The sequence below is a fragment of the Poromitra crassiceps genome (genome assembly GCF_964638095.1).
Source record: "Poromitra crassiceps genome assembly, contig: HAP1_SCAFFOLD_546, whole genome shotgun sequence".
Classification (NCBI taxonomy): Eukaryota; Metazoa; Chordata; class Actinopteri; order Beryciformes; family Melamphaidae; genus Poromitra; species Poromitra crassiceps.
In genome coordinates, this window is record NW_028151862.1 from 38092 (window position 1) to 110180 (window position 72089).

Here is a 72089-nt window from a genome sequence, read left to right on the forward strand (position 1 = left end):
CGATTTTGACGCGTCGAGGCACGTATCGTGTGTCGACGTAATTATGTAGTCGACGTCATCGATTACGTCGACTCGCGGGGACAGCCCTACTCCACAAGTTTGAAGTCGATCGGACCAACGGTTCTCGAGATACGAAATGACAGAGAGACGCGCTGGTGTCATTATAGTGTAGATAATCATTATGTGGACAAAATATGTTTTAATTATTAGCATTGAAAATAATTTAAATATTTTTTTATTTATGATTAAGATTATTATGAGTGTTATGAGGGGGGCTTGAAGGACTACATTTCTTGGCAGAAGAACGTTTAAAAAAAATCAATGTTGCATTTTTGTTGTTGCTCAAACCTTACCAGAGGGGTGTACCACGAAACAAGATTAGTGGCTTAGCGAGGTAACTTCAGGTTTAACCCTAGTTTTGCCGTACCACGACGCTAGTTAACTTCTTATCGAGATAGATCACCATAGCAACTTATGCTCTACGGCTAACCTGCTTTGTAGCAGGTTAAGTTCAGAGGATAAGATCAAAACCCATGAAAGCTCACCTGCTTACCAATCAGCGAGTCACCATTCATATGGTCGCCATACATGGACCTATTATAAGATGGACTGGGCATCACACTGGTTCAGTGAAGCCGCTGCATGTTAGATCGCCGCTCTGGCGGCTGAATCCAGTATTAGGTCACAAGGCCCGCCTCCCCATGTTAGTGGATGGGAAAATCAAAACCGAAATAATCACAGTATACGTCAGATAATTTTTTTCCAAATGTGGTTTGTATCATTTTAGATAGTCATTATCATGCTAATGCCTGTGCAAGTGGTCATTTTTCTGATCAGTTTGGTTTTAAGTAGTTATTTGACATATAAAAAGGGATAAAAATGGATGATTGACAGCTGTGGCAGCCAGTCTCAAGCCGTCATTGGCTGGACAGGCTCTTCACAGTATAGATCTATCGTCATAGACAAGACACGCGGCTTCATCGTTATGTAACGCTGCCTGGAGGTCGGGTGGCTCTGCTGGGTGTGTGGGGCCGGGAGATGGGCTCTTAGCCTGGGTAGTGCAGGCCTGGAGGTCGGGGTGGCTCATGGGTTGGCTGTGCTGGCTACCAGACATATCAATGGAGTGCAATAAAAATAACTTTGTTTTGAGAAAGGTGCGCGAGGAATTAACGTTGGTTGGCGACTGAAGTTCAGAAAATGTGTTTTACGATGTGTGTTACTCCAGCTACGTTATGGGTACACAATGGGTTTAACATGCAGGCTAGCAATGGCGTTAGCCGCTGTTTTTCATTATTTATCGGCTTAATATTACTATAACTTAACAAGCGATAACGATAGCTGGAATAACACAATAATACACATATTTTCAGAACTGACCAGGTTGTCCAACTGACAGGAAATGTGTTTTATAACGTTAACTCCCGTCCCGCGTATAAGATGAGGCCTAGTAGTACACAAGCACCGTTAGCTCATCGCTAACGGATTAGCATCACATACAAACAGACGTTTTATTTTTTGTAGGCTATTAAAGCAACAAACGTTTTTATATGCATATCTGGGGGAAATGCTTTGACTGTGGGGATGTTCGTTCTTCACAAGCTCCTCTCTTAGTAACGATATACCAATAGACCAGGCAGCCTGGCTCACGTCTAGGCTAACGTTAGGTTGGCCTGCCTACACACACTACCAGGCGGGTACAACAACGTAGCCTCACGGTTAGATTAAACCAACATTTGCGCCAAAAGAAATGTAATCATAAAGTTAATCAAAATGCCACGGAAACATTAGGCTAATCAACACAGAGCTGTTCATCTGAGAATTTCCCCCAGTAAGAGGCTGAGCCAAGCAGCCCTGGCTCCTCTTGCGGGCTGAGAGCAGCCCGGAGGTCTGACTTGTCTGGCTGATACAACTCTCCGACAACGGAGAACGTTACAGGCTGCAGTACCCACAACACTACCAGCAAACAACGTTGCGTAAAGCGTCAAGGTTAGAATTGTAAAACCAACATTTGCTCCAAAAGGAATTAAATCATAAAGTTAATCAAAATGCCACGAAAACATTAGGCTAGCTTAGTCAACACAGCAATGAGGCAGACCAGTGAGGCTGAGGGTGAGTGAGTGTGGCCTGCCTCCACTTCCGGCCCGCGCTGAGAGCACTCAGCAGGCAGCAGGCCGGAGGTCTAAAATCTCCAACAACCAAAATCAGATTTTCGTACAGGCGTCATTTTGATAAACTGATCTCATAGTGGGAATCTTCCTGGTTACTTTTGGCGAGACAAAAAATATTACAACTTAAAGTGTAATATTTACAGAGCTAGACTGTATATAAATACACAACGCACTGTGCGCATTCTAGAAACAGCAGCTCTACATAAGAAAGTTCAGAGGGGCGTGGAGCTCTCAGAGGTTCTCAATCAAGGGCACTACTGCGCAGACTCTGGTTCAGTGATCTGGCCGGATTTTGGCTTCAAAAAAACATACAGGGAGGAGATAGGGACACTCCCTCCATTCATATTATAACTCAATGTCCCCATATGAAAAATACATTGCATTCAAATGAAAAAGAAAAAAGAAAACTAAAGGCTCCTGTTGTCAAGGACTAAAGCCTTGCACTTGTTGCAGGCTACATTTCAATTAAGCCCTACTTAGGGACAGTCCATTATTTATGAGAGGGGGGTATGGTGCAGGGGCGACTTTGTTTTCGTTTTTTTCCTTCACCCTCCCCAGATCTATAAATATTTTTCCATGTCCATCCCTGAGTGACTGGAGATAAATGCATGACCCTCCCTCCACCATAAATAACCACACTATCATATTCACACCAAAGGTAGTACTGAAGAAAATATGACCTTTTCCGATGATTTGGCTACGTTTGATAGCGCCCTATGACATCGGGGGAGAGAGGGGGTGGGGGGCATATAACGTTTAGTACCCAGCCCAATAACGGCCTCATCTCCTAGTTATAAAGCCTACAGTAGCCTAGCCAACTGCATATGTGTCAACAATTCCAGCTCTGAAACAATATAAAGCGATGATAAACGTTTCCAGTCAATGCACCAAGCAAACAGCAGGACCGAGTGAGGGCCTAAAAAAAAATAAAGTTTGGTTCCTGTTGGTTGTCAGTTGAGGTGATGGGTCGGTAGGGAATTTATTTTATTTTTTCCAGTGGCAGCAAGGGATAGATAGGAAATATATATATATTTTTATTTTCCTTAAAATTACAGCAGCGATGGATACTTTTTTCATAACATAGCCTACATGTACTCTACCACTGTGCTCTACACACGTTTTTATATGAACAAAATATTTAAGTCAATATGAATGCTTTCATATCAAACATGTTTGATATTTAGGACTGAAAATCTGCGCGAATACATCATCGTGCTGCTGCGCAAGCCTCCCGTCATTATCATTAATTGACGCGGCGCCGCACTGCAGGCATCAGATAGGCTACCAAATACCAACAGCACAGAACCATGAGTATTTTGGAGAAAATGTCACTAATTTATATCACAATGAATGACCAATGAATAAAAAGTTGTTATACCGTAGTTTCAAAGCCCCTGCCAGTCAGAGGCTGTTAATCTCCTACCTGTCTATCAGGCAGTGTGGGGGGAAAAGGCATTGCTGCTATGAAGCAATCCAGTATCCAAACTTTTGCCAATCTCATGACATGCAGCAGGGAAATATATTTTGTTAGTCGATGTGTTTGTGTCCTCACTTGTCCAGACAATCTTGCTATGGAGTCGCGTTGTTTACAAACTTGTTAAACTGCCGTGAGATTCATTTGTTTGGGGAGCATATGCGAGACGCTCCAAAATCGAAACCGGTTCAGAGTATGGCCGGTCATCAAAGTGATTATCCTCCCGATAATCTTAATAATATCCTGTAGTGCGTGGTGGCTGGGTTTACCCAGGCTACGCTAGTGCTGCATGGGCAGAGAAGCGACACAAAGCACATGTCCGTCATGCTCCCTGCCATTTTCATTTTAAAGTATCTAAATCCCTCTGGATTAAACCCTTGCCAAACCAGGAAGGAATGGGAGATACCAAGTCCAGTCACCATACAGGTAAACCATAGATATAAATAGGGGAGTAAACACAAATTTTGGAACGAAAAAACGCATTTAAAAATATATACAAAATACAAAAAATGAAAGTTGTATAACCCTCCCTAAAGCCAAAATAAAAAACACAAGTCCCTCCCCAGTACTCAAAAAAATATTTGATACCCCTCCCCCTTTCTGCACCATACCCCCCCTCTTATAAATAACGAACAGTCCCTTACCACTTTGGAATATGTTTATATATATTCATTTTTGTGCTCTCAAGTAGCCTAGATACGTTGTTTGACCCCGCCGATCGATTGCAGTTGAATGGTGAGTGGAGAAATATCACTAAACCGGCATAAAAAGGTTACATAAATGTCTCCAAAGCGCACGGTGCCATGTGCGCAACAGAGCTGAGGCTGACGCTGGGTTGGAAATGGTCATACATGCTAGAATAGCCTACTACATCTAAGCAATTTAATATGGGATCGCCTGCACACGGATGATTCGTATCTAGGCTACTCCTGCATTTTGCAGCTGCAACTGTGATGCTTTTGGCCTGTATGATGTGATTGAACTTCATATTTCCAGCATCATTATATGAAATATGGAGATATGCGACTCTGCTGACAATAGCCTATATATGTGACCACAAAATAGGCAATTTTTTATAAATGAAATCTATGCCCGCACGTACCGTGTCGATTCAGTTCAGAAGCCTTTATTAATTTTATTATCATTCTTTTTTTTATTGATTAGCCTATAGGAATTATTCAATCAGTGCGACTAAACACATCATGAGATCATTATTATTCATTGAGCCTAAATGGTCTATACGGATTTTGGACTGAGATAGATTACACATTGCTTCCTTTTGCAAAAAAGACATGCCGGTTTTATAGAGTTTATTGAGAGGGTGAATTGAGCTGCTGTAGATAGCTTACATGGCAGAAACCGCTCTTCAAAGAAATTACTGATGTGGATAAAAGTGGTAACTTTAGACAGTCATTCGGGAACAGACTAATAATATCCAACGCAGATTTTTATTCTGACATACAGTAGTAAAGCTTCACGATTTGCGGTTTCAATGAATGAGGAAATAGGCGTGTCTGGCACTGTAGAAGTTGGAGCAGTCCATATTGCATTGTGATGGGCAGTTGTTAAAAACCACGCCTCTTTTGCGGGCACGAGCTCCTGTGCACGGGCATTTTCATGTGCACGAGCTCTCAGCTTGATTAGAAAAACCTGGTTCCACTTAACGAGTGGCGATCTACCTTCATGGTACGAGTTAACTAAAATCCAGCTAGATGCCAATTATCTGGTTTAGACAAACCAGATCAATGGACAGATCCTGGATCTTCTTATACAACATTCGTGGTACATCCCTCAGGTAGGCTACATGTACAGTAGTAACCGTTGTAGTTATGTAATTATGCAATGTTGAGAATATTGTTATATTTTGCAGAATATACCATATGGTCCTTTCTTCTTAACACGTTCACTGCCAACGACGTGTTAACACGTTTTCAGAATCCAGCTGTTGACTGCCAACGACGTAACAACACGTCGTCAGAATCGATTTTTTTTTTTGACGGTGGGATGTGCATCTAACCCTTTTACATCTCTTATATAGGTATTGGACGTGTACAACGTGTACAACCCATTCCACCGACCCACTAAGTGGTGACAGTGCTTTCCTGACTAGAGGAAGGCAAGCAAAAAGCAGTGTGACTGAAGCCATTCTCATGAAGGTGGATTGGCGAAGGCGCTTTCGTTTTCGCGCTGATTGCTGGCGGTGCGGGATTGCAGATTTGCATAGTGGATTGCGGGTGGGACACACTTTGAAACACGCAGCATAAATATGACCAGAATCGCAAAAGCTTTATCAAAGCTCTCAACCAAAACTCCAAGAAGCGAGCGAGTCCAACCAGACTTCCTCAAAGAGCGGCCGCGCAGACAGGCTCACAGCCGCAGCAAAGCAATGAGACTGGTGACAAGCTTGTGGTGCAGCAGGCCATTTTGCCTTGCAAAATAGCACCAAATTGGAAACAGCCATAAAAGGCTTTTAGAATGGGATTTTCAACCCATTCTTTTTTGTTTCTTTTTCGCTATAATTTAGAGTAATTTAATTTCTATTCAGAAATTTATTTGAGAGGTCGAGAGTATGAGAAAGTGCATTTGCACAGGTAGGAAAGTGCTTGTGACACGGCGCTGCAGCCAAGAAGAGCGCCCACGGAGGGAGGAGTTGGAAGCAGAGGGAAGTTTACTGCTGTTATGGAGGAAATTACTGTTCAAAATTATTGTTTAGGTCTTACTGATGCCAAAAATGAATGGTTAAAGTGACTGTTCTATCGAATTTCACAAAAAGCCGTTTATCTCTGAATATTTTTTCTGACGCTGAAACCATGCTGTATTCAACTGCTAATGCTTACATAACTACTAACTCTACAAACTAACTCTTTTAGACAGAGAAAGCACACATTCTATTACCGTAAATTCCGGACTATAAGCCGCGGCTTTTTTCCCGTTTTTTGGCCTTTTTTGCCCCCTGCGGCTTATATAACGGTGCGTCTTATCTATGGATTTTTTCCAAAAAAAAAAAAAAATCTCTCTTTTTTAGCACTCTTTCTAACTATAAATCCACTTCTGTTTTAATTTCCTCTCTTGCCCTCTTTTAACAACATAACATAACATAACATAACACAACACAGGTAAGCAGAAAGAAAAAGACGAAGCAATCACGCCATGAATGAGGAAATGACTCACCTGCTGGAGGCTGGAGATACACCGCTTGGGCTAAACTTTTACTCCGTGAAACACTATCGATTAAGTCCGACATCGCTCAGAGGTTTTGAGCAGCTTGAAAACAAGTTTGAAAACGTGCAGAAGTCCATCCACTCACTCACTAAAGAAAATAATGCAACCGTGAAGAGTTTCACTCGTGTCCAGCCATCTGGCCGAGTTAGAGCCGAAGTCCCGAACACAGTGAGAAAACCTCCCGAAGCGGGGTGCATATTGTCCGGCCAGCCGACCGAGAGGCATGCGAGCCGGGCACTATTAAACAGTTGGGGTGTGTGAGGTGGCTGGCTGTGGAGGTGGCGGTTTCTCCTCCTCCTCCTTTCTCCCGTACAGCAGAGCGGACCCCAGGCTGCAGACAGCCCGGCCGCGGCGCACGTCCAGACCCCGGCCTGCCACCGAGGGCCATCTTCATCTGCCTACTCCGCTGGCCCGACCGTCAACTCATCCTCCAGGCTGCGGGGAAGAAGCCCCTCACCTGGGAGGGTACGCGCTTTTTCGTCCGGCAGGACTTCTCCGCGTTGGTGCAACAGAAACGCGCAACATACAACAGCATCATCGAGTCAATGGATATCGCTTTGGCGTACTGTACCCAGCGAGACTCGTCATAACCAGACCGGACTATCTTTAGCACTCTTTCTAACTATAAATCCACTTCTGTTTTAATTTCCTCTCTTGCCCTCTTTTCACCACACCGCGGACACTGTGTGCCCAGCGGCGGAACAAGAGCTCAAAGTGAAACTGCCGAATATCTTTTGAGTTGGACTGGTCAATAGTACTGTGAGTAACTAAAATAAAAAAATAAAAAACGGAATTCTCTCTTCTTTAGCACTCTTTCTAACTATAAATCCACTTCTGTTTTAATTTCCTCTCTTGCCCTCTTTTCACCACACCGCGGACACTGTGTGCACTGTAAAAAAAACAAAAAATACCACAATGTGTGATTTTGTCTGGGGATTAGTGACCTGACTTTTGTTTTGTTGAAATGTTAATAAATGGGAGCTTCCCCAAACAGCCATCGATCCCGACAATCCCCTCTGTGCACGAAGCCTTACATATGGTAATTAAACATCAAAACACCCGCGGCTTATAGTCCGGTGCGGCTTATAGAAGAAAAAAATAGTCACCTTTGAAGGTGCGGCTTATAGACCGGTGCGTCTTATAGTCCGGAATTTACGGTAGTTATTTTTAGATGATTGGTGTTCACGAAGTCCTAACAGAAAAGAATCCTCGGCTCTTGTAAAATGAGCCTAGAATCCTCAAAAAAAAAACTGGCAGAACCTACCTACAGCATTGAAAAAAGGCTGGCAGTCAATGTGTTAACATACATGATCACCACCAACCAAGCCACAGCAATTGCCAACAGAACAACAAGAACACCTCCGATGACTCACTTTAACATGAACCCCTTTTTATCATCAACATGGCAGCAAACCCAACCTTCAAACTTTTACAGAAATAATCCATCTTTCAATTTATGTAAAGACTGTGGAGTTTACATTGCTTGTTTTCTTAAGTCTACCCACATAACAAGTCTTAAGTCTACCCACATAAGAAGTCTTAAGTCTACCCACATAACAAGTCTTCAGTCTACCCACATAAAGTCTACCCACATAACAAGTCTTAAGTCTACCCACATAACAAGTCTTAAGTCTACTCACATAACAAGTCTTAAGTCTACCCACATAACAAGTCTTAAGTCTACCCACATAACAAGTCTTAAGTCTACCCACATAACAAGTCTTAAGTCTACCCACATAACAAGTCTTAAGTTTACCCACATAACAAGTCTTAAGTCTACCCACATAACAAGTCTTAAGTCTACCCACATAACAAATCTTAAGTCTACCCACATAACAAGTCTTAAGTCTACCCACATAACAAGTCTTAAGTCTACCCACATAACAAGTCTTAAGTTTACCCACATAACAAGTCTTAAGTTTACCCACATAACAAGTCTTAAGTCTACCCACATAACAAGTCTTAAAGGATAATTTTGTTTTTTTACACCACAGACCTTATTTCCAGCTTAAAATCTGATGTTTTACTTACCCAAATAGCTTTGGTTTCATTCGGATGTCCACAGAAGATTTTGAGCTCGGAGTAGCATCCTCAAACAGGCTATAACGGGAGCAAACGGGGCAAGGTGCATGCACTCTGTAAATAACACTTTTTCTGCCACGCCGCGGTCCATATCCTCATTATATGATACATAAATACACGTGAGGCTGTTTGTACGCCTCCGGGCTGTTCTGGTCTCCTCATACGGGTGTCTGTGAACCGTGAGAGCTACAGCGTCCACATGAACACCACCAATCACCATTTATTCTTGGCCGTGCAGCGGCTTGTTCATTCCTGCTGTCCCTCTCCCTCCTCGTCCGCTCTTCAATTTCGGCCAACTCTTCAATCATATACGCTGGCTCAAATCAATAAGGGCGGCCATCTTCAAGTTGTTGTGAACAAGACAATAGTCACGAGGGGAATGGCTCCTGTAAATTCAGAGCAGCCGGTGTGGAAACTCTCACGAGACGGGACGAACGAGATTTGGATTTACAGACCCAGTATGAGGAGACCAGAACAGCCCGGAGGTACAAACCTGGTACAAACAGCCTCACGTGTATTTATGTATCATATAATGAGGATATGGACCGCGGCGTGACAGAAAAAGTGTTATTTACAGAGCGCATGCACCTTGCCCCGTTTGCTCCCGTTATAGCCTGTTTGAGGATGCTACTCCGAGCTCAAAATCTTCTGTGGACATCCGAATGAAACCAAAGCTATTTGGGTGAGTAAAAGATCATATTTTAAGCTGAAAATAAGGTCCGTGGTGTAAAAAAATGAAATTCTCCTTCAAGTCTTAAGTTTACCCACATAACAAGTCTTAAGTCTATCCACATAACAAGTCGTCTGAGGCACCAAAGAGCAACCTTTAAAACATCTTTGAGCTTTGGTGTAGCATATTGCACTGTTTGAGCTTCATTCCAAAATGGCAACCTATTTATTTTGGTGAAATGTTGTGAAACACATCTCTCAATATTTCAGAAGCACAGATGATTCAAAACTCAAAAGCAGAACTAATTTATTTAGTAAGCAGTATAACGTAAGTAAGTAAACGCTTATTTTCAAAGGATGTAAATGTCCTTTTGGAATGAAACTCTCTGGGCAAGGACACGTACCAGGTGGTTTGGCCAATACATCCAGGTGTTTGTGCTCCATTGGTTTCGGTTTCTCTGCCGTGTAATAAAGGCAAAATATGTTAAACTCTTCATAAGCATTATGTTTATATTTTGTTATTTTACAGTTCAGGCAAACAATATATTAGTTGAGAGGAGACTACATGTATTGTTGAAATTTGCACCTACCAAATGGTCCTTTCTTCTTATACCACATCACAGCCAATAGAATCAACAGACTGCCGACAACAACAACAAGAACAACAACACCTCTGATGATAGGTCCAGTGTTGTCAGTCTGAACAGGGCGATCTAAAACACAGGAACAGTCACATCAGTCACAGCACCTGGGTTAAAGGTTGCGTGTATTAGTGACATTGTTTAATCGCTGCATCACTACTGTGGGACACAAGTTTTTCAGGTAAAAACAATTGACTTTCAAAATAATTGCTTCTTTGCGTTCCTGCACATCAGTTTAGTTGTCATTTAGTTTGTTTGGTCTTAAAACATAGACATGTTTTTAAAACACAAAAACATAAAACACAAACACACATCGAGGTGCACCTCACCCTCACACATCTCACATCACACAGTCACTTACACCCCATTTACACCTGGTTTTTAAATGTGACCTGTATCCGGATACGTTATGTGCATATTATCTGGATAAGGAAAAATACATGCTAATGCAAGGTGTAAACGCATCGTGATCAGAATGTGATCAGATCGGCCAGACCACATTTGGGGGTAGTCTGGCTCACATTGACTATGCTTACATGCACACAACAATATTCCACTATTATTCAGAAAATGACAATATTCTGAATTTGATAAGGGTCATGTAAACAGAATATTCCAGTTGCATTTTCTGAATTTGGCCTTTTTCTGAATTTAGCATTTTCCTATTAACTCATTCATGGCCAGTTTAGGACTGCCAATATTTAGCACAGGCCAAAGATTTTCATAATTGTTGGTCATCTTTCAAGACCCACAGTAAATTATCTATTAGCACCAAAGTGATTTGCAATACCTCAAAATGAAGATGTACGTCTCTGGGTTCACCAGGAAAAAAAAAGTGAGCTTTTAGCATGTTCTGTACTCTACTTATAGCCATTTATATACACCCTGTTTTCACCAAAAAGGTCTCTCTTGAGAAGACAAATAGGAGAAAAGGCCATTTGTGTAAAATACACAATCTCAGGCAGAACTCGCTCTCAATTCTTTTATTTTGAACTGTATTGACATCAGACATGTAAATATTATTCGTTATGACACAAATGACAGAAAATATATATATATATATATATATATATATATATATATATATATATACACATGAAGTGCTTTTTTTTACATTCAACAATAAAGTTTACTCAGTGTGAGTGAGTGTGCAGACAGACACACAGACAGACAGACAGACAGACAGACAGACACACCGACAGACAGACACACACACACACACACGATCGCCCTTTTATCTTCGTTGTGTGATTTCTAACCCCACATAGGATAAGCAATAACCACGCCCTGTGGCGCCGGGATTGGCCAGGAGCAACACTGGAGGGCACGCAGCCCAGCGATTTCATGAACCAACTGAATAGCTCTTGAGAACGGACAGCGGGCTGCTGTGACTGCCGCTTCTGCCTTGTTAGCTGTTCGTGTGTTTATTTTGTTTTGTTCTGGTCCACCCGTCCTCGTCCATGTCTCCCTGTCCTATCCTCCCTGCTATTTGATCGTTCCCGTTTTCCCCTCGGCTATTCAACACGTCCTCATCGCCCTCTGGATTACCCGTCAAACTGATCGATCATTTCCTCATTCCTCCGATGATCAAACACATCTCTGGATTACTTTCTCCCGTTTTCTCCCGGCTGGCACACAGGAAGGCGACCAGCTCGTGCAGCGCGCCGAGGGGCGTTTCAATGGCGTTTCTTCTGTCTGCACAAGGAAGCGTTTATCCGTTTTCTGTTTTTCCTCTTGCTCAATTTCAAAACAACAGCTGCGGTATGTGTTTGTTCACGTGTTGTCGGCTTGCCTTAGATGCCAGGGACCTGAAAACATGTCACAGGCTGGGGAAGTGTTTGAACTACGCGCTGTACTAATAAAAACAAAAACACGTCAAACACGTCATTGGCCCTCTGGGCTATTCCTGATAACACGTCAAAGACGTCTTTGGCCCTGAATGAGTTAAGACATCTGGGTTATTCCAGTATTATTCAGGTTTTAGGAGGATTCTTTGATCATGTATACAGCGCATTCGGAATATGGTTTTTACTGCAGTTTGCGATGCATATTGCCTGTTTGCAGTCAGCTGATGTGTGCTAGAAAGCACTAGAAGAGGTGATATGATGATATAATCCATCATCTCTGACATGCGAAAAGAAAAGCCCACATTTCTGATCGGGAGGAGATGAGAAACATCGATTTAAAGAGAGATATTTAAAGAGGGAGTGGTGCCCATGGAAGTCCACAATGCTTGCGAGCCTGCGAGGTAATAACGTAGGCTACTAACCTACTTTTTAATTAAAGACTTGGATCTGCGAATATTGCAACGCCAAAATTTCCAGCAGCAAGCTCATGAAATGGACCAAGTGATGCTGGTAAGAATAGCGCTGCTAATTGTGTGCATGTAAATGTAGTCATTGTGTTCAGATCTCTTTCACCCAATTTAGGTTTTTAAATGCGACCATTATCCAGATTACTTCTCTGGATACAGGTCGCATTTAAAAAACGTGTAAATGGGGTGTTATAGAAGCGGCTGCACCGCTTAGGCTACTAAAAATAAATCTATTTTGAATCAGTTCAGAATCAATAGACCCTTTTCACGGGGGCCATTTTGTGTCGAAAAGGCAGGGTAAGCAAAACACTAATGAGGGTTTCCAACTTCCATGTTTGGAAGATGGAAACCATCATCATCAATGATGGCCAGAGTGATGCCGCTGCACAAAAAGGGTAGCAAACTCGACCATGGGAACTATCGTCCAGTGTCCATCTTGTGTGTTCTCTCTAATGTCATTGAGAGGATTATCCATGAGCAAATTGACAGCTATCTTTCAAGCCATAACATAATCTATGAATTGCAGTCAGGCTTCAGGAAAAAGCACTCCACGGATACCTGTTTAGTATACCTAACTGATTTTATCAGAAAGGAAGTGGATGGGGGTAAAGTCTGTGGAATGGTTTTACTGGATTTACAAAAAGCTTTTGACACAGTTGACCATAGCATACTGTTGATGAAGCTAAAGGCAATTGGTTTCAACAATAATGCTATTAGCTGGGTGAGGTCCTACCTTACAGAGAGAATGCAAGTGGTCGATGTTGGAAGAACTCTCTCAGCGCCAAAGGCCACTACATGTGGGGTCCCCCAAGGCAGTGTGCTTGGCCCTTTGTTTTTCTTGCTGTATGTGAATGACCTTGTATCTGCTTGTGACACTAATTTATTTTTGTATGCAGATGACTCAGCGCTCCTTGTGTCCCACAGGGATAAGGCAGTGGTTGAAGAGATTCTGAGCAAGGAATTAGGCAGAGTGAGCACCTGGTTAGCCGATAACAAATTATCCCTTCACCTAGGGAAAACGGAGTCAATCCTCTTCGGATCCAAAATCAAGTTAGGCAGACTTTCAGCTCTGGAAGTGAAGGTAGGCGATTCTGCCATTACTGCCAAAGAGTCGGTAAACTACTTAGGTTGTGTCTTGGACAAATCATTGTCAGGGGAGAACATGGCTGTAAAGGTCCTAACCAAAGTAAACCAAAAACGTAAATTTCTAGCAAGAAAATCGCAGTTTTTAAATCCAAACACTCTGAAAACATTAGCTGAGGCCTTAGTGCAGTGCCACTATGATTATGCATGCACTTCCTGGTATAGTGGCTCACCACAACAAATAAAGCACAGACTTCAGACATCACAAAATAAGCTGGTTAGGACAGTGCTCAAACTTAACCCACGTACACATCTCAGCACATCGCATTTTGAAGGGCTGAACTGGTTACCTGTGGGAAAGAGAGTAGCTCAGATCAAGTTGGGGGTGGCCTTTAGAATAAGGCAAGCTACAGTCCCCTCTTATCTGCTAAATTATTTTAGCTGGGTGCGTGAGACTCACAATTATTCCACTAGAGGAAGCAATACAAATATAATTCCACAAAGATTTAAGAGTTCTATGGGGCAGAAATTCCTTTTTGTATACAGCAGGAGTGCTATGGAACCAGTTACCATCCTCTTGCAAAGAACTGGCCACAGAAAGAGGATTTAAGGCCTCCTTGAAAAAGTGGTTAGTGACTGCCTCTATCTGATAGACATATATTAGGTGGTCTAGGCGGCGATGGGTATTTGTATTTGTCTTGAGATTTGTTTGTATGTTTTGTTCATGGGCTATAAAGTAGCTCTCCGTCCTGGATGTTGCCTAATGTACACCCACCCCGCACTTGGCTCCCTATCCCCAGAGGTCCACAATGGAAATAAGCCTTTTGGCTTTATTGTGTTTTTAACCTCGATGATTTTTTAATTGTATGTATTCTTGCTGGGCAAAGATGTACGCATATCTTTTTGTAAATTGTCAAATAAATCCAATCCAATCCATTACTGTTTTGCTTGCACCTGAGTTTAACCTGCCTTTTTGACACAAAATGCCCCCAGTGAAAAGGTAGCCTGGTAAACCAGCCGGTCACATGATCTCACATTAGCCTGGTAAACCAGCCGGTCACGTGAACTCACATTTTATTTCGTTCTGCGGGACCGTCTGGCCTCAAGCCCTAGGAGGGCTTTAGCAGAAACTGCAAAGCAGACAAGTCAACCAGCGACTGCGCTCAGTGCCATGTGATTGACATTGACAGCGCAAGTTGGCCAATTAGGGACGTAGTTGATGATACAGGCCGATGCTGTAGCAAACTAGAGCCCGACCAATACTGGATTTTTGAGGCCGAGGCCGATACTGATACCGATATTAGGGAGTGAAAAAATGCAGATATCGATATATCGGCCGATATTCTTATATTATATATACACATTATATTACACTTTTTTTGCAAAGATCCCTCAAATATCACTTGACAAAGATATGACTTGATGTGACTATATGTAATGTCTAGGCACGATATTTTACAGCTCATCAATAAACTTTATTGTCCAAAATGACATCAATGCAATGAAACAGTAAACTTCACTGGGAATTTAATAATTAGAAATAACTAGAAATACAAAAACACAAATAGAATATAAAATATAACTTGAGTTAAGAAAAAAGATCAAATATACACAACATGCTATCTATAACTTAAAAAAATAAAAAATAAAATACAAAACAAAAAATCTGCAATATCGGCAAACATATCGGCCGATACCGATATATCGGTTATCGGCCAATATCGGGCTGATAATATCGGTGGACCGATATATCAGTCGGGCTCTATAGCAAACATGGCGGCTTCACTAGCAGTAACGTTAACATTAGCATAAACACAGCCATAAGTTATTGCAGAAATAGGGTTAGGGTTAGAGTTAGGGTCTGTACTTGCGTGCAGAGTTTCTCCGCGGAAAAGAAGTTTTCGCTATTCTTCCGACTGGATTTGGCAAAAATAATTTACAGCAGATTCAGCCATAACACTAATTCGCTAGCTTGCTAATGTTGCTACATGCTCTGCACTGAACAGCGCACTGCGATGGCGTCACTTGTTTTGTTACGCTGATTGGCTGAGGGTACTAATTTGCTAGCTTGCTAATGTTGCTACATGCTCTGCACTGAACAGCGCACTGCGATGGCGTTACTTGTTTTGTTACGCTGATTGGCTGAGGGCGTTTGTCAACGCAACTACTCCCGCCCCTGCAAGCACTGGGTGAAAGCTTCAGGCTAGACGGTCCCACAGAACAAAATGAAATGTGAGTTCACGTGACCGGCTGGTTTAACAGGCTTGTGAAAAGGGTCTATTATGAATGGATTTTTGGGAGACTGCTACTTCCATCAATCATGACCAACCAATCATCCCTTCTTAGTTAATTGGCACATTCAGTCCTCAACTCTCCACCGTGATAGCTGATGTGTGGTGAGCGTTCTGGCTGCTGTGCATCACCCAGGTGGGTGCTACACATCGATGGTGGATGAGTTGATTCCCCCCAGTATTTGAAGCACTTTTGCGTACGCAGGAAGGCGCTATATAAATGTAATAAATTATTATTTAAAACAACAAACAAAAGGAAGGTGTTGGTGTATTCCTGAGGGGATCATGGTATCCAGGCCCTCAAGGTTTTGACCCCGGCCTGGATACACTTTACAGAAATGGCTTTGTGAGCAGAACATTATGAGTTTGTGACCTGAACTGACTGGGAAAACCTGGGCAGAGTGAACCGAATGAGGCTACAGCAGCTATAGTAATAATACCGTCACACTGTAAGGGGCTTAACCTCTATCAGGTTGTACTGGGCAGCTCTTAAGCCCAATTTATGCTTTGTCTGTCGACACTTTTGAAACCGTCGCCGACAGAAATGAGGACTTGAGTGGACACTTTCAAGTGTCGGCGAGCAGTGTCTGCTACCTGGTGAAATGTCTAGTGTCGCTGACTACGTCACATAGTGTCGTGCAAGTGTGATTGGCTATATAGACGGCACGCGCTTGACTTCCTTGTTTTGGTTTTCGCTGAAAGAAATGAATGAACGTGTCCCCGCTATTTTTATCAGCCTGTCCTTGATGTATGACTTTGTGAAAATCACAAAGAACATCGTGACCAATTTCCCAGAGAGTAGAGAGAGAGGAGGTGAGTTGTGTGCTTGTGTGTCATTATATGCGGCTGCAGTTACATCTTGCCTCCAACGTGGTTTCACTGGCAGTCTGCACTAGTTCTCTGTCTGTAGCGTTCAAGTGTCACGTGACCGTTGAGCCAAGGAGAGAAGCATAAATGCAGCGACATGGGCGACACTTTATCTATTGTCGGCGACCATGTGTTGAGCGACACTTTCCAATAAGTATAAATTAGGCTTTAGTTGTGGATGTGTAAAATTGTATTTATGTGAAGAAGGATGATGCTGGTAAAGGACCATGCAGACAAAAAACAACAACACTATTCTATTTTGAAGGCTCTTACCCCACTCGCTGAAAACATACATGTCAGATGCTCTGTGGTTCACGTCACAGGTGAAGTGAGCAGAGTCAGTCTTTAAAATCTCAACCCACATCCTGAGCTGGTGGGTGTCATCTCCATTTGGGAGAACACCTGTGGACATCAACCCGTCCAGCTGAGTCACAACACGGCCGTCCCTCTTGATCTGCATCTCAATCACTTTTGCGTAGAAACCTGTGGCCATGCAGGTCAAGATGAGGTGGTCCTCAATTCTGCCCTGCTTTGAAAACATGTGCATCACTGGTGGAGCTGCAAAGACAACAAGGACAACTGAGTTAGCCTAGCTGTACCTGGTGGCCAGGCAGCTGCAGGTAGCAGTAACTGTATGCCACATATCACTGTTATCAGATATTTGATAAACACCAACCATCACATGAAAAAGACAACTGTTTGAAGTTGATTGCTAATCACTTATCAATAATATTGCTATTACTACAACAGCTACTACACCTAAAGCCAATAATGAGACCTCCCAGGATTCCACGATTGCTGAATTTACTGCAAATGTTTCTGTCTGTCCTGCAGAATATGTGTATGATACAAACACTCACATTAATGATAGATATGAATGAATGAATTAATACATTAATGATAATACTACAACAAACAATGATACTAATGGCAAAAGCAAACACTACTACATCGTTCTGACACATTCCATTTCAAAATCACAGTCCAATGCCAAACTTGTATTATGGTGTTCGCTGATAGTGGCTGGATGATTTGGCCACATGATGGTGTACCACACCAGTTCAGGCAGAACACTGAAGTCATGAACGTTTATCACCAGCTGTCCAATTCAACAGCTGACTCTCACCATCATTCACATTGAAACAAGTCAATGAGGTGCTCTTTATAGTCTGACAGCTCACCCTGCTGGTAAGTGATGCCACTGCTGCTGTTGACCCAGTCCACCTCCCCAACCTCCTGCTGTTATCTGTTCACAGGATGCTTGTACAGACTATCTCCAAATTATGTTTATTTCTTTATAAGGACAGCACACGTTAATCAACATTTCTGTAAATGTGCCAGTGTTAGCCAGCTGGCTCACTTTCAACTGTAGTCCTTGTGGCAAGATGTAAAATAAACCTACAAATCAATAACACCTACAAAATCAATACGATTTACAGTCAAGACAGTAAGACGCCATAAAGACACCAACAGCAACAGAACAAGAATTCACAAAACCAAATCGCAGGCCATGCAGAGCAACAGGAAACAGTTAAACACCATTACTATAAAAAGCAATGCACAGCAGCAAGAGACAACAGATCCAACTTTTGTATTATAACTGTTTTATAATTAAATTAAAACTGTTTTGATGTAGTTTTCATATGATTAAAGATATGTCTGCCTTGTGGGGTTTATGTTGCTCCCTGCAGAATCTCTCACATGCTGCCTGAATTCAGCCTTTTCCAACAATACAAGCATTACTAGTGTTCTGAATGGTCCAATCTCCTTTGATGCAAGTGTCTCTGACTGAACTATAGCTGAGACTACAAATATTATGATTACTGTAAGTAATGACAGTAGCTTTACAACTATATTAAAAACTTTAAGAAGCTACACAAATATGGATTAATACATACAGGCTTTCTTTAGCTGCTCCACGCTATATTTCTTGAACATGACGAGCCACTGGACACACTCATTCACCAGGTAGCCACTGAGGTACTGGTTCAGGACGTGGACCTCATCCCACTTCCTCTTGGTCGGTAGGCCATAGTTATCCGGGGCAATCCAGCGTGAGTTGGTGACATCAAAGGACAGGAAGTCATTTCCGTCGTAATTGTACAGCCACATGCCCCGGAGGAACTTGCTGGAGCCGTCAGGCTGGGTGTCGGCCACACAGCCGACCCTCCACTGAAGAACATGGGTGTCTGAAACCAGATGGATTAGCAATTTCAGACGTATAACTATAGGCCAATTATACATAGGGATGTCAACGGTTAACCGTTAATCGATTAACCGTCGCTAACGTCGTTGTTCGGTTATTGCTGTCGGTCTATCAGTTAATATAAAAAAATAAAAAATAACATTTTTTTTTTTGGACACGTTTTTTGAGTTTCCTTGCAGATTTTGCACAGTGTTTTGCATCATGCAACTATTTTGTTCAAATTTTGTTCAATTGTTGGCAGCAAATCGAAATAGGCTATATTTTGTTTAAGTTTTTATGCTGCAAAAGACAGTAGGCCTAATGTGAAAAAATCAAAAGAAATAACAGATTGTTGTTGTTGTAATGTTTACATAAACAGGAAATAAAGCTCTCAAAAATATATTTCCTTGTCATCCATATAAGAGCCAGAATGATTTTGGAATGATTACCTGATCAAAATGTGGCAATAAACTTATAAATTTCAGCAAAGCCAACAAAAAATAAAGGCATAATTCTAACACAAAAAGCATTAACATTTCAGCATCTAAATAGACACGCCTTGTTTGGGCATGAGCTCATTGAGTAAATAGACAATTTTTTTTTTTTTTATATTTAAAAATGATGAATTAACCGATAGGTTAATCGATTATTAGCGTCGGTTAATCGAAAGTGAAATTAACCGAAAATTGACATCCCTAATTATACAGCTGTCAACATTGGAGCTGCGTGCGGAGCGAGGAGTCAGAAAGCCGGGAATGACAGAAACAAGATGAAAACAAGAGAAACAAGATGGACATAAACACAAAGTTAGCGAGGGGAGAGCTTCTAACAGTCTCCAATGCAGGAGTAGGGAAAGATCCATACTTGAAACATTTCAACCTCGTTACAACTGTTGAAAACAAACCCATCGGCCATACATTGTGAGGACACTAACGTTATTCAATGCAGCTAAACGGTAAGTCTGCTGTTTTAATTTCGATATGCTAGCAGTTTTTCCTCTACAAAAATGTTCAGGCCTGGAGGGATTTCGAAACATTGGGCCCCTCGCTGCGACGCTAAACTTTTAGCTAACCTGTTCGCAATGGCATCCCAAGTATCATCATACTATTATGGGATGCGAACAGTTGTATTATGGGATGTGCGTTTCCCAGGCAAGGACACACATTGATATGTTTTGGAACAGCGCCGGACACTGGCACAATGCTCCTAAAAGCAAAATGCTTATTGTTTTGAATGATTTGTTTTGATGTCAACACCAGTATTGTTGTATTGTAATAATATGCCATAAAGGTTTATTGAAATTTTGGGGAGAGCAGGGAAAAAAAATAAAAAATCATATATATATATATATATATATATATATATATATATATATATATATATCCTGCTCACCCCAAACATATATATATATATATATATATATATATATGTATATATCAGCACAGGAAACAAAATCAAATATCTATTTGCAAAAAAAAATGCTGGCCTCTCTCTCTCAGAGAAAGAAAACATGTCTTATTATTGTTGCAAGTTGGATTTTGATAGGCTACGGTAGTCAAGTGATTGCAGGCGCATCATAGTCGGTGTGTGTAAGAGGGGGAGAGGGACAGACAGAGAGAGAGCTGTCCATTTTACAGCCTCCGCAGCATGCACAGCACAGAGAGAGAGAGAGATGTGTCGGCACATCATGATATTGGCATCGGGCCATTTAATTTCATAACTCCTCGGGGCCGGGCCTGAATGTCACGGGCCGGGGCGGGCTGGGGCTGGACTGGCCCCAGGGGCATATTCTGAGCCTCCAGGTACAGCCAGCTAGCTGCCTGGAAACTATTCCTACATCTATCAAGAGTAATGACATCACAATGGGACCTATGACGACATGTGACATTTCCGACAGATGACGTCATAACCATCCAGATGGCAATATGGCTAGGGGCTGGGTATCGGTTTGATTCGGATTCACAAGGTTCCGAATTGATTAATCACGATTTGATTTGATTAGATTTCGATTCGGTCAGTGATACTAAAACATGGTTTTTGAGCTGTAACCTGAATTACATGACTGTCCGGTTATGTAACACATCAATACTGGTATTAATATTGACATTTGACAGCAAATATGAAATATCAGACGGTACTTAATGGCTGATACTGTTGGAAATGGCAAGGACCAACCCCCGTCCCAGAATGTTGACAGTATTGCATCTTTCAAAAACTAGGCGATTCTTAGGCTTGCCCGCGGTGCTGCGCGGCCTTGCCCGTCCTGCAGCTCGCATTCACAGCTTGGCCGCTGCACGGCCTTGCCCCCTCTCCTCTCTCCCCCTCAGTCTCTCTCGTGAGCCTCAGACTAGGGATGTTCATCAATTATCGAAAATCGATAATTGATCGTTAAGGATTGGAATCGATCCTGTGGCATTTGGATCGATTTTTTAATTATTAAAAAAAAAAAAAAAAAAAAAAAAAAAAAAAATTTTTGACTAGGTTTGGGTGGAATTCGTTCCTCCTCGCCCCACTCCATTGCACAGCTGACTAACGTGAGGTGGAGCTTCATATACGGTAGTCTCTATTTTTCTGGCTGGGCATGGGCCTTTGTGCCAACAAAACTGTTTTAAACATGGGAAATTCACACCGGCATGCGCCGGGGACAGCAGTGTTGGAGAGGAGACACATTGAAATAAAGAGTTCATTGAGGAGAACACGTTGTCTTTCGTATTTTCTGCCATAGGCATTATTCATTTTGTAAAAAAAAAATATATATATATATATATATATATATATTGAAAATATTGAAAATTTTCTAAGTATTAATATGATCGTTAATTTTCACCGATTATCGATTTTGGAAAATTTTCAAAATGAACATCCCTACCTCAGACTGATGGACATCATCACTGATGACACCATCACTGATATCACTGATGACATCATCACTGATGACATAATCAGTGATATCACTGATGTCATCAGTATGTGTGTGTGTGTGTGTGTGTGTCTGTCTCTTGTGTGTGTGCCTGTCTGTCTCGTGTGTGTGTGTGTGTGTGCGTCACTGATGATGTCACAATGCCTCCGACATCAGTGATGATGTCACAATTTATGACATCACTGAACTATAACCGTGTGTGTGAGTGAATTTATGACATCACTGATGATGTAATCAGTGACATCATCACTGAACTATAGCCGTGTGTGTGTGTGTGTGTGTGTGTGTGTGTGTGTGTGTGTGAGTGAATGTATGACATCACTGATGATGTCATCAGTGGGACAGACAGAGAAACAGACAGAGCCCTAGCTCCCATACTGATGATGATGATGATGACGATGATGATATGCTGTGGGCAGAAACAGCTTCAAAATGAGTGTTTAGTTACTCTTTTAAATTGATAATACAGAAGATTTCAGTTTTCTTGTCTGACAACACCAATGGCCATGAGCAGTAATTGCAAATGAGATCCACACAGTGGCGCATACTGTATGTGATGTGGAGCTTTTTTTCTTCTTCTTCTTAATACATTCAAGTTGGCCAGTGGGGGCAGTAATGCAACGCTTGGACGCAGGGCCCGAAATTAGAGCCCGCCACCCGCCAATGGCGGGCATATTTTAGCTTTGGCGAGTTAGGTTTGGCGTCTCTCCGCCACGTGGCGGGTCGCAAAATAGTCGTCATGTAATATTAAAACTGTGTGTAGCCGCCTGTGTCTTTTTCCGACTGTTAAACGCTGGGAGTGCGCTGGGAGTGCGCTGGGGAGCGCTGATCCCAGCCACAATATACAAGGAAGCAGTCTGAAATTAACGTTAGTTCACTGCGGTAGTATAACATGAGTGCTTCCTGAGGCTGTTTCATTCTAGCTCTCGCGTATAGGCTACCAAACGTGACTGTGGAATGAAATGCAGTCGTCAATTTAGCGGAGGTAAAGTGACAGCCTAACGTCGGGCGAATCAATCAATCAATGAATCAATCGCTCGCACTTGTTGCCGACACTCGTATGATACAGTAGTATATATAATGAGGATATCATAGTTATGTGTGTTTTGGTGCGCAGCTGGCTAATACGAGTGCTTTGTGAGACTGTTTCATTCTGGCTCTGCCTTATAGGCTAGTAGGCTACCAAACATGACTGGAATGGAATGCAGTCGTCAATTTAGCGGAGGTAAAAAGCGTCTTTTAACCTCTGCTAAATTGACAGCCTACATCGGGCGAATCAATGAATCAATCACTCGCGCTTGTTGCCGAGCTCGTATGACGAGGAGATGAATCAAAATGCTTACCACCAATAAAGCCGAAGGGGAGCCGAGAACGAGTGCAGGAGAGCTAACGCAGGTGCCAGGTGTGAGTGGGAGAGAAAGGTGTGTAGCCCAAGTTGTGCGCTGTCTGCTGTGCACTGAGACTGTCGCAGTTATTACTTTTAGCTGCGTTTTTTTTTTTTACAACAATTTAAGCTCAAGATTGACTTGACATGTATTGATAAGATTGACTTGACATGTATTGATTAATCAATCATCAATCAATATATTTAAATAATTTGCTTCAAATTTTACTCTGGCCTCTTATTTAAGTGTGTATTCTTTAACGTAATACCTTATCTACTTGAAATGTACTGAAAAAAATTGATATATATGGATATATGTGACACAAAAATGCGTGTTTTTTTTGGGCCGGTAAGAAATATGCTTGGCGGGTAGATGTTTTCCATCTACCCGCCACTGGCCGGTGGGTCAAAAAGTTAATTTTGGGCCCTGCTTGGACACCAACACACCCCACTGAAGATCGCTATGACACATGGGCGGCTGGGCGGGTGGGGTGTGTGTGTGTGGGGGGGAGATTTGAGCTGTCAAAACAGGGCTTAAAATTCACTTTGCAAACTGGGGGGGAATTCTAGAATGTTATGAATTATAGATGTTGGGGGGGATCTATAGACTTTGGGGGTAATTTTTTCAGCCGATACTATAACAGACTGTCCTGTCCGATCATAAGTTCACATTTTTGTATTTAAAAAAGGAAGTTCACCTGTAGTTTATGCACACCTGAGTCTAAATTACTTCGGCTTTTGTCATTGTGTTTTATCTGCAGACTAAGCAGTCATAGGCTTTCGGTTCTATCAAAGCCTTTATTCTTTGTATGAGTGATAAACTTTACTAAAACACTCATATCATATTATATCAGAAGTGTTCTTTGTTTTGTGTTCACAATAGTGATGTCAGTTAGATTTGGTCACATCTGCCTTTCTTACCGTCATGTTACTGGCAAAGTTCTATTGAAGTGAATGGGAAAGTCTGTCCCACTATAAACCATTATCTGTGTCGTTTCACTTTATTGAAAATGTTTCCACCTGATTAAAGAAAAGACATTATGTGTTGTCTGATGTTTTTATGTATTACATAAAATATTACATGTTTTCTTTAATCATGTGGAAGCATTTTTCAATCAAGGTGAAAGGCCACAGATATTATGGTTTATAGAGGGACTGACTTACCCTGCAATTTAACGTTAGCTCCCGTTAGCTACTGTATAGCCGTCTGTTTATGGAGCCACCGACCGACACAAAACCTTGACGTTTCATTTCGGGTAAAACATGAGGGTTTTTTATATGGATTACGCCAGCTCTGAGAGTATGAAGATCTTTGAATGCGGGGATATTTGGTCACAAGAAGTGGTTTGCTGCTTGCCGAGTGGGGAGGCTACGCCTGAAGCAACGTTCAGCAAAACAGTCCGTCGTCAAATGTGTCCGACCAGTTCTCCGTAACGTTGGTTCCGCACCGTCAGCTTAACATAACATCAAAACAAACAATTGCGCGACTTCTCCCGCATTATAAATTACAAATCTGTGGGAATTGACAAAAATATGCGCGATTCTCGCAGTCCCGCCCCAAATTTTAAGCCCTGAGGAACAAAAGGCTCGCTCCTGGCCAATCCTGGCGCTTGACTGCTGCGTAGGCGGGCGCAGGGTGTGACCTGCCCAAATCTCCAGTGGGATCATAATAACGCTTAGAACACGGCTCTCTTGAATACTCGATTCTGATTGGTCAATCAACAAGATTCACCGGTCATTATTTCTCGACAACCGACCGCTGCTCTGCCACACCTGGATTAATCAGTTGATAAGAGCCTTTTGTCAGCAGACACTACTAATTAGGCCAACCAGTTGCAGCTGTGGTGTCTTGTGTGCCAATTACGAATGAAACCGCTTTGTCGTTGAAAACGCTATTAAAAAATCTATTTGAATAATTATTTTTGTCAGATTATTGAATGATTTAGTTGTAGGCCGTGTTCTAAGTGGGATAATGTATAGTGAGCCGGTGATTACTGGGGAAATAATGACCTTCAGGTGAATCATTAAGCCCTCCGCTGCGCGTCGGGCTCAATCATTTACCTGTCGGTCATTATTTCCCCAGTAATCACCGGCTCACTATGCAAACAACAGCAACTTGCTTCGACTCCGCCTACCCTCGCTGGCGGGTGCTGGGTGATGGGAAACACGTCAAGAACTGTGCGCCACTTGTGATATCTTTGTTTTTTTAGTTTGGGGGGCGGGGAAAGTGTCGCCACAGACACAAGTTCATAAAAGTTGCAATACAGAGAGATGCAAGAGCTTTCATCAATGAGCCATAGGCTCAATCACCATTGTGTTAACTCACTTGACGATATATAGAGACTTTACAGACATTTATTTACGTGAACATTTTCCGTATTATCACTTTAAGTTCAAATACAAATTTTGCTTGGATATCAAAAATAACAAAAGCTGTAAATTGTACTAGGAACTCTAACCTGGTGCATTATTAACACATTGACTGCCAGCCTTTTTTCAATGCTGTAGGTAGGTTCTGCCAGTTTTTTTTTTGAGGATTCTAGGCTCATTTTACAAGAGCCGAGGATTCTTTTCTGTTAGGACTTCGTGAACACCAATCATCTAAAAAGAACTAATAGAATGTGTGCTTTCTCTGTCTAAAAGAGTTAGTTTGTAGAGTTAGTAGTTATGTAAGCATTAGCAGTTGAATACAGCATGGTTTCAGCGTCAGAAAAAATATTCAGAGATAAACGGCTTTTTGTGAAATTCGATAGAACAGTCACTTTAACCATTCATTTTTGGCATCAGTAAGACCTAAACAATAGTTTTGAACAGTAATTTCCTCCATAACAGCAGGAAACTTCCCTCTGCTTACAACTCCTCCCTCCGTGGGCGTTCTTCTTGGCTGCAGCGCCGTGTCACAAGCACTTTCCTACCTGTGCAAATGCACTTTCTCATACTCTCGACCTCTCAAATAAATTTCTGAATAGAAATTAAATTACTCTAAATTAGAGCGAAAAAGAAACAAAAAAGAATGGGTTGAAAATCCCATTCTAAAAGCCTTTTATGGCTGTTTCCAATTTGGTGCTATTTTGCAAGGCAAAATGGCCTGCTGCACCACAAGCTTGTCACCAGTCTCATTGCTTTGCTGCTGCTGTGCGGCTGTGAGCCTGTCTGCGCGGACGCTCTTTGAGGAAGTCTGGTTGGACTCGCTCGCTTCTTGGAGTTTTGGTTGAGAGCTTTGATAAAGCTTTTACGATTCTGGTCATATTTATGCTGCGTGTTTCAAAGTGTGTTCCATCCGTAATATATTATGCAAATTTGCAATCCCGCACTGCCAGCAATCAGCGCGAAAACGAAAGCGTTTTCGCCAATCCATTTTCATGAGAATGGCTTCGTCACACTGCTTTTTGCTTGCCTTCCTCCTTCCTTGTCGCCACTTAGTGGGTCGGTGGAATGGGTTGTACACGTTGTACACGTCCAATACTTATATAAGAGATGTAAAAGGGTTAGATGCACATCCCACCGTCAAAAAAAAAAAATCGATTCTGACGACGTGTTGTTACGTCGTTGGCAGTCAACAGCTGGATTCTGAAAACGTGTTAACACGTCGTTGGCAGTGAACGTGTTAAAAAATATGACATTAAGAATTCACCCCAAAGCAGTTACAAAATACAAATTTACTTTTTAATTTATTTTTGTCATGACCATTTGGCCCACAATCAACACATGTTGCAGTGTAAACTACAGCCCTGAACAACACAATACTGTGCTATGTGCTGCAAGTTGTGCAGGTGGTCAGCGTGACTGACACCACCAGTGCTTTCTTTAGTAATGCAGTCAGTCACTACTCGATATCAAAACAAGAGATGAGGCTCCACTCGTCGTCGTTTATATAGTGAGAGGTAACAGCCATGTATGATTCCGTTTAGGGGTGTCAAAAATAATCGATTATAAGATGCATCGCGATGCGGACGTGCACGATTCTGCATCGATTCACAAATGTCAAAAATCTATTTTTATTTTTTTATAATCAAATAAAATATAATGGAAGCCGTTGTTTATTTTAATTATGGATCATAATACAATGCAATTCCAAATGCACTTTTATTTTAAAAGTAGCCACACAGTGAGAAAAAAGAAAGTGAGAAAAAATAAATCAAAAAAGTGATGCATCGATTTAAGATGCATCGATAATCGTAATCGAATCGAATCGTAGCCCTCTGAATCGTAATCGAATCGAATTGTGAGGCCAGTGAAGATTCACAGCCCTAATTCCGTTGCCATGGATGTCCAGGTGTCACAGGTGATGCCGCTGACTCTGGTGACTGCAGTTTTGTTTTGATGCTTTGTTTCACAGATTTATACATGTTTGGGATTATGTCTACAGTCAGATGTTTGTGTTGCACCATAACGTAGTGTGGTCACTGTTCGAGTACCTTCAGGAGCCTTTTGAAGCCTTCATTTTTCACATCAGAATACGGGTGTATATCCTTTCATACGAAAGTTGCGAAAGCCTCGGATATTTTTAGGGCACGTGGAGAGTTGGCTGGAAATTCTAATGAATTGTTCAGTGTATTTTGTTTCAGTCCAGACTTCAGATAGCAGATCTGGATGATGTCTCATCACGTAGTTTCGGAGATTTGTTGTATTCCTGCAGCACTTCACACACGGAGCCGCTCGGTTGATGTTGCAAATCGCTTTGCTTTTGTCAAGCTTGTTTTTGTTTTTGAATCCCGAAGACGTATCTGCCTTTAGGGGTTGCCGGCATCCGCCATGTTGCATGTGTTGACTTCACCAAGAGAGATCGCTTTGCGCATGCGCGAAGAACGAGAGGCAGAAGCTGGTGGTGACGTGAGGCTGCCGGGGATACGGTTCACCGGGGAGGGGGGGGGGGGGGGGTTGCGGAGGGATAAATCTCTGGGCATATTAATCGATATCGAAGGATTAAAATAAAAATTGATTAAAAATCGGAGAATAATTTTTTTTCAACGCTGCCCTACATATGCCCTCCGCGAGGTCTGGTACATTCCCGGCTCCAAGAGCCCGGCCAGATCTCTCCAACACAAAGAGAAGGCAAGAAGACCGAGCTGTACAAGCCATGGGTTGTTGTCAACAAGAGAAACAACTGCATTCTAACTGCGAACTGTACCTGTATGGCTGGGTAAGTTAACTAGTTTCATATTATACCAGAAACTTCACTCTGGCTTTAAAACTGAGCCTGCTGCAGCTTCTGAAAGTAAATGTTCGAAATTTTGATATTTCCCAAATATCACGATATTTCCGGAAATCGGCCCAATCCGGATACTCCTCAGGGTTAATGTGTATATGTAAAAACTGTTTACTGCAACCAATGTTCTAATGGCTTGCAACCAAAGACGCCTACGGCTTACGATTCTGGCGTCCCACTGCACAACACGAAGACATGTCTAGCTCGTCTAGCTTCCAGCCGCAGATCTGCTACTTCCCAGAGCTGCGCGTACTCTGTCTTTCTACATTAGTCTTGCGCATCTGATGCTGCATGATGTCAGTGTGACGTAGTATAGTTCACCTTTACTGTGAAAATAATAAAAAATTCGGCAAAAGGTGGAGTAGCAACCAGGATAAATTAATTAATTAGCACTAATGGGGGATAAAAATGGGATAGAAAAATTGGGGGGGGGGAAAATAAATAATAAAAATAAATAAGTAGAATAAATTGCAGGGCGGCTGTAGCTCAGGAGGTAGAGCGGGTCGTCCACCAATCGCTTTGCATAAAAGAGGTTGGTGGTTCGATCCCCGCCTCCTCCAGTCTGCATGTTGAAGTGTCCTTGGGCAAGATACTGAACCCCAGATTGCTCCTGGTGGTGTGCAGCACCCTGCATGGTAACCTGCCTCCATCGGTGTATGAATGTCTGTGTGTATTAGGGTTGTGCGATGTCAGGAATTTATCCATCGTGATTATTCCACAGTGAACCATCGTGATCCACGATGGCATCGTCATTGGCGGGGGCGGGGGGAATAATTAATTATTTATTAAGTCGCTGCGGTGCGGTAATGCCATTCATTGCAATGCGTTCATTACAACTGGACAGCTGAGCTCTTCACGGAGACCAGCGGGCTTCGATAGGCTACTAAAGCCTCTGTGCACAGAGCAGCACAGAGCCAGGTGACTGAATGAAGCAGTGGCTCTCACTACCAACAATTTGAACGGCGCAAATAACAAAACGTTAACGTTACAGGTCCTCACCAACAACGTGTGTGTGTGTTGAATTTAACTAGCTGGCAGTAAACTGACTGAATTACTGGCTGATATAACGTTAGATTGTAGCCTCAGCAGCAGCAACTGTGTTTCTCTCTCAACTCTCCTCTCATCAAATCGCTCTCATTAGGTTCAAAAGCCCACGCGAATCTAACGTTATATCAGCCAGTAATTCAGTCAGTTTACTGCCAGCTAGTTAAATTCAACACACACGTTGTTGGTGAGGACCTGTAACGTTAACGTTTTGTCATTCAGACTGATGCGTCTAGCGTTGAGGCTACTGCTGTGAGCGACTTCAACTTTCACTTTGGAAACAGGCGAGTTAAATTCACAGTTGAAGACTTGTACTCTGGGTTGAAAACAGGAAAGAACGTGAGGTTTCTTCTTTGTCTTAAAAGTTTTCGCAACAAAAGAACTGACTTCTCATGCGCGGGGGACGCCCCGGCGACATTAAACAAGCACACCCAGTGCAGAGAAGCACTAAAGAGGAGGAGGGGGAGGGGAGGCTTCTCTGAGTCTGAACTGGGCGCGCTCGTTTAATGCTGCCGGCGCGTCCCCCACACGTCACGGTGAGTGGTATTTTTTATTATTAAAACGTCACAAATTTATTTCGAACAGATAATTAATCACGATGATCCGATGTAGACGGCTCAGAGGTCGATGGGGGGTCGGCCAATCACGATGGTCGATGCCATCGTCCATCGTGCCAACCCTAGTGTGAATGGGTGAATGTACCTGCTGATTGTAGAGCGCTTTGGATAAAAGCGCTCTATAAATGCAGGCCATTTAAAAAGAATGACCAAATTACAGTTTCTCTGGCATTTCCTCCTTTGTTGTTGTATCGAAAATGTACTGAACCATGAATTTTGAACAGTTAAACAGTTTCTACAGTCAGATGTTACCCAAGATTCCATACTAATGTTGTTTGTTTAACAGATCGTACCCGTGTCATTCTGCCTCATGCGTGCCTTCAGGATGTCGATGTTGTCTTTAAACCACTGCTCTTTGCTCTGGCGGGACCGTGTGCCTTTATCCCAGTAGTCTGCATCCAGCTTCTCCTCCATCCAGGCCTGTTTTGGAATCTTCTTCTGGCTCGTGCTGTCATAGTAGTCAATCATCCGGCCGTCCAGGAGACCCATGGCCGTGAACTGGTGGATGCCAGGGAGCTGGACGTCCTTGGAGAAGGCCGTGTAGATATAGATGAGGGAGTGTTTCTCTGAGAGTCACAGACAGGGAGACAGACAGACAGAGACAGATGGTTGGACAGACAGACAGACAGATAGTTAGACAGACAGTTAGACAGACAGACAGATAGTTAGACAGACAGTTAGACAAACAGACAGTTAGACAGACAGACAGTTAGACAGACAGACAGAGACAGATGGTTAGACAGACAGACAGATAGTTAGACAGACAGATAGTTAGACAGACAGTTAGACAGACAGACAGATAGTTAGACAGACAGACAGACAGACAGACAGACAGACAGACAGACAGTTAGACAGGCAGACAGACAATTAGACAGACAGATGGTTAGACAGATGACTAGGGCTGCAACAACTAATCGATTAAATCGATTAAAATCGATTACTAAATTCGTTGGCAACGAATTTGATTATCGATTCGTTGCCCTTTTGGCAAAAAAAAAAAAAAAAAAATCCCCCCCCCCCCCATATTTCATTTGAGTTAAATTCAGATTATTGAAACTGGATTAGCCTGACCAGTTCTACTTGTTTAACAAGCTGAAGCATATGCTCTGCCTGTAATTCAAGAGAAGTCTGCCTTTTAATTTCATATTTAATTTTAGTTCAATTCAGATGATTGAAACTGGATTAGCATGGCCCTAGTTTAATTAAAAGTTATGACCAGTTTAACTAAAAATCATATAGCCTGCCTGTGATTCCTTTTGATTTCATATTAGTTAAATTCAGACTATTGAAACTGGATTAGCATGACCAGGTTAACTTGTTTTATTATTATTATTATTATTATTATTAATAACTTGTTTAAAAACATATAGGCATGGAATTCAAGATAAGTCTGCATTTTATTTCATATTTCATACAGTTCAAATAAGACTTTCTGAGCATGACCAGTTTGACTTGTTTAAATTTAAAAACATATAGGCCTGTAATTCAAGTCTGCCTTATTTCAATTGGTTTTTAGCCCTAGTTGCACTTCTGTTGCACTTTTTTGTTCATTTGAAGTTTATAACAGTGCATGAAGGCATTGTGTATTAAATTAATGCGCTATTTTTGGTGCAATTAATTTGAGTGGTTCAAAAAAAAATCCGAAATTTGGGTCGCGACTTCATGACAAGGAAAATAGTGGGTCCTGAGGCTACACCAGTTGAGAACCACTGCGTTAAAGCACTTTATTTAAGAAGATATGAAGATATCTTTTGCACTTACACCATACATTTGTATGTATTTTGTATTCGTTCATGCCCTGTCAAAGCTATTTGATGTAGCAAAGCCCGGTGAGTTTTTGTTTAACAAAAAAAAAGTTGTTTTTCAATAAATGGATGGAAACAATATCAGTGCATTTTTTAATCCGATTAATCGATTAATCGAACAAATAATCGACCGATTAATCGATTATCAAAATAATCGTTAGTTGCAGCCCTACAGATGACAAAAAAATATGTTCTTGTATTTACATCTCATTACTTTTACTTCCTGGGAAACAGAGTATTGTTATTGATGACATCGTGCTGTACCAAGAAGCACAAATAAAAATTCCAGAAATATATCGGGTCTATATAAATCAAATCACTCATCAAAACATCTTAGCCAGATAATGGTCATGGCTTTTAAGTTATAGCATCGGTTATCATGTCATTTCCTTCTCACAACGTCATCAAATTCACCATTGATTACAGTCACTTTAACGGTTTATGATGTTCTATATGGTATCATTATAATCCTTGACCATGAAAACGTTGGGATAGACATCTCCTTTTCTGTGTTAGCATGTGTGGTTTAGCAGATATGATAACTACATAATATGGCAGAATTAAAATGGCCGCCACAAGGCATTTTTGCGATAGCTAAATGTTCAGGGCCCCTTTCATGCTTTTACGAAAAAGGGAACATCATTTTCACACATCATCTGGACACACAGGAATCAGGGTTTTATATGGGGGTAGGTTTGTTTACAGAGTGATAACTATCCTTAACTCATTCACCGCCAATGACGTCTTTGACGTGTTATCAGCAATGGCCTTCCCCGCCAAGGACGTGTTTGACGTGTTTTTGTTTTTATTGGTGCAGCGCCTGCAGCAAACACTTGCCCAGCCTGTCACACAGACACAGGTCCCTGCCTTCAAAGGGTAGCCGACAGCACGCGATCAAACACATACCGCAGCTGTTGTTTTGAAATTGATGCAAGAGGAAATGCAGAGAACGGGTAACGCTTCCTTGTGCAGACAGGAGAAACATTGAAACGCCGAGCTGGAGTCGCCTTCCTCTGTGCCAGCCAGGAGAAAACGGGAGAAAGTAATCAAGAGATGTGTTTGATCATCGGAGGAATGAGGAAATGATCGATCAGTTTGCGAGGGCGGTGAGGACGTGTTGAATAGCCGAGGGGAAAACGGGAACGATCATAGATATGACAGGGAGACATGGACGAGGACGGTGTACCAGAACAAATCAAAATAAACACAGGAACAGCTAGGCAGCAGCGGGCAGAAGGCACTCACAGCAGCCCGCTGTCCTTCTCAAGAGCTCTTGGGCTGCTCGCCCTCCAGTGTTGCTCCTGGCCAATCCCAGCGCCACAGGGCGTGGTTATTGCTTATCCTATGTTGGGTTAGAAATCTAAAAGGGGGATCGTGTGTGTGTGTGTGTGTGTGTGTGTGTGTGTGTGTGTGTGTGTGTGTGTGTGTGTCTGTCTGTCTGTCTGTCTGTCTGTCTGTCTGTCTGTCTGTCTGTCGGTGTGTCTGTCTGTCTGTCTGTCTGCACACTCACACCGAGTAAACTGTATTGTTGAATGTAAAAAAAAAAGCACTTCATGTGTGTATATATATATATATATATATATTTTTTTTTTGTCATTTGTGTCCTAACAAATAATATTTACATGTCTGATGTCAATACAGTTCAAAATAAAAGAATTGAGAGTGAGTTATGCCTGAGATTGTGCCCTTTTACAAAAATGCTTTTTTCTCCCTTTTCTCTTCCCAGACAGGCTTTTTTGGTGAACATGGGGTGTATAAAAAGGGTTATAAGTAGAGTACAGAACATGCTAAAAGCTAACTTTCTTTTTGGGGGTGAAAGTAGAGACTTAGATCTTCATTTCGAGGTATTGGACATCACTGTAGTCCTAGTACAGAATTTACTGTGGGTCTTGAAAGATGACCAAACATTATGGAAATACTTGGCCTGTGCCAAAAATGCCAGTCAGATATTGGCAGTGAATGAGTTAAGCTACCAAATCGGTAGGGTTACCAACATACCAAAATATAAACTAGAGACATGTAGGAAGACAAAAATAACAAAATCGTGCGGTCACCTCACGAGTCCGAAAAGAGGCATTGGACAGGGGATCATGTCTATGTTCCCCGGGTTCTATGTTCCCCAGGTTCTATATTCCCCGTTTTTCACTAACCCTAAACCTAACCTCCCCCAGACCCTAACCCAAAACCTAACCTCTCCCACCACCCCCACGCCTAAACCTAACCTCAACCAGACCGGCTACTGACTGCCTTTCCGAAGCCCTGCCACTCCGAACGTTAACTTCCATTATTCGGACTGGCGGTCGTTCACCTTAGAAGCCGCAATGCCGACCTTAGGTTTAGGCGTGGGGGTGGGAGAGGTTAGGTTTTGGGTTAGGGTCTGGGGGAGGTTAGGTTTAGGCATGGGGGGAGGTTAGGTTTGGCGTGAAAAACGGGGAATATAGAACCCGGGGAACATAGACATGATCCCTTTCTGAGTGCCGATATTTCGGAGTGGCAGAACGTCGGAGTGGCAGCACGTCGGAGTGGCAGCATGTAACCCCCCAGACCCTAACCCAAAACCATGAGGTGTCGGTCTCGTGAGGTGTCGGACTAGGGGGCAGTCCCCCCGATGTCTGCATTGGCCCATAACAAGGAAATAGAATAAACTGTTGCGCCACGTTTTTCACTTCCTCGTTTATAAATGTCTGACACTAAACAGTCAACTCACCTCCTCCCGCCGGGTCGGAACTGAACCACAGCTGGATCAGACACAAACAGAACCAGGCCCGGGCTGTCCACGGGTACATGGCCACATAGCGCTGCTTTAGAAGTCCCAAGATGTTCCGTTCAAAACACGACAGTTTAGCAGAATCCAGTCCAGTCAGCTGTGTGCTCTGTGTGCTCTCAGCAAATATAAGAGCTAGCGAATATAAGAAGTTCCGGCGAACTTTTTCAAAGTAAAAGAACGAATCTGCACAATTATAGAGCAGACAGAGGCGATTGAAAAATGATTATTTTCCAGATAAACTAAGCATTTAAATGAAGCTATACAATACAAATGATGTTTCTGTATGACAATAACTGTTTAAATAACATTGAGAACGTTCTTCTCAGTATCTTAATAGATAAAGTTGTTCACTGGAGTGCATAGCCTTTACAAATTGGATACTGGACAGGTTTGTGTTCAAAATGGGAGCTTGCCAAACATATGCACGCGCTCGTGTAGACGTCCTCTATGACATCCCACTCTCAGCTAAGGCCAGTAGGAGTAAAAAAAAAAAAACATACTGACTGTGACTGACGTTTCGACAGGTAAACTGTCTTCCTCAGAGTCAAGCAGAACAATGAAAAGGGGAAGGTTTAAATACCCTGTGATTTTATTGACAGCCATTTAAAAAAATAGATAAAGGTACATAGTAGAGAATGAAGTCAGCCCCTAAATAAAAAGAAGACTAATTAGTGCTCCAGTCTTCTTACTTTGGGTACATGCCCAGGTAAAACCTTTTTCTATGTTCCTCACTGTTGAGCACCAGGACTCCTCTTCTGTTCCAAGCTTGGCTGGTGTCTCTTTGTACATATATATATATATATATATATATATATATATATATATATATATATATATATATATATATATATATATATATATATATATATATATATATATATTTATAAAACGGCTCTCTCAAATCAAGCAATCTGATTGGTTCACAGCCATTGTATAAATCCAGTAACCCACTCCAATAACCCATGGCCATGGGTTATTGGTTGCCATGGCAACTCTCTTACTAAAAGCCTTTGGTTACCTCAAATGACAATGTAGAAAAAACAAATGGCGGAGACAGCTGTCAGATCCTTGTGAATCGATCTTCGCTTATAACTTTACTAATACTTTGCAGAAAATTATGTTTTGTACAAGAATAGACGCGGGCTAATGTCTTCTTTGCAAAAAAAAGGCTGTTAACCCCGCATTTAACCCCGTAACGTTAGTTGGTGTCGGGCTTTGCAGAAAGCACTCAGCTTCTCAGCAAGCGCTGAGAATGCAGCGCTGCGCTCGAGCTGCGTGTTGGGCTTTCCAGAAAGCTCTCAGCTTCTCAGCAAGCGCCAGGATTGGCCAATGTCAACTTCAGTCTCCAGAACGATCCAATCAAATCACCCGCACGTTCTTGCGGTCCCGCCTTACAGTAGTGTTTCAACTGACTCTATCAGAATACCATGCCAGTCGGACTTATAGTATTATTATTATTATTATATTATCATACTTGGAAACCGTTTTATAAAAGCAATATAGCACTCGAGCTGCGTGGTGTTGTGGCATATATCCCGCTGCTCAGCAGTTATCCCACTCGGCCTGCGGCCTCGTGGGATAACAGCTGATCAGCGGGATATATTCATCACAACACACTGGCTCTCATGCTATATTGCTTAAATATATTTTGCAGGCCAGGCCACCGGGCATCGGCCCAACGTGCCCGATTATGCAGTCCACGCCTGGTCAACAAGATACCCGTACTGGCCACTGCTTTGTTTCTTTTCCCTAGAAACCACAAACACACGTGCACTCACAAACACACACACACACACACACACACGCACACACACACACACACACACACACACACACACACACACACAATGCCTCACATCTCCACCCTGCTGCCTGGACTGTCATCCAAAAGATTTATTTTTATTTTATTTTTATTTAACCTTTATTTATACAGGAGAGGCCCTTGAGAGCATGCTCTCATTTTCAAGGGAGCCCTGTTACAGTAAGAACAATGACAGTAGTTGCATGTTTAGAGACAACAGGTAAAACAAACAGGATAGAGGTAAAAGTAGCCTACATCAATCAAAACAAGAGCATTCATTGTGCAGGGTACTCTCGTGGAGTACTCTAAAAGATTCTAAGGAGACTATTTTGGTCCAGTTTTAAAGGTCCTATCAGTAAGTTCTAACTATTACTGACACCGGTGGCCGTCAGAGTAACTGCAAGCAGCGTGTAAACGAGCTGACGCGCGGGCACCATACTCGCACGCGCACAAGCACCTGCCTGGCAACCGCAGACTGTTGGTTGCTTTGTAACGTTAACTCAACAGTAACGTTAGGCATTTTTATGACTGTTACATTCATTATCAACACAAGACGGTAACGTTATTAGTGGGGCTGGGTCTATAAATATAGCTAAATCTATTAGTTAGCCGCGTATAGCATCAAGCTAACGTTATAATAGGCAGTCTCACCACCGCAGCTAACTGCAGTCAAACAATAATGTTCCATGACCATAAGCATAACGGTAGTAATGTTACGCATATTTGCGACTGTTGCATTACTTCACACAAGAGTCAGACGGTAATGTTAGCGGAGTTTCTGACCAGGTGGTAAATCCATTAGCAAGCAGCTAACATTATCTGGTCAAAACCACATTACAGCAGCTACAAGCAGCAAGGTCCCTCCATGAACCGAAAACACAGCCCAGACTCTAGTTTCCCCCCGATGTCAGTCACATTGCTGCTGTCTGGCCAGACGGGCATCACTAGATAAATATGTATTTCTTTTTGTGTGTGTGTGTGGACCTTTTGCTGGCGTCTGTGTTGTTTGCTTTTTCTGGCAGCTAGCGACGAACGTAACGTTAGCCACTTCCTGTTAGCCGTCTTCTTCGTTGGTATTTCCGCCGGAGCCATGAGGACAAGAAGCAGGCTCGTGAACGCGCAGAACGTCACATCCGTCAAATTTAAAGTATAACCTGCGACCAGCATGAAAATCCTGCAATATCTTTGCAATGGGTGAACGCAGAGAGACGCAGCTGGGCTCGTTTTTTAAGTTACGGAATGGCACATTCACTCATTAGTAATAGAAAACACGTTGTGAAAAATTATTTTCCGGCCAAACTTACGGATAGGACCTTTAAAGTGTTCTGGAGCGTGTTCCATTTGTCAGAGGAAAAGGCAGTCGTTCCTAGTTCAGTCGTCACACGTGGAACAGTGTGATTGAGAATGTGTTCGATAACAAGTGTCGCTCAGACTGATGAGCGAGGACAGATATGAAGGAAGCTTCCCAATCAAGGCTTTATAAATAAATAAAGTGTTGCTCCCTTCGAGCCGTCAGAGAGTGCCAGCCTACCTTTTCAAATAAAATACGATGCGTAATAAATCTATCACCCGTTATAAAACGCAGGGCACTGTGATACACCACATCAAGCGGTTTCACGATGGTAGGTGCTGCATGCATATAAACAATATCACCATAAGCATATATCAGACATAACTATATAAGCATATAGCAGACATAACTAGTGATTGTACAATGGACTTCCTGGTACAAAATGAAAAACAGGACTTATTCCTGTATAAAAATATATATATCGGTTCCATCTAGCGGGAGGTCGTGGCAGGGTCTGACTAGCTGGAGGTCGGACTAGCGCCCGGACCCTCCGCTGGGCCACTGCTATTGCTGTGCTTTGACACTCGCTGACGGGGGCGTCTTCTGATTGTAACGTTACGTAAATTGAATTCATCTGAGACCAATTCAAGTCTGAGTAATATTCACTCCTGAGAGCCGAGACCGATTCCATTCCGAGTCAACACAACTCCCGAAATACTCGGACTCGAGTCCGGTCTCGAGTACTTCAGCTCTGATGATTTTAGGGTATTTTCTACAAAAATGGAAAGGTACCTGCATACCTGGATGAACGACAAGAGGATGCACCGCTCCACCCGAACCAGGAACGCCGAGACCGCGGATCAGCGAAACCAGTGACCAGGAGATGAGGGACCAAGGCAGAACCAGTGAATCCTCGGCTGATGAGAGCGTTTTTGGGGGAAGAGGAAAGCACAACTACATCCCCCATATTGGATACACACCTTAAATACAGTAGAGCCCAATGGTTTGAATAAAGTACTCGATCTGAGCCCTTTTTTATGATGTATTAACACTTATTTTTTTGTACCTGCAGGTGACTTCTTTTATAGGGAGAGATGAGGCACTAGATCTCCCCTGGTAAGGACCCCTTCCACCATATATATATATATAAAAAAAAAAGTTGAGGTATTGCATTACACTAGGTACCTATGCTGTTTTGTGTTTTCATTGTTACCAATTTGCCTCATCCATGTAAATAGTACACATTCTGACCTAACCCCATATGTTCAGCTGCTTTGAACTGGCAGATACATGTTCAAAAGGTTCAAATTCACCAGCCACTAAATAGCAAATCTCCCAAAGTCTCAAATCTGTGTCAGCATCTGGCTTTTGTTATTCCAATGATATGCTAGGTTAAGACAAAACTAACTGATTTGTTTATTTATTAAATGGATCCCCATTAGCTGCCGCGTAGACAACAGCTAGTCTTCCTGGGGTCCAAGACAAAATATACATTACATGCAAGGCCGTAACAGCAATATACATTGAGAAGGACAAATCCCCTCCAATATTTAAGCCTGATAAAATGTGTCCCTCCCAATAAATTGATGTAAAAAAAAATAAGAAAACAGATTTACTGCGCGATACGGTTGCTCCGCGGTTGTTTGTCCTAGTGGCGTTGCCGTAATTCCAATATGGCAGCTGCAGCAGCACAGACCAAAACACCACCAGATATGCCTTAAAAGGGAACATTAATGTTGTCGATTTGCGCTGAAACTGTGTGCAAATGAATAACGTTTTTCTCAAAATTATCAGTAATGAGTGAAAACAAACACTTTTGACGAGAATGAGCCGATTTGCTTGTACCATGGCTGAGCAGCTTACTGGCAGAAACCTCACGTCGTGCAAGTCTGAGCAAATTAACGTTAAAGTGTCAATCATTTTATGTTGCGCTGCATAACGTTACTTTGTCTTCGTCATGTAGACCGTAGTTGCTTTCATCTATATTGCATATTCATATACTTTACTGTATAGCTGTACTTCTTCTTTGCAGCAAGAGGAAGAGCAAGGGTGGCAGTGACATTCACCAGTATTTTGTCAAAACTATGTTGGTATATGTATGTATATACTGTATATATATATATATATATATATATATATATATATATATATATATATATATATATATAGCCTAGTGTGTGTGCGTGTGTGCGCATGTGCGTTGCTTGCATGTGTTTATACTTTGTAACTAGTGTACTAGGGCCCTGTCAAAATTGCTTGCACTGGGTCGGTCATGACTAGCCTACCTTTTTTTTTAACCTTTATTTAACCAGTTAAAATCCCATTGAGAGCGGAGTCTCTTTTACAAGAGAGAACTGGCCAAGAAGGCGGAGAAGTTACACGTCAAGACAAGAGTACATGGTTGCATGTAAAAAACAAAACAGTACAGATTTAACAGGGACACAGACTACCAACTACTCACAATAGGAGAGAGTACAAAACGTGCACATCAGCCCTGCCATATGAAATACAATAAAAAGCTAACAGATCAAAAAAGTTCCTCCGATTACAGAGAACATGCTATAGAACATGACTAAAACAGCAAAATCAAAACAATATGTAATCAGAAAGGGAAAATAATACTAAAGTTACATTATTAAACATCAAAGCAGGAACAGGTAGTTGTAAGGAATTCGTCTATTTTTTGTTTGAAAACTGGAACAGAAATCAAAGAGGCCAGTTTAAGACTGGACTGAAGGTCGTTCCAAGACCAGATAGACTTCTTTTACCTGCCTCAGTCCGCACTGGAGGAACTTTAAGACGCAACCAGGTGTTGGATCTGAGATTGAGAGTGTTTTCAATCAATTCCAACTTAGAACAAATGTACAAAGGAAGCTTGCCAAGCATAGCTTGGCTCGGGCCCATAAATGCAGCCAATGGGACGGGCCGGGCCGGGCTCAGACAGAACGGGTTCGGGTCGGGCCAGGCTTGTTTTTTGGGTCTGATCTAAGCTCTAAGGCAATCGGCCCATGCTGTCCCCATCTGGTTAGCCGCTCCATGGCACTCGGTGTCGATCCTCAGTCTCCTTGAAGAAACAAACGTTAACGTTAGTCATAACACGTCCACATTTCGGTTACAGTACTATGGTGCCATAGCCACTTCGCTAATATTATACAGTATTATGTGTTGTGCTAATGTTAGGCTAATACGGGGTCAAGATCCTTGAGGGGGTCAAGCCTGCAGGCCAGGCCAGGCCAGGCAATCGGTAACGTTATACAATTATTATTATACAAGGTCCTTGAAGGGTTTTGAGACAGAGGTCTTTGAAGGGGTTCCAGAGGTCCTTGAAGGGGTTGCAGAGGTAATTGGAGGGGTTCCAGAGGTCCTTGAATGGGGTGTAGAGGTCCTTGAGGGGTTCTGGGGGTCCTTGGCGGGGTTCCGGAGTGCCTTGATGGGGTTCCAGAGGTCCTTCAGGGGGTTCGCTCCTCTACCAGTGCAGGGCGCCTCGCTCCTCCTTCGCTACGGGCGCTCAAAAGTCGCTCATCCCGATCTCGACTATTCTCCTCCCTGGCACCCCAATGGTGGAACGAGCTGCCACCTTCGGTCAGGACTGCTGAATCACTGCCGATCTTTCGGAAAAGACTAAAGACTCACCTTTTCAGGCTCCACCTGGGCCCTTCTTGATCTAACTTCTTTCTCTCTCTTCTTTCTCTCTCTTTATTTAACTCATTGAGTGCCAGCCACTTTTGGAGAACGGATGCTCCCAGTGCCAGAGTTTTCAGAGCGTTTTCAGTGATTTCTCGAGGCCCACAGAATATTGTGTGATATTACTATGTAAACACCGAACACGCACAAGAACGAGCTGGCTCTATTGTATCATCAGCAAAAAAAAGTTTATTGATACCATTTTCCGTTCTTTAGTTATGAGCCGGAGAAGATAGGTTGTTTTCAGCGTTTTCAGGCTTTTCAAATTATTAGCTGAGATAATCCGCCTTTTGTGAAATGCAGCATTTCAAGCACATTCACTGAGTCTGAAGATAATATTTTCTGATGTAGTGACGTAGTTGTTGTGTGATGCCCTGCGTGCACCACCCCCCTCCCCCCCTCCCCCCGTAAACTCCTCCCCACACTGCACACAGCCTCACGCAACCATTATATTTTCGGAGTGCTGCGTTTGTGTGCTGCTGTCGGCTCTCAGCGCCACAGCAGGGAAGAGCCAACCCGGATTGCTGAATGGTTTGGCGTCAGGGGCTGCTTTCCTGGCTGCTAATCGGGTGGAGAAACTATACAGACAGACAGACAGACAGGGACAGAGGGGCTCAGTTGTGAGCGCGGATTGACTCCTGTTCGGAGCCAATGTCAGCTCCCGCAACAGAGCAAATGGCTCTGGGAGCATGCATCGGTTTGTCTTTGATCCACGGCTTTTAGGCTGTTTCTCGGACCTGTCTCTAATCTGGACTGCACCGAGCAAGCACTGTCGCCACCTAATGAGTCCGTAAAATAGGTTATACACCTCCAATAGCTACTATAGTTGTACAGGAGCTGCGGAAGGCTTTGATCGACGTCCCACCGTCAAAAAACGCATTGGACGTCGAAGGACGTCCGTGGCATTCTACGTCACTATTTAATTGGACGTCGAAGGACGTCCATGGCATTCAATGAGTTAATATATTAAAAAAAAAAAAAAAAAAAAAAAAAAAACTAAACTAAAACTAAAACTCGTACCACTGTTCCTTCAGGATTTGTAGTTGTCATAGACTGTGCTCCATAGTTGATTGCTCTATTGCTGACAAAAAGTGTGTTACTGTAAGTCGCTTTGGATAAAAGCGTCTGCCAAATGACGTAATGTAATGTAATGTAAATGTAATGTTCCGTGAATCCTTGAGGGGGTCCAGACGTCCTTGAAAGGGCTGGTCCCGGTAGCGCAGCCCGCAGGCCAACCAAACTACTGTATATTTGAAGGCTGCCTGATAGTCTAGTAAAATGCTGTTCTTTAAAATAATAAAGACCCTCTTGCAAACTGATGCTCTGATTATTGAATGTGATGTTTTGAGAGAAGAAACTAAATCAAATTTTTTAATTAAATGTTTAATTTAAACGCGGATCCAATCAGCGGCTGTCAGCTGATTACACCTGGGGTGTGGCCTATGACTTGCAATGCAATGCTTAATTTTTAGTCTGACATTTTTTTCTTTAAAATTAACACGTTCACTGCCAATGACGAGTTGAGTCGTCAAACAGAATCCAACCGTTCACTGCCAATGACGAGTTGAGTCGTCAAACTGTTTTTTCAGTGGTTTCCACTAGCTGGCGCCCTTGGGCAATAGGTGAATGTGGATCCGACCTCTCCCGCTGCCCCGGAAGTACTCTAACAAAGATTTCTATATAAGGAAGGCGGGATCCTTTCATCGGCGTGGGTTGAAAGTAGGTAAGTTGAGATACAGAGCGAGATAGAATTACATAGCGATTTATATAGAGAAATTTAGCAATTTAGAGTCAGATTTAGAGCGAGTTGGTTAGCGTAGTTGATTTAGTTTGTTAGTTGTTAGTACAGTAGTAGTGTTTAGTATAGTCTTTATAGTAGACTTCGTTTAGATAGATAGTTAGCGCGTGGTTACAGTTCATTGTAGTTAGCTTAGCCTTAGCGTCAGTTCATTTTAGTATTTAGCGTTTATTCTAGTTCAGTTTGATCGAGTTGGTAACCGGTAGATTAGCCTTATTTCAGTTCAGTTTGATCTAGTCGTAGCAGTAGTTGTTTTATTTCAGTTTAGTTTAGTTAGTATTTTCAGTTTTCAGTTTAGTTGGGAGCGGGTGGCGTGTTTGTGCCATGCCGGCCAAACGCAAGCGGTCTTCGGCGGCTGCACGCAAGCGATCGGCGGATCAGAGATCACTGCTGGATTTCTTTTCCGTCCGAAACGAGCTTGTGCCGGAGACCGATTCCGAGGTCTCGGATGACGAACGGGGTGAGCCCATGCATGTCGCGGCTGCGGCTGCTGGGCTGACTGAGTCTGAGTCGAGTGACCTCACGTCTTCTCCAGACGCGGAGGATTCTGAGGAAGAGTGGGCCCCGTCGAGGAGCGAAGCTCCACAGAGCAGTGGTAAGACGATGTTTGAGATGACTTGTGTAACTTGTGTAAATGTAATTACTATGACTGTACAAAAGCCAGCAGTCAGTCAATTCATTTTACTGAATTTCAGACTCTGAAGATGAGCCCGTAGCCGGCTGTAGCGGTAGGCCTACAGCATCTGGTGCCACAGCCTCTGGTGCCAGGAAAATGGGTAAGATCACACTTCAGAATCAGGTTTATTTTCACATCACAGGTTCCAGCCAGAATTCAGTACCACACATATAAAAAACACTATTTTATGGTAATTATGTATTTCTATAATTTGCAGATGGAGCTGGAAGTGGGAAACGTCCTCAGCCTGCAGGTCCTGAGTGGTGTGACGTTGACTGGGAGCCAACCCACATCCCCTTCACAGCAGTTCCGGGTCCTCATAGTGGTGGTGCTGCTCAACCAGTGGACTTCTTCCAGCTCTTCCTAAATGATGAGCTGCTCCAGGACATTGTAGTCCAAACTAACTTGTATGCAAACCAGTGCATCAGTCAGGTCAGTGAGGCTCTGCCACATTCAAGGCTTGGGAGGTGGAAGGACACTACAGTGGCAGAACTCAAGAGCTTCTTGGGACTATATTTCCTCACTGGGATCGTCAAGAAGCCTGAACTGTCCATGTACTGGACCACAAATGAACTGTATGCTACCCCCCACTTCAACAAAACCATGTCTCGCAACCGCTTTCAACTGCTAACACGATTCCTCCATTTCAGTAACAATTTTGATGTTGATGGTGCAGACAAGTTGTTCAAGGTCCGGCCAGTTTTGAACGACCTGTTAGAAAAGTTCAGAGCCATGTTCACACCAAGTGAAAACATCAGTATTGATGAGGGGATGCTCCTGTGGCGTGGGCGGTTGGCCTTCAAAGTGTATAACCCACAGAAACCCATAAAGTATGGGATAAAGTCCTACATCCTCTGTGACTCCCAGACAGGTTACTGCTACAGCATGAAGCCGTACTGTGGTGAGCGGTCCACCCTAGGCGAGACAGTGGAGTTCCTCCTCGGGGACTTGGCAGGGCAGGGTTACCACCTATACATGGACAACTACTATAACTCTGTTTCTATGTGTGCACAGCTGCTGGAGTGTCAGACCCATGTCTGTGGCACTCTGAGGAAGAACAGGGGCGAGCCACCTGCTACAAAGGTTACCAACCACACCGTGAAGCTGGGGGAAACCGTCATGCGCCACAATGGTGGCACCATGGTTCTGGCCTGGCGAGACAAAAGAATCGTCAAAATGGTTTCCACTCTGCACGACGACACGATGGAGACAGTGCAGGTCAGGCAGAAAGGCAGCAGAGAGAGGGTCACACATGCAAAACCCAAGTGCGTTGTGGACTACAACAAGTACATGAATGGGGTAGACAGATTGGACCAGAACATTGCCTACTATCCCTTTGCCAGGAAGACATCCAGGTGGCCATTCAAGTTTGTCATGTACATGTTTCAGATGTCTTTTTATAACGCCTTTGTTCTGTACAAAGCTAAACACCCACAGAGAAAGTGTAAAACTTTGATGGCTTTCATCCTGAGTGTTGTCGGTGCATGGACCAGACCTGTGGTGGAGGAGGAGGTGGGGGCTGGGGTGGAGGAGGAGGTGGGGGCTGGGGTGGAGGAGGAGGAGGTGGAGGAGGAGGAGGTCGGGGAGGAGGTGGGGGGTGGCGGGGAGGAGGTGGGGGCTGGGGTGGGGGGTGGGGGGGAGGGCAGTGACCAACCTGCAACCAGGCCGGGCCGGGCACCATACCTGGACCCTCCAAGCAGGCTGGATGTCGATCTAGCGGGCCATGTAATGGCCATGTATCCAGCCTCACTCAAAAAAGCTGGCCCAACGAGGAGGTGTAGAGTTTGTTCAGAGATTGGTGTTAGAAGCGAGACACGCTACCGTTGTGTCGTGTGTAATGTCCCATTACACAGGGCTGGCTGCTATGAGGTGTACCACTCAGAGAAGAACCGTGCTCGGTGGCACAAGTAGGCATGGGTCGTAAAAAAAAAAAAAAAACTGCCTGAGCAGTTCTGGATTCGGTGTACGAGCCCAAACCGGTTTGATCACGAACCGAAAAAACCTATAAAATAAAAAAAACATGTAAAAAAAAAAAAAGCTGAGTGACCTGTGGTCTGCTCTTGTTTTGTATTTATTTTGACATTTATTTATTTTATTATTGTATTATTCCTCCATTATTGAAAACAACTATTGTTCAGATGTCTGATGTCTCACTGATGCCAAAAATAAATGGTTAAAGTGACTGTTCTGCCTGTTTGATTGAATTTCACAAAACTGCGTTTTTCTCAGCTTTCCTTCTCAGACGCTGAAACCATGCTGTATTCAACGGCTAATATCTACATAACTACTAACTCTACAAACTAACTCTTTTAGACAGAGAAAGCACACATTCTATTAGTTCTTTTTAGATGATTGGTGTTCACGAAGTCCTAACAGAAAAGAATCCTCGGCTCTTGTAATATGAGCCAGAATCCTCAAAAAAAAAACTGGCAGAACCTACCTACAGCATTGAAAAAACGGCTGGCAGTCAATGTGTTAATAAACAAATCATTGGAATCTGATGCTCTAATTATTTGATCTGATGTTTTGACAGAAGAAACTTAATAACTTAATTATTAACTTAACTTAAAACAGAGTATGATGACTTATTTCCTCTGTTCAGTAGAATCAAATAAACCCATCTGTTTTCAGTTCTTACCTTTGCTCAGTAGACGGGTGTCCATCTTTGAAATTAAGAGGGTTTTCAGGGGAATGTGCTCTCTTCTGCTGGACTGTGCTGCAACATAACAGAGACAGAGCTTTGACTCTGGATAATGAAGGGTTAAAGGGATACACCAACATTTTTGGAGATTTGCCTATTTGCCATATCCCCGCTAGTATAACTAGCATGTAGATGACTTTCTCTCCTCTGTGTATCGTTAAGGAATTAACGATACTACTACTCTTATCGATACTGCTTATCGATCCGGTACTTTAACGGTACTCTTACTTACTTACGTACGTACTCGTGCTTTTTGTTGTTGTTTTTTTACAAGAAAACCCCCCGAAACAAATGGGGTTGGTTGTTGTCGGTTCTTTTCGTTATTTTTAAGAGGAGAAAGAAAGAAAAAAGACAAATTAAGAACAGAAATGGCTTTATTATTATTATTTGCTAATTCCCCGGCTGGGTTTGTGTCGTTAGCTGTTTAGCGCTTGCTTGTATTGTTGCTCTGCACCGTAGCTTGTTAGCTTGTTATTCGCTAGGCTTCTATTGTTAGCCGGCTCGTTCGCTGCTTTTCTTCGTCCTTGCTAGTTAGGCTGTGTCCACGGACCCGCCTTGCCCAGCTATGGACACGAAGGTACCGTGTGCATGCCGATGCCGTGCTGGCTACGGACGACTCGCACAACCTGTGCATGTTTTATCTGGGGCCGGAGCATGCCGAGTGTGCTTTGCGGATCCACACTTCTGTGTGGCGCACTTCTCATGTAGGCGCACCGCCACCGGGCCGCTCCCGTCGTGGGGAGGTGCCTCCCAGTGGCATGCCCAAGCAGTTCGGAGAGGAAGATGGCCAGGGCCGTGGAGAAGTTGGGCCGAGCCCCCTCCCCCCCTTTTGCGTGGGGGCTTTTTCCAGCCCCCCTCCGGCCAACCTCAACGTCACATGTTCAAAACTCGATAAATGCTGCAAATTCTTCATTGAACGGTACCTGCTTGATTATGAAGGTAAGTGTTTATGTCTCGTCTAGCCCTAACGTTAGCGAAATGCTAGCGTGAGCACATGTACTGGATATAACAGTAACAGTTGATATTATTGATCTGTTAACTTTCTGTTTTGCAAATATAAAGTCTTTAGTCCATGTTCTGATTAGGTTACTGTGGTACAGTTGCAACTACTTTTCCATAACATTGCTGCTGTTAACTCATTCATGGCCAAAGACGTCTTTGACGTGTTATCAGGAATAGCCCTCCCCGCCAATGACGTGTTTGACGTGTTTTTGTTTTTATTAGTGCAGCGCGTAGTTCAAAGACTTCCCCAGCCTGTGACATGGTATCAGGTCCCTGCCCTCAAAGACAAGCCGACAACACGTGAACAAACACATACCGCAGCTGTTGTTTTGAAATGAGCAGGAGGAAAAACAGAAAACAGAGAAACGCACTTCCTTGTGCAGAGAGGAGAAACGCCATTGAAACGCCCCTCGGCGCGCTGCACGAGCTGGTCGGCTTGCTGCAGGGCAGCGGGCATGGATCAGTTGTTCGCGGTAGTCAAACCCGTGACCAACATGATCGATCCTGGTCCCTGGACCCTGTTCCTGTGTGCCAGCCCGAAAGAGACGAGACGGAGTCACAACTTTGTGAGGAGGAGAACAGCAGCCTCGCCACAGAAATTGCTTTCCACAGAGCCAAGCAGCACGGCCACTTTCCTGTCGAGGGCGAGGAAGACTGGACTCCAATGCGACAGGACCCAGATGATCTCGCGGTAAGGAGTGTGTGTGTGTGTGTGTGTGTGTGTGTGTGTGTGTGTGTGTGTGTGTGTGTGTGTGTGTGTGTGTGTGAGAGAGAGACTACACTGATCTCTGCATTCTATGATCGTATAGTTTACTGAGACACTAGTACACTACACTGTCTCTGTACTAAATGTGATTATATAGTTTACTGAGGATATGTTGCTTTTATTTCAGATGAGGAGCCGATTGTGAGCCCACATCTCAGAATGAGGTCAGGACGGTCATTTAGGTCTGCTAAATGACGAAATGTAATGTAATGTAAAGAGACACACATGGGCCCCGCGCACACACACACACATTCACACTCACTCACACTGAGTAAACTGTATTGTTGAATGTAAAAAAAGCACTTCATGTATATATAATATATATATATATGTGAGGTCTCTAGACCATATTTCAAGCAGAAGGCCATTCGTGCATAATCTAATCCGATCACCCCTGACGTCAGTCAAGTTCTAGTATGACGTGGTCAGTCAAAGTCTTAGTATGACGTCCGTAATGACGTCAGATATGACGTCAGTTAATCCTCATATATATAGCAAGGGTTCTACGTCACCTCTCTCTCTCTGGCCGATCATAGCAGCAGCAGCTTCACGGCAGTCCATCTCCCCTGAAGCCGTCCTCCGAAGCGTTGTTTTGCGGCTGTTTTGCACCACATCTGCAGACCGAATCAGCACCCCCAAGTCCTCTTTACCCGTGCGGGATAATCCCTGCGGATCTCTCAACGCTCCCCACCCCACTCCTGGCATGTCGGATCCCGAGCCAGAGCAGTCCATGGACAGTGACGACAGCTTAAACAACGATACCCTGTTCCGGATCAGCCACGGAGCGTATTTGCCCTCCGAGACGCCTGACGACACCGGCGAAGCGGCCGTCCGTGCCACAGGCCGCCGACGTACGCCACGACGAGAAGGCACGGGGCGCGCCACTGCGATGGACCGCGCCACAGCTCAGCAGCCGATCCTGTCCCGGGTGTTCAGCTGCGTCCGCACCCAGGCTTCTCCAAGCAGGCATCACAGGCCGTTCCATTCCACGTCGCTTGTGGTCAGTTGCACGGCAGGCGCGGATCCATCTCACCGGGCAGTTAAGTCTTTACTTTAACCGTAAATAAACGGGAGGTTGCGTGAGTAAAAGATGTCACGTCGCTGCCTGATGACGGTGACGTTATCACCGCACATTGTATATTTCATCCATAATTCTGTCAGCATGTTGTTGAGATCATCAAAAAAAAAAAAAAAAAAAAAACTTGGCTCATGGAGCACGTCTGGGCATCAGTTTGAGTGTCATAACCTTAAGACCGAAGTCAGACGGCCCAGGGGATGTTGACAGATCATCATCATTTTTCTTAACAGCAAAGCTTGAAACGTTTGCATTGAGGCCGTGTTGTTTATCACCACTCTGACAGTAACAGCGTCGTCGTTTACATTCACGCTGGCTGTCTCATTTCACGTTTTTCCGCTTCAAGCTACCCAGTCCTAACTCACCACTTCCTGTTAACGAATTTCAAGGTAAAACGCCTTTGGCGTTCATGTTGACCATAAATAATACCAAAAGCTAAAACAGTTAATACAGTGACATGCTAGTCATGTAACAAGAGGCTGCGAAACCCACCGCTATATAACCATATAACCAACCATAACATATCACTGCGAGTTGCAAACTAGCAGTATATGGTGCATTTGCAAGGGGGTGAAACTATTTTATTCGTTTGTTAACCAGTTTCTTTATATCTCATGCATTAAGCATTTCATTTCAGCTCTAGGGTTGTGCCAGAATGAACAGTTTGCCCCATGGATCTCTTGGTCTGCCCAGAGCGTCCGAGATGATATGGCATTCCCGCATCAGTGCTGCAGGCCGGGTCCCGTCAATCACCGTGAATCTGCCCAGACTTCCCCATGGTCTGGCCTCAGCTGCGCCAGCAAGGCTATGAGCAGTCCGTAGCAAACAGGTGTTTGTTGGGAAAAAAGATGGTCGCTATCTGATGACATCATCACCGGCCGTCACCGTATCTTTTTCATGCAATAGCTACTAATAATGCTTGCATTCCCATGAATTATTGGCATGTAATCTTTAAATAATTTGTCCTTGAAAGGGTTTAAAAAAAAAAAAAAAGTGTTGAAGCTATTATTATAAGAATCTCGCATCGGGTGAATCATGTCTGCCTCTCCACCTAGCGATCCTGTCCATGTGTCATATTTATTTTCAGCTCATCAATCTCATCATGTGATGACTGCTCCGGATTCGGATTCTGGACTCCTCATCGCACAATTCGGTTCATCAGACAAACCACTAAGTAATCCAAGTCCAGCGCCAAGTCAAGTCATTAAGTCACCGAGGCCAAGCTGGGAACCCCTAAGCCACTAAGTCACCAACCCCTAAGCCATCCCCTAAGCCACCAAGTCACCAACCCCTAAGTCATCCCCTAAGCCACTAAGTCACCAACCCCTAAGTCATCCCCTAAGCCACTAAGTCACCAACCCTAAGTCATCCAAGTCCAGCGCCAAGTCGGGAAGTCACTAAGTCACAGAGGCCAAGTTGGGAACCCCTAAGCCACTAAGTCACCAACCCCTAAGTCATCCCCTAAGCCACTAAGTCACCAACCCCTAAGTCATCCCCTAAGCCACTAAGTCACCAACCCCTAAGTCATCCCCTAAGCCACTAAGTCACCAACCCCTAAGTCATCCCCTAAGCCATTAAGTCACCAACCCCTAAGTCATCCCCTAAGCCACTAAGTCACCAACCCCTAAGTCATCCCCTAAGCCACTAAGTCACCAACCCTAAGTCATCCAAGTCCACCGCCAAGTCGGGAAGTCACTAAGTCACCGAGGCCAAGTTGGGAACCCCTAAGCCACTAAGTCACCAACCCCTAAGTCATCCCCTAAGCCACTAAGTCACCAACCCCTAAGTCATCCCCTAAGCCACTAAGTCACCAACCCCTAAGTCATCCCCTAAGCCACTAAGTCACCAACCCCTAAGTCATCCCCTAAGCCACTAAGTCACCAACCCCTAAGTCATCCCCTAAGTCACTAAGTCACCAACCCCTAAGTCATCCCCTAAGCCACTAAGTCACCAACCCCTAAGTCATCCCCTAAGCCACTAAGTCACCAACCCCTAAGTCATCCCCTAAGTCACTAAGTCACCAACCCCTAAGTCATCCCCTAAGCCACTAAGTCACCAACCCCTAAGTCATCCTAACTCCTGGAAACAATCTACTCCCCATGGCTCGCTACATCAGGCTCAGGCCTCAGACTGGCCCCGGCTCCCCTGTTCCTCATCGCACCTCGTCACCACACGTCAAGATCCTGGTTCATCCTGTACCTCAAGCGGACGCTCCAGAATGGCAACCTCCCGATGAAGAACTACTCCAGCCACTCCTTCGTGATCGGGGCGGCCACCTCACCGGCGGGCAAGGAGTGCCCTCCGACTAAGTCACCCAGGCCAAGTTGGGAACCCCTAAGTCACTAAGTCACCAACCCCTAAGTCATCCAAGTCCAGCGCCAAGTTGGGATATCACTAAGTCACCCAGGCCAAGTCGGGAACCCCTAAGTCACTAAGTCACCAACCCCTAAGTCATCCAAGTCCAGCGCCCAGTCGGGAAATCACTAAGTCACCCAGGCCAAGTTGGGAACCCCTAAGTCACTAAGTCACCAACCCCTAAGTCATCCAGCACCTCAAGCGGACGCTCCCGCTGGTCTTCATCAGCTCTCCAGCTAAACCCACCCGGAGCAGGTGGCCATACCGTGGCCCAAAGAACCCTCCTTCCTCAATCGGCGAGCATGGCAACAAACAGTGTCCCGGGCTCCGTGCCAAAATGTCTCGTTGGTGGTGGCTCCCCGAAAAGCACAGCGCCCAGTAGGCGCAGTAAATCTCCCGGATCATTTTTGGGGGAGAGAGAGAGTCGAGAAAGAGAGTCAGGGTCAGTCAGAAGGCCAAGTCGTGCGGCGCGCAAGGCCCGACCGAGCTGGGAAGCGCCAGCCGCAACGCAAGTAGGGGGATCAAGATCGAAGGCCCGACCGAGTTGGGAAGCGCCAGCCGCAAGTAGCCATAAGTCGTTAAAAAGGTTGAAGGCCAGAAAAGTACAATCAATTACTAATGTACCAAGATCGAAGGCCCGACCGAGTTGGGAGCGCCAGCCGCAAATAGCTGTAAGTCGCTAAAAGGCCGAAGGCCAGAAAAGTACAATCAACTACCGGTGCCCGTAGATCTCAATTAACCTCCGGTAATCAGATCTTCCTTTTGGGGGATCTCCTAGCCTATGCAGATGACCTCCTCTTGCCTCAAGAGGAGCGCCACTGGCTAATGGAGTCATGCGCCAAAGTATTTGCCATGCATGCCGATTGCTAAATAAAGTTCGTTAAATCCTACCAACTGGCCTCTCATGATTGAAGTGAGGTCTCTAGACCAGGGGCACTCAATTAAAATTCATAGAGGTCCAGTTAGAGAAAATGTCCTCAAGCAAAGGTCCGGAACATTGTAACGTACAGTAGCTTGCGTTATGATTCAGTGCCATTGAACTTAGGCTACTTCAATGATTGCAGTAGCCTAATGGTACAATGTCTGTATGTAGTCAACGACTGACTGTTAAATCAAAATAAACATCAACAATGTTTATTTAGTTTTCATATTTAACTGGATTAATTATAAATAACTAGCCTACAATAATAATAAATACATGTTATTTTCTCATTTCAAGTAAAATAATGGCTGCATTTAAAAATAACATACAACAGAGTGCTTTGGGAAAATGTGCATCTTAAAAGTGTTTTAATTTGAGAAAGAAAACCTTTTTTCTTCCTTTTACTCCACCTTTTCTCTTGAGAGAAGTGAGCTCCCTATCTATCTATCTATCTGTCGCAGTGTCTGTCTCTATCTATCTATCTATCTATCTATCTATCTATCTATCTGTCTCAGTGCGTCTCTATCTATCTATCTGCCTGCCTGCCTGTCTGTCTGTCTGTCTGCCTGCCTGTTGCCGAACTGATCTATCGATCGTTCGCAATGCAAACGTCACATGCCGTTGGGCAGTGAATGTGTGAGTGTGCCCTCAGTCTGGATTTGAGTGTGTTTGCTCCTGTGGCGCTTTCACAGACAGGTTAGGATCGCATCGCACTGACTGCCTGGTTTTGAACTGCCCGTGAGAACAATGAATGAACATCAAGAGTCTGCCTGCTCCGGATTAAAATTAAATCTTTGTTTTTGCGGTCTACTCGTTTCTTTTGAGCACACCATGTTAAATGACTCTCGCATATCTCCGTGTCTGACAATCTCTCGCCTGCAGCACTGGAACCGACTGGCGACTGGAACAGGAAGAATCGAATCGGATATTTGATTGGCTCAGTAGCATCACGTGTGATGATTTACAGCGCATGCATTGGTCTGTGAGCTTCCTGGCAGATTAAACCAGTAGCCTACCGTAAAGGGTAGAAAAGCATGTGCCGGCTCGGTGAAATGTAACAATTCTCAATGATTTGTAGGTTATAGGGCTCGGTCCGGATAGGACGGCGTCTGGGTCCGGATGCGGACCGGAGTCCGGACTTTGGGGATCGCTGCTCTAGACCATATTTCAAGCAGAAGGCCATTCGTGCATAATCTAATCCGATCACCCCTGACGTCAGTCAAGTTCTAGTATGACGTGGTCAGTCAAAGTCTTAGTATGACGTCCGTAATGACGTCAGATATGACGTCAGTTAATCCTCATATATATAGCAAGGGTTCTACGTCACCTCTCTCTCTCTGGCCGATCATAACAGCAGCTAGCTTCACGGCAGTCCATCTCCCCTGAAGCCGTCCTCCGAAGCGTTGTTTTGCCCCACCCACCTCCCCAGTCCGCCACCAACGAGTCGTGACTCCTGATCCCCCACGGGGGGGGGGGATCTCCTAGCCTATGCAGATGCCCTCCTCTTGCCTCAAGAGCAGCGCCACTGGGGGGATCTCCTAGCCTATGCAGATGCCCTCCTCTTGCCTCAAGAGGAGCGCCACTGGCTAATGGAGTCATGCGCCAAAGTATTTGCCATGCATGCCGATTGCTAAATAAAGTTCGTTAAATCCTACCAACTGGCCTCTCATGATTGAAATATATATATATATATATTTTTTTTTTGTCATTTGTGTCATAACGAATAATATTTACATGTCTGATGTCAATACAGTTCAAAATAAAAGAATTGAGAGCGAGTTCTGCCTGAGATTGTGTCCTTTACAAAAATGCAATTTTCTGCAATTTCTCTTCTCAGAGAGACCTTTTTGGTGAAAACAGGGTGTATATAAATGGCTATAAGTAGAGTACAGAACATGCTAAAAGCTCACTTTTTTTTCTGGTGAACCCAGAGACGTACATCTTCATTTTGAGGTATTGCAAATCACTTTGGTGCTAATAGATAATTTACTGTGGGTCTTGAAAGATGACCAACAATTATGAAAATCTTTGGCCTGTGCTAAATATTGGCAGTCCTAAACTGGCCATGAATGAGTTAATGTTAACTAATGTTACCAAATCTGGATTGTAAGATAAGTCAGTAATGGCTAATATAAGTTGCACCCTTTCTCCCAAACAAAACAAACCGTCTCGAATGTAGTTGAGGTGACAGTGAGAGGACGATGTCACAGGTCAATGAAGAAAAATTAGGAGCCTCATTACCTTCAGGTTTCTCAGATGTCATTATGATTAGATACCGGTAGTTAAGTTTTCTTTGTGTTGTGTTTCACTGCGTTTGCAGCACAAAGTTCCCACAAAGTTCCACTGTGGTTCAGTCTGTTTCTCACTCTGATGTGAATGATTTTGTGTAGCTAAACTCCAAAAGGCAACTTTGTACATACAGAATTGGCTTGTTTTAGGACAATATTTTTTATTTAACCTTTATTTAACCAGATAAGACCCATTGAGACACAGGATCTCTTTTACAAGGGTGACCTGGCCAAAAGGCAGCAACATCATCAGCAAATACATACAATTACAAATAAAAACAAACAAGACAAACATAAGTACAGACTAACCATCTACTCAAACAGGAGAACAATAAAACCAAATTAAAATCTATAAAGCGCCAAAACATCAGTGCGGAAAGTACTAACTAAAAGACACAACTGAAAGTAACAAACTATGCGTCATGGCAGGAGCAGCAAGTGGTGAGTATTTCAGATTATTTTTTGTTTAAAACTCGATAAAGAGATAAGATAGGCCAGATAGGATAGGATAGGTCAATAAAGACAATAAAGACTGAGAAAGATGCTGTGTGACAAATCAAAATCAAAAATAATGTTCAAAGGTTATACACTTAGTGCAATCCTTATGTTTATTATATTACTCTTTGTCAATTAGATTTGTACACTTTGTACACTTGATTCTGATCAGGTTCCCGTGGTACTGAATTGCATGTCATGTTCCTGTGCTAATCATTATATTAAAAAACAGCTTTTGACATCCAAAATAGAAAATACAAAATGCAGGGTTTTACAGCTGTGCTTAGATCGACCCAACAAGATCAACCAACTAAACTTCCTGCATTAGCTGTCATTGTGCTTGTGGATGTGACATATTTCAACATTGTATTACAATGTTTACAATGATGACTGTTGTCTTTTTGGGTGTAATTCTCCACCCTGGACTTTCTGTCTGCTAGCTTGGCTTTCTTCTAACTCTGTATGAGCAGTGAAAGTTACATTTTGCCCTTGTGGTGTTAAATCATTTCAGCAAAGAAAAGAAAAATGATAAAATAGCACATAGCCTACATTGTTGATTAATCAGTTAACATATAGTTTGATCGATCAAATTCTTAATGATCGATTCATCGATTGTTGATTAATCATTAACATCCCTAATAGAGAGCTGTAGGCTATTATAGCAGGGTAACGCCGGGATTGCACTGGTTGCATTTGCGTTGCGTTGCGGCTGTTCTCCGGTTTTGCTCCGTGCTCTGTGCTCCGCCAACACTAACCGGCTGCGTGCAGAGCACGTCACGGCTCCACTCCGCCAGACAGCTGGAGTGACGAGACCGACAAGTTCTGGCGGTGAAATCGCGTGAGACAATTTGTATGTTGGATAAAAACAACAACAAACAGGCAGAAGATCATTGTTCCCAACTGGAGAAGCAGAGGAGGGGTGGACTTGCTTGGTGTTGTCCTTGTAAAAAGGATGTGTCGTGTCATATATTATTTTGTGGTTTTCCACTTCAATTAAGAACTTTTCCTCATACATGTTTGTCCTCTGGCTTGATATTGAATGCTGTAAACACCTCTGCCCTGTTGATTTCATGCCTGGCTCCGCCCAACTTGCTGCGGCTTTGCTCCGTCATCCGTGAAAAATAGAAGCCTTGCATATCTTTTTCGGAGAGCTCCGGATCGTCGGAGCTGGGACGGAGTAGACACGCAACGCAGCGGAGTAGGTGGGAGTTGACACAATGATTAGAGTGGAAACGTATCGGCTCCGATGCCGTACCGCAGACGGACCGAACACGGACCTAGTGGAATGTAGGCGTAAGTGTGTCTTGTTTAGAAAAGGTTTGCTTCAAGTTAGGTTTGAGTGTTGGCTCATTCGGTAAGAGATTAAGAATGTTTTCACTTTATAAGTAATTCGAAGCTATTCAGACTGCAGGCCAATCTGATTTGATTCTCAAGTCAAATTCTTGATTAGTTTAGTGTCCGCACTGCCACAAATCTCAAGTGTTCAAGTCGGCTCTGTGTCAGCTGGCCGACCTCGGTGTGTGAATGGGTGAATGTGTGAATGTAGGCACATTGTAATGCGCTTTGGATAAAAGCGCTATATAAATGCAGTCCATTTATTACCATTTACCAATACGGAAACATTAGCGTTACCTTTTGAGCTAGTTGTTGTTGACCATACCTGCATTTAGAAGTCTCCTGTATAAAACGAGTCCACAGACGCCTCTGCGAGTAATACAGCCTTTATAGAGTTTCAAATGTATGAACAGTCTACTGTTGTGAGCGAAAATGTGTCTGCAAGTCGTTTGACAGAAACGGAAGCTATAAACTCTGTGCTGCGACAGACTGTATTCTGCTGTAAACAAACCGGGCAGCCAGACAGGAAGCCCGGCTACACTTTTATGGGTCAGAAAGGAAGTTGTCTGACATCATGTGAAAAGGGCCTATGATGTCACGGCTGAGCTGAGCTGTAATAATGTCACTGACACTGTATGCATGTCAGATGAAGAGCAGTCAGGTAGAGATCATCATCTTACCTCTTAGCTTTGGTCCGGCTGTGATGTTCCCCAGACAGAGGGATCCCCTCCTCTCTCTCCTCACAGTGACTCATAGTGGAGCAAACACCTTGACACAAACACACCAACATGCTGTTAGCTGGACTCAGTCATTACTACATGCTTTTATTACAGGATAGATCACTTCTGCTGTGGGGAGGGATCACTCCTGATCAGTCATTACTACAAGCTTTTATTACAGGATAGATCACTTCTGCTGTGGTGATGGATCACTACCGACTGTAAAATGACAAATATACAATGCACTGAACTTTCTGCCCTGACTTTAAAATGTCTTAAAGGAACAAACCAACATTTTGGGAGGTTCGCCTATTTGCTGTCTTCCTGATAGTAACTAAGATGAGAAGATAGATGCCATTCTTTTCTCTATGGGTCTAGTATAAAAATAGCTAGCGCTAAAATAGCTTAGCTTAGCACAATGAATGGTAGTCTATAGAGCTCAACAGTGACCGCTCACTTTTTCTCAGCTCCGGGTCCGGAAGAGAATTGCCCATTAATTTTTTCCATAGACATTTAGAAAAATCCTTATATAAAGAGTTTTAAGGCTGGAACCAAGCCAACCAGCCATCTACTGAATCCTGAGTGACCATAAAACATTTCACTTGGAGCAAAAAAAAAAAAAAAAAAAAATGGAAAATTTTTAAATATAATTGTTTTCGCAGTTTTTATGTTTTGTTTTTGCTCCAAGTGAAATGTTTTATGGTCACTCACAATTCAGTAGGTCGCTGGTTGGCTTCGTTCCAGGACCCTTGGGTCCCCCTGGGGAAAAAAGTCACCTTTTGCATTTTCGCATAGTGACCATTTTGAGATTTTAGTCCAAACGCTCTGAAATTTTACAAAAGTGTGACACTCTTCATGCTAGAGACACTTCACCCTGTAGTCAGAATAACTGTACATCTGTCCCCCTAAGGACATTTGTTGTCCTCATTGACTTCCATTCAAAAGTGCTATTTTCTGACCACCATTTTTCACAAAAGTCATGCATGTTATTTGTGTACTATGTTCTCATTCTTGACAAAAACATTGGAATTGTAAAAAAGAAAGGGAATAAAAGGTGGTTGGTGGAAATCGCATTCATGGCATTTTCATCGTTTTCCCATTGGTTTTAATGTTAACTCATTGAGTGCCATGGACGAACATGTTCGTCATTTGGTTTAGTAACGTAGAGTGCCAAGGACGAACATGTTCGTCAATTGCGTTTTTTGACGGGGGGGTGTCCATCGAAGCCAGATCTATGTCCTGTAAAATTTTGGGACATGTTGAATGTCTATAACCTATTTTACCGAGCCATTAGGTGGCGACAGTGCTCTCCAGATGACAGAAGTGTCAGGAATACAGCCTGACAAAGCCGTGATCAAAGACAAACCGCGCTCATGCTGCAGCCCAGAGCCATCATGTAGATGGCTCTGGGCTGCTTGCCAACAGCAATCAATCCGCGCACACAACTGCAGCTCCTCTGCCTGTCTGTCTGTCTGCATAAAGTTTCTCAACACATTACCCACCAGAAAGGCAGCACCCAACGCCGAAGGGCCAAACCTTACCTGCAGTCGCGTTGGGCATTTCCTTGTTGCTGCTGTGAGCTGCCAGGAGCCGCGCGGCGCAAAAACAGAGGCTCCGAATAGACTTTGTGCGTGTGGGGAGGAGTTTGCAGCTGACTCGGGGAGAGGCGGGGAGAGGGGGTGACAGGGGGGTGGGGCACGCATGCACCACAGAACTAAACCAGGTCACATCATCAGAAAATATTAGCTAGAGTCAGTGAATGTGCTTGAAATAATGCATTTCACAAAAGGCTGAATATCTCAGCTTCCTGATAGAAAAGCATATTTTTGCTGTTTTTGACCTATCTTCTCCGGCTGATAACTAAAGAACGGAAAATGGTATCAATAAACTTTTTTTTGCTGATGATACAATAGAGTCTCCTTGTTCTTTTTGCGTGTTCAGTGTTTACATAGTAATATCACACAATATTCTGTGGGCCTCGAGAAATCACTGAAAACGCTCTGAAACTCTGGCACTGGGAGCGTCCGTTCTCCAAAAGTGGCTGGCACTCAATGAGTTAAAGACCCTGGAAAGCAAAATGCACCAAAACCTTCCAACTATGTAATTTAGGGTCTTATCTGACTAATTGTAAGCCTAAAAAAGTAGGAGACATTAGTTTCAACCCAAATCCTAAATATCGCCATTCCCCTGTTTTCACTGTTTGCTGAGGCAGGGTTTGAAGTGAGCGGTGCTTATGGCTCAAAACTGACCAAAATCCCCATTGTGATTATTTTACAGTGAAATATCGTTTTGCACGATGCCATCGTCATTGGGGTGGGGGTTGGGGGAATAATTAATTATTTATTAAGTCGCTGCTTTGCTGTAATGCGTTCACGTTAACACATTCACTGCCAGCCGTTTTTTTTTTACTGTAGGTAGCTTCTGCCAGAGGGTTTTATTCGAGGATTCTGGCTCATTTTACAAGAGCAGAGGATTATTTTCTGCTTGGACTTTGTGAACACAAAGTTCACAAAAGTACTAATAGAATGTGTGCTTTCTCTGTCTAAAAGAGTTAGTTTGTAGAGTTAGTAGTTATGTAGATATTAGCCGTTGAGTACAGCATGGTTTCAGCGTCTGAGACTGAAAGCTGAGATAATCGCAGTTTTGTGAAATTCAATCAAACAGGCAGAACAGTCACTTTAACCATTTATTTTTGGCATCAGTGAGAGATCAGACATCTAAACAATATAGTTCTGAACGCCCTCTCCTTCAAACTCCTCCCTCCGTGGGCGTGTCTGGTGGCTTTCAGCAGCGTTTGTCACAAGCGAGTTTCTACTGCCTGTCTGAGCAGTGAGCAGCCTCCCTCCCTGGCGGCCCCCTCGTCGGCTAGTGTGGATGGGGCTCACTCGTTTCTTGGGTTTGAGAGCTTTGATGAAGCTTTGTGCGATTCTAGGCTTTATGCTGCGTGTTTCAAAGTGTGTTTTCCACCCAGTCTATTTTTGGAACCCCCCACCGTTGTGCGCCCGTGTGCACCAGCGTGAAAGCGTTTTCGCCTACAGTATGAGAATGAGGCTCGTTCGTTTCTGGGTTTTCGGTTGAGCTCAGCTGGAATGAAGCTGTGTGCGATTCTGCGCTTTCTGCTGGTGTTTCAAAGTGTGTTTCACCCATAATCTATTATGCAAATTTGCAATCCCCCACCGCCAGCTCCCAGCGCGATAATGCGCGAAAGCGAAAGCGTTTTCGGCAATCCATTTTACAGTATGAGAGAATGGTTTCCTCGCGCGTTCCCCTGCAGTTTTGGCTCTGCTTTTTCTAGTCTGGAGAGCACTGTCGCCACTTAGTGGGTCGGTGGAATGGGTTGTACACGTTCGGTGGCTCCAATATTTTTATAGGAGATGTGGGGGGCGTTGATCCACGTCCCACCGTCAATTTTTTTTTTTTTTTTTAAAGACGAGATATCTCGTCATTGGCAGTCAACCATTGGATTTTGTAAGACGAGATATCTCGTCAATGGCAGTGAACGTGTTAACAGGACAGCTGAGCCTGAGCTCTACATGATACCAGCGGGCTTGAATACTGCTCTGTGCTACAGCACAGAGCCACGCGACTTAAGTGGGCATCGGCTGTCACTATAGCAATTTGAACGGCGCAAAACTAATGTAACGTTACTCACCAACAACGTGTGTGTGTTGAATTTAACTAGCTGGCAGAAAACCGACTGAATTACTGGCTGATATAACGTTAGATTCGCCTGGCTCTGGCTCCTCAAGCAGTACTGCTTTAACAGCTAGCAGTAGCCTAGCTGCTGCTGCTGCTGCTGCTCTGTTTCTCTCTCAACTCTCTCCAGTCTCCTCAACCCTCTCTTATTAGGTTCAAAAGCCCACGCGAATCTAACGTTATATCCGCCAGTAATTCTGTCACTTTTCTGCCAGCTAGTTAAATTCAACACACACACGTTGTTGGTCAGGATCTGACTGTAACGTTAACGTTAGCCTGCGCCGTTCAATATTGCTAGTGTTGTATCAATCAACTTCAACTTTCACTTTTGAAACAGGCAAGTTAAATTCACATTTGAAGACTTGTACTCACTGTGGGTTGAAAACAGGAAAGAACGTGAGGTTTCTTCTTTCTCTTAAAAGTTTTCACAACAAAAGAACTGACTTCTCATGCGCGGGGGACGCCCCGGCGACATTAAACAAGCACACCCAGTGCAGAGAAGCAGTAGAGCGGAGGAGGGGGAGGGGAGGCTTCTCTGAGTCTGAACTGGGGGCGCTCGTTTAATGCTGCCGGCGCGTCCCCCACGCGTCACGGTAAGTTGACTTGGTATGTTTTATTATTAAAACGGCACAAATTTAATTCGAACAGATAATTAATCACGATGATCAGATGTAGAAAGCTCAGAGGTCAATGGGGGGTCGGCCAATCACGATGGTCGATGCCATCGTCCATCGTGCCAACCCTACTGCCATCTACCATCATAAAGGGAAATCCAATCATAAAGAAGCTCTCGTTTGTCTGTCAAACCTGATATTTAATAAATCCAGCCAACAGACACCTCTCCCTCATGCTCCCTCCCCTAGAGCTGTTGCTCTATCCTCCCCCGCCTGGCCATTGGAGCTACTCTGGTACCTCACAGTGGGTCGTGGCTCACGGTGGCTTTCCTTCTGCCCCGTAACAAAAAAGTAAATTTTTGGACTTCCAGCCATTTTTGCAAAAAATCTATAATTACCTCATGTTAAGCATTCATCCTGGAGCTAAGGCTTCCAATTTGTAGTTTTTGCTGTGTTTGACTATTTTACATTTTTTGGCATGGGGGGTGGGGTCACCTGGGGCCAGTTGCACCAACAGGGCTTAAGACTGGGTATAAGCTAAGTCGGTCATAACTTTACGAACTAACAGCTACGCCGGTTGCACCAAGAGGGCTTAAGCCTTCTTTTCACTAAGCCCAGGCGTAACTCTTACGCCTGGTCAGGAGGAGGCGTAAAGTGCCTGTGCCTGTAACAGAGATCTCCGTGGTAGTCTATCAGGGGAGACCTGCTGTGATTGAGTCCTCACGGTCCTCAGCAGGGGTGTAGTGGTAAATACAGAGGTGGGTAAGCTATCCAAGGTGAGTAGTTTACCCACCTTGTTTTCCCTCATTGTTTTATATAGGTGATCTGAAAATAGGTGAGTAAACTATCTGCCTCATTTCAAAAGGTGGGTAAACTGCGTTTACTCGTGTTTACCCTCCACTACGCCCCTGGTCCTCATCGTCGTTAAGTCGCCTTCGAAGCATGACGTGCGATTATAACGAACTAGTTGTTTGGCTTAGCCTTCCCAAATGTTGAGGGTCGTTTTTTAGAATTTAATACATAGAATTGGGAACGTTACATTCAATTTCATTCAGACTGCCTGGCACTCAATCGCTGCCATTTTCCCCCGGAGCTTCCACAGGAGGAGGGAGGGTGGGAGGAGGGAGGGTGTAGTGACGCACATACAGTAGTGGCCATATGGCACAGTGACGCTCCAAGCAGGTCGCGAGACACATTTTTGGGCCAATCAGGGGGCATTCCCCGGCAATTCACATGGACGCGCTTTGCTATGCCAGACATAGTTACGACCAGGCATAAACCGTGTTCGTGCAACCGGCATAAATCCACTCTTAAGACTGGTCTTAACAACGACCGGCATAGGAGTTATGACCAGGCATAACTAAGCCCTGTTGGTGCAACTGGCCCCTGTTGGTGACATAATGTCAACTGCATGAATATAGGGACCCTATGCCAAAATGGTGCCATAACATATTGATACCTGATGCAGCATTTGCGTGTATATCCCTCATTTGTGTGTGTATCCCTTTAAGGTCTTAAAGGGATACACACACAAATGCTGCATCAGGTATCAATGGGATAATGGTGGATACACTGAAACGAAATCAAGTTTGAAGCCTTAAGTCCAGGATGAATGCTTAACATCAATTTGTTTGTTGTTGTGGTGTGGGTGGGGTTTTTTTTTGGGGGGGGGGGTCAGAAGGCCCTTTTGTTGCATGTAAAAAGGCCCTTTACATGCTTTTTTTTCACGCCTCGCTTGATTCTATCGCACCTCTACGTACTAAAATCCGTCACCCTAAAAAACCCTCGCCTTGGTATACTGACGATACACGCGCACAAAAACTAATATGCAGAAAACTAGAACGTAAATGGCGATCATCCAAGCTTGAAGTCTATCGACTAGCTTGGAGTGATAGCCTATTAAAATACAAATGTATGCTCTCCGCTGCAAGAGCCTCCTACCTATCAGATCTTATTAACACTAATAAAAATAATCCTAAATTTTTATTTGACACGGTCGCAAATAGGGCTGCACGATATATCGTTTACACATCGACATTGCGATGTGCGCATGCGCGATAGTCACATCGCAGGACGTGCGATGTCAAAAGCAAATTAACTCGTCATGTTGCTTGATAAACTCTCACTTTAGGGGTAGCCTACTGAGTGAAATGCAGGCTCTCTCAAAGGAGAGAGACACCCCGCTACTGTACTCACTCATTTAGTGCTTAGCTTCAACACAACAAACATGCACAGAGACCTAAATTGAATTATCTTTTGCTTATGTTGCGTTGCTGACAGTAGCCCGTCTGTAAACGATGTGGTTGCGGAGGCGGACTTGTCCACAGTTTGCAGCGCACTCGCATACAGCAGGCTGGCTGCTGTAACTCAACATGTCCGTGGAGTGGAGATATTTACTCTTGAAACACCAAAAAGCAAGACCGCAACTTATGACACGAAGGCTGATTACTGAGAAGTTGTCCGTGTTATCACTGTGGCTGTCTCTCCCCTTCAAGTCTCTGATGTTGCATCACATGATAGCAGTAACGTTACGGTAGAGTTAATCATACATAGCGACTTATTTACACAAAACATGTCAGTGAAAATAAAAAGAGAAGAGACATATCTGGGCAATTAAATGTATATTTATTACTTTCCACGAATGAATTGTTTGTCACCGGTCGGCTGCATGTGAATCCTCGTCTCTCTGTACTGCCAGCCTTGCGCTCAAAAACCGGAACTCCGCAGATGCGGAGTGTACCACTTGGTCGTTTCTGGAGGGGGTTTCCGGGGGGTCAGACCAAGTGTGTAAAGTGGCAGGGGTGTTTCATTGTTGATTTATTGAAACGTTAGAAGAACGAAAGAAGTTGAAAGCAGTGATTATAATCAATTAAATCTAATGTTTTTCTGCAAATAGCATAATTGGGAGGTAGATTCTGGCACTCAATATTAGGGGTGGGCAATATATCAATTGTATATCAATATTGTGATATGAGACTATATGGTCTTAGATGTTGGATATGGTAATATGGTGATACAGCATACATGTTGTCTTTCCCTGGTTTTAAAGGCTGCATTACACTAAGTGAAGTGTAGGCTAGTGACATTTTAAAGTATGTAGCCTAAGTCATGGAAATCCATTGGTCAAAATGTGTATGCACCCTGATAGATGACGCTCTGAGGCCTACAGTATAGGCGACAGCCCAGTGGTTGAGAAACATTAAAATACCTAATTTCCCCTCCAAAATCAGATGGACTCCTCTACAAAATCATCCCAATCATTCTAGAAGTATTCTTTTCTTTAAAATAGAGCTATTCTGGTAATCTGGTGAAAATCTGTATTTTTTTCATATCGCAATATATATCGCAGGGGCAGGGAATATCGCAATGTCAGTTTTTTCCAATATCGTGCAGCCCTAGTCGCAAATCTTACTCGCAAACCATCCCCCAATACAAACTCTCCATTTACAGCTAATGACTTCCTTGACTTCTTTAACCGTAAAATTATCTGTATTAGAGATGAAATTAGCAACTCTCTATTACTCACAAAGGGTGCTAACCCCTCTCCTAGCCCTGTCCTTAGAACCTTAGACGAGAGTACTATACTCTCGAATTTTGAGACTATCTCCCTAAATGCACTTTCAAAAATTGTACTTTCATCTAAATCCACAACCTGTTTATTCGACCCTCTCCCTGCAAAGTTGATTAAGGAACTCCTTCCAATACTAGGCCCCCCCTTACTTAACATTATCAATAGCTCCCTCTCCTCTGGCATTGTCCCTGCCTCCTTCAAATCTGCTGTAATCAAACCTCTACTTAAAAAGCCAAACCTTGATTCTGAGGTTCTTAACAACTTCAGGCCAATCTCAAATCTCCCCTTCCTCTCTAAAGTTCTTGAAAAAGTAGTCTCGACACAATTAACTGACTACCTCTCGCATAATAAACTTCTCGATCCCTTTCAATCTGGTTTTAGATCACTCCATAGTACTGAAACTGCTCTTACAAAAGTAACCAATGACCTTCTCCTCGCGTCCGACTCTAATTTCTCCTCTCTTCTCATTTTATTAGACTTAAGCGCAGCCTTCGATACAATCGATCATAAGATCCTCCTAGACCGCTTATCTAACTACGTAGGTATCCGGGGCACTGCCCTATCCTGGCTAAAGTCATATTTGTCTGATAGGACACACTGTGTCTCATATAAAAATATTATGTCCACATTCTCCTCAGTGAAGTTTGGTGTACCGCAGGGATCAGTCCTGGGTCCCTTACTCTTTGGAGTTTACTTACTGCCTCTTGGCGAAATTTTCCGTAGATATGGCATTAACTTCCACTGTTATGCCGACGATACCCAAATTTATATACCAATTAGACCAGACGATCGCTCTAAACTCGCTAATCTTGAATCCTGCTTAATCGCTGTTACAGATTGGATGTCAAATAATTTCTTACGACTAAACGCCAACAAAACTGAACTACTAGTTGTTGGCCCAAAAACCCAACTTCCATTTCTCACTGATCTTAGTCTGAACATTGAGAACTGCGTAATTACTCCAAACTCAAAGGTGAAAAACCTAGGTGTTACCTTTGATCCTACTCTGTCATTCGATGCTCACATTAAGGACATCACTAAAATAGCTTTCTTTCATCTTCGCAATATCTCAAAGATCCGTCCCTTGCTAAATGCAACGGATGCCGAAACCTTAATACACGCCTTTGTTTCATCTAGACTCGATTACTGTAATGTCTTATTCTCTGGCCTTCCACTTTGTAGCACAAATAAATTACAACTCGTGCAAAACGCCGCTGCTAGAATTCTAACTAGAACTAAGAAGTTTGATCATATAACTCCGGTCTTAATCTCCCTCCACTGGCTCCCAATTCAGGCCAGATCAGACTTTAAGGTGCTTCTGTTAACCTATAAATCTTTGCACGGGCTCGCACCTCCGTACTTATCTGAGCTAATCATTCCTTATGTTCCCACGCGTACTCTCCGCTCACAGGACGGTAATTATCTTACCGTCCCTAAAATTAAGAAAAAATCAGCAGGTAGCAGAGCATTTTCTTACCGTGCTCCACATCTCTGGAACCAGCTTCCTCTGTCAGTTAGGGAAGCTGGCTCCATTGAAATCTTCAAAACTAGACTCAAAACCCATTTATTCTCCCAATCATTTGGTTGTGCTTGATGGTTATGTTTGATGATGTCATTCTCTAGAAATATTTATTAGCTCTTGAGTACATACAATCCTGAATTGCTGAGCGGGCTGTCTCAAGCCAGCAATATCAGTATAAACTTAGACTTGACCTAATTTAAATAATATGGCATCAGTCGACCCAGTAGCCTAGATAGAAAATCAAATAGTTTGGTGAATAAACTTAGTCCTGAACTGCTGAGCGGGCTATCTCAAGCCAGCAGTATCAGTATAAACTTAGACTGGACCAAATTTAATAATATGGCATCAGCCGATCCAGTAGCTCAGATATAAAGTCAAATAGCTGGTGAATAAACTTAGTCCTGAACTGCTGAGCGGGCTATCTCAAGCCAGCAGTATCAGTATAAACTTAGATTTGACCTAATTTAATTTAATAATATGGCATCAGCCGATCCAATAGCCCAGATATAAAATCAAATAGCTGGTGAATAAACTTAGTCCTGAACTGCTGAGCGGGCTATCTCAAGCCAGCAGTATCAGTATAAACTTAGACTTGACCTAATTTAATAATATGGCATCAGCCGATCCAGTAGCTCAGATAGATTTTAGCTAGGGATGCACCGATTGCCATTTTCTTGGCCGATTCCGATTTCCGATTTTTGAATAGTCTGACTTGCCGATACCGATTTTTGCCGATTCCGATTTTTTTTTCTAAAAACAACAATTGACAGCTTACACAAACGTTTTTGTAACTTTGTTTAAAAATTAAGATTCATAGAACAATTCTTACATCTAATGGGGATCCAAATAAACAAATAAACAATTCTTATCATTTGCATGAAGTAGGACCTTCTCACTCAAACACATCTCAAAATAAAAGTGTTCCAGGTTAGGCTACTGGACAGAGCTTTTTTGTGCAAATACAATGAATACAAAAATTAAATTAAATCCAATAGCCTATATCCCACAGCTATCATGCATTTACTTTTCCAAAAGAAAACAGGTGCAACAGAACATCAAAATGATCCATGGACATGGAGTTTATAGACTGGCTCCAGACCAGTCCTCTTGAGTAGAGGGGAAATGAGTTTATGAGTTACAGTAACGATCTTCAGTCTGAATATCAGGCGGAGTTTACACACAGTCCGAAGTTTGGTATGCGTATTTTTATCTGCCATCCGAAAAAATATTGTCACGCACAGAAAACGTTGCACACTTGTGAGTCCGATGCATTTTTATTATTATGTCCGTCGTTCTCATGTCGTTCTATTTGCAATACGAAACAAATAGTCTCTCCTGTATCCACGTCACGTTACAACATGACTTGACAGGCTGAGGCAGCAGCGCTGATGTGGAATGGAAAAGCAGGTCGGGGAATGGTTATCATACTGGACACAATGCTCGCGTTCACCTCGCCAAGCCGGCTGTGCGCGGTGGCGGGTTGCTGGAGCACCGCTTCCCGGGGAGAGAGAGCAGAGAGAGAGGGGCCAGTGAGGTGAAGCAAGCCGCTCTGACTGGACTCAGCCGAGCGGGACACGGCCGCACCTCTGTCTCCACGGCTTATTTTCGACTTGCATGTGTGACAAACTGCGAGCTTTGTCTACTTCACTGACGGTGAAAAAAATCCACAACGAGGAAGGTATGCTGGCGTGTGTGGTGTGGTGGCTGGGTGCCTGTCTCGGTGCTCTGGGGTGCGCGCACGTCATGTGAAAATCGGCTCACAGAATCGGCTATTTAGAGTGACCGGAACAGATCACCGATCGAGGCCGATCACGTGAAAATCGGCCATTTCCGGTCACGTGCCGATCGATCGGTGCATCCCTAATTTTAGCTGGTGAATAAACCTAGTCCTGAACTGCTGAGCGGGCTATCACAAGCCAGCAGTATCAGTCTAAACTTAGACCTAGACTACCTAGACCTGAATTAGCAGTATAATATTAGTCATCCTAAATAATCCTAATAAATTTTGATTTGACCCAATTTTATTGTTGTCTATAGAGTTAGTTCCACCTCTGCGCAGATTCCCCCGCTCTCTTCTCTCTCTCCCCCTCAGGTGTCCTTCATTGGCCTGACGTACACCCCACCGCTGCAGCCCTAGGTCCGGCCGTCATCGCCCTAGCCACCTGTCGTCACTCTAGGCCATCTACCCACTACTCCTTCTACTGTCTGACACCCCGGGCTCATCACCATCACCGACCCCTATCCTCATCATCCTGGTCACCTGCTTGCCTAAGGGAAGGGGGGGGGCGCCCCCCCAGCCCCCCGCCCCCGCCGCCTCATCATCACCTCCAACTCCTATCCTCCCCTCCTCTTAATCATCACCTCCGACTCCTATCCTCCCCTCCCCTCCTCTTAACCCATGTCACCAACGCGGACTCATGGATTCCTCAGATCATCCTCATGGAACTCCCAATCTTGTTACCCCTTTTTTCACCTAGCTAATTAACTAGTATTCTCTAAACCTACGAACACTTAAAGACTGCATTTTCTACTTCTTTTTGGACTCTACTTTTTAGATTTTCAACTCCCTTCCCTGATCTTAGGATAATTTAAAAATTACATTTTTATATCCCTTCTGTTGGACTCTTTTTTACATTTTCAATTTTCTGTTCTCTTGTAAATTTTATTTCCATAATAAACCATTCACAGAGTTTCATTATCGGAAACTCTGTGCATGGTTTAGCCCGGCATCTCTCGGCCTGTCTCGGAGGGGAGTCCCCAGATGGGGGTCCGCTGCTGTGGCCTGGGTGGGCCCGTCCCCCGCGTGGCCTGCTCTCACGCTCTCAGTCACTATGCTGGTGGCTGGGGGCTGGGGGGGCGGGTCGCGTGGGGGCTGGGTCCGCCCGGGCCGCAGCAATGGGCCCCTAGCACAACGACCTCACAAGGTTCCTCCTCAGCCAAGTCACTGGGGCAATCCATGTGGCGATCCATGTGTGGATTGCCACCATATGGTGGAAAGGTTTTCTTGCGTTCACTGGGGGTGAGGGGGTGCCGCTGTGTCCCGGCCTGGCCTTCCCTCCCACGCCTTATGTGGGCGGGGGCCGGGTCGGGGGGCATCGGTGCTCTTCATCACTGGTCGAGGGCTGCCGGTTGGTTTAGAACAGCTTAGGTAGGCGATAGATTAGCTACAGCCTAAGGCTGACCTGTTAGTGTTCAGGCTAAAATCAGACTAGAGCAGGGTAGGATAGGCCAGATTAGGCTGTAGATTAGCTAGATACTATGTCCCAGTTAGCTCTGGTTAATGCTTAGAGTAGTCAGTTGTCTGATCTTCTCCCCCCCCCCCCTCTCTCTTTCCCCCTTCCCCCGCTTCTTCCCTTCTTCCCCCTTCTTGTTCTCCTCTCTTTCCATGCTCTTTCCTCCCCCACATCCCACCGCCCCCCCCTCCCTTCTCCTGCTCTCTCCTCCTTCTCCCCCCCTCTGCTCCTTCTCCTCTTCTCCCCTATTTTCCTGAATCCCTGCCACTTCCTGCTCTCCCTTCTCTCACATTCCCCCTGCTCTCCTTCCCCTGCACCCTCCCACCTCTCCTTCTCTGCCTCTCTCCTCCTCTCTGTCCTCCCCCCTCTCTCACATTCCCCCTGCTCTCCTTCCCCTGCACCCTCCCACCTCTCCTTCTCTGTTCTCTCCTCCTCCACATTTCCCATCTTCTCCCCATCCTCGCCCTAATCCGGGCCCGTATCCTACTCCCTCCCTCCACCCTAGACCCTACCTCTACTCTACCTCCCCTGTACCCTTCCACCTCTCCTTCTCTGTTCTCTCCTCCTCTCTGTCCTCTCCCCTCTCTCACATTCCCGTTGCTATCCTTCCCCTGCGCCCTCCCACCTCCCCTTCTCTGTTCTCTCCTCCTCTCTGCCCTCTCCTCCCTCTCACATTCCCCCTGCTCTCCCTCCCCTGCACCCTCCCACCTCTCCTTCTCTGTTCTCTCCTCCTCCACATTTCCCATTTCTCCCCACCCTCGCCCTAATCCGGGCCCGTATCCTACTCCCTCCCCTCCCCCAACCCTAGACCCTACCCCTACCCTGGCTCTCCCTCCCCTGCACCCTCATCTCTCCTCCTCTGTTCTCTCCTCCTCCACATTTCCTATTTTCTCCCCACCTCCCCCCTCTCCTCCCTCCTCCCTCTCCCTCCCTCCTCCACTCTCCTGCTTTCTTCAAATGTTCAAATGTTATCTTTATTCTGTATATTCTTGTTACTGTGTGTTAGCTAGAATCAGCTAGACATACTTTCTGTGAAGCCCTCTGAGACATGCTTGTGAATTAGGGCTATATAAATAAACTTGACTTGACTTTTACAATGCGGACATTTTCTTCAATCTAACACTGCAAAATAACTGTTGCAGCTAGAGTTGCCACGGTGTTGACATTTTCCCACTGGGCAATAAACACAAGCCAGGCGCTGTAAAGGAATCCATCAACAAAGCAGACCTCCGTCGCCCCGGCCGACCGAAGGACACCAGACCTGCTCAGCAGACCAAGACCTGAGACGGACATCCTCATCGCTCCCCAGCCCCCAAGGCCAAACCCAACCTCTCCAAACGCGTCTGGACACACTAACCTCGCGTCACCAGGCTCTTCTCGGCGAGAAAGAGCCTGGCTCCCGCCCACAATTGATTTTGTCACCCTACCTGGTTCCGGCCTAGAGCCCGCCCTAGACCGGATGGGCAGCGTTTCTAGCTCGTCAACTTTCACGTTAACTTGACAATTTGACCCAAGTATCAGAACGGCAAACAACCAAACAAAAGATGGACGTACCGAACAAAGTTTTTGAAGAAGTTCTTTTAGAAACATTGCGGATTCACAATCTCACATCTTTTAAGCCAATACAGAAGCTTTGAATCAGACAATTAATCGAGGCAAGAGACGTCAAGCTAACGGCAACAAAGACGTTTTTTGGCGCACTGCCTTCCGGTGTTCATTCTGGTTCCGTGGTTTACGCCCCATGACAAAAAGCGGGATGAAAGGTGCCCAGACTAGGACACACAGAGCAATTTTTCCCTTTCC

General features: G+C 43.9%; 1 long non-coding RNA gene across 1 annotated transcript; it reads right to left on the minus strand.

Annotated features, from left to right (window-relative positions):
- Positions 1-39226: 39226 nt before the first annotated feature.
- Positions 39227-57708, minus strand: LOC310771345. Its single transcript, XR_014552413.1, has 3 exons — positions 57612-57708; positions 46631-46708; positions 39227-40898 (listed from the first exon to the last, which is right to left on the minus strand). It is a non-coding gene; the product is annotated as an uncharacterized lncRNA (long non-coding RNA).
- Positions 57709-72089: the final 14381 nt, after the last annotated feature.